At 45.4% G+C, this 71,200-nt stretch overlaps 2 protein-coding genes across 2 annotated transcripts; both read right to left on the minus strand.

The window, feature by feature from the left end:
- Positions 1–9,211: 9,211 nt before the first annotated feature.
- LOC148341629 (uncharacterized) lies at positions 9,212–14,291 on the minus strand. Its single transcript, XM_088288617.1, has 2 exons — positions 13,896–14,291; positions 9,212–11,000 (listed from the first exon to the last, which is right to left on the minus strand). Exons 1-2 carry the CDS (start codon positions 14,014–14,016, stop codon positions 9,517–9,519), a joined length of 1,605 nt encoding a protein of 534 aa, XP_088144743.1. The 5' UTR covers positions 14,017–14,291; the 3' UTR covers positions 9,212–9,516.
- A 6,288-nt stretch (positions 14,292–20,579) lies between these two features.
- On the minus strand, positions 20,580–59,825 carry LOC148341630 (uncharacterized). The gene is made up of 3 exons (XM_088287901.1): positions 59,271–59,825; positions 58,779–59,216; positions 20,580–20,642 (listed from the first exon to the last, which is right to left on the minus strand). The coding sequence occupies exons 1-3, from the start codon at positions 59,700–59,702 to the stop codon at positions 20,580–20,582; spliced, it is 933 nt and encodes a 310-aa protein (XP_088144027.1). The 5' UTR covers positions 59,703–59,825.
- Between the last annotated feature and the right edge of the window lie 11,375 nt (positions 59,826–71,200).

Consider the following 71,200-nt stretch of genomic DNA (forward strand, 5'->3'; position numbering starts at 1 on the left):
AGTGGTGAAACGGAATAGCTGTGACTCCTGCTCCAGTGTCTAATTTAAACTCTCTGGTTTCTCCATTTAATTCAAGATGTTCTGTCCATTCATTTTCAACATTGTCCATTGCAATAATAATTTCTCCCAGAAAGGTGACGTCAGAGTTACACTCCGTAGAGTCATCTGTGATGTCATGGACGCTACCAGCTGACCGACATTTCCGGGCAAAATGTCCTTTCTTTTTGCATTTGTGGCATTCAGCATCTTTAGCGGGGCAGTCCTTCCACGCGTGGTTTGTTTTATTTCCACATCTCCCGCACCAACCCGCCGATCAGCTCAGCGCCACGTCTGCCACGCTACCCGCTTCCCCAGATTACGAGGACTTGTTCGAAAAGACCGCCTACCTTTTGGACTCCCGCCGCGCTGAGCTGGGCGCACGACTGGCCCAGATAGCGGAGCAGGTGGCCTCGATCGCGGAGAAGGGCGCCGCCGCGGTACCACCCCGGGAGACTATCATGGAGCTGACAGCTCAGATGGTGGAGCTGGAGGTCAAGATGGTGGAGAGCATGAGGCTGGCACAGCTGGCCGACCGACAGCTGGCTGAAAGGCGTCCCGCCTCCACGTCATCTGCAGCAACCCACGTCGCCTCCACGTCCGTAGCAGCAACCCACGTCGCCTCCACGTCAGCTGCAGCAACCCATGCAGCCCCCACGTCAGCTGCACCGACCGTGCAGCCTCCGGTGCCTGCCCCTCACCAGCCTGCCGACCAGCCCCGTACCTCGTCTTCCTTTCACGGTAACGCCCTCGTCTTCCTTCCCGACCTTCCTCCACACTGTACCATTGATTCCGATTACGACGACAATTTTGATCACCAGGCCAATTCACCCACTCACGCTTTAGTTGATAATGATTTAGCAGATGATTCTGAGCACTATGCCCCGCACGTTTTTGTCGACTCGGATCACGAGTACGATGCAGACCACATCTACGCCTTGTTAGACGCTCAGCGCCACCCGGACACAGTTAGTACCAGTCACTTTTTCCCCCCCGAACCATTCCTGACACCTTTTTCGTTTGAGTCTTCCAAGACCACCTCCCAATCCACCTCGCGCACTTCACGTCCCAAATCACGTAGATCACGGCCACGTCGTTCCCCTCGTTCACCATCGGTTTTAGCACCTGCTCACGTTCCCCTGGCACCCCCTAGCTCGCGTTCACCAGCCCCTGTAACCTTGGTCCCGCGTGTTCCCCATTCCCCTGATTCCCTATGGCGGCAGGCTGATAGGGATCAGGGCCCCCGGTTCGGCTGTGCCCGGACCGACTGCTGCATCCGGCCCTCTGTCGCCCCCCCGCCAGCTACTGAGCTTTGTCCCGGCTCCTCTCCAGCCGCAGCGTCCCATCCCGGCTCTCTGCCAGCTGCTGAGCCCCGTCTCAGCTCCCCGCTAGCTGCTGAGCCCCGTTCCGGTTCCTCCCCAGCTGCTGAGCCCCTTTTCGGCTCCCCGCCAGCTGCTGAGTCCCGTCCCGGCTCCTTGCCAGCCGCAGCGTCCCGTCCGGGCTCCCTGTCAGCTGCTGAGCCCCGTCTCAGCTCCCCGCTAGCTGCTGAGCCCCGTTCCGGCTCCTCCCCAGCTGCTGAGCCCCTTCCCGGCTCCCCGCCAGCTGCTGAGCCCCTTCCCGGCTCCCCGCCAGCTGCCGAGCCCCGTTCCGGTTCCCCGCCAGCTGCCGCGCCCCGTGCCGGCTCCCCGCCAGCAGATGAGTCCCGTTCCGGCTCCCCGCCAGATGATAAGCCCCGTCCCGGTTCCCCCCGAGCTGCTGGGGCCTGTTCTGGCCTCCCGAGAGCTGCTGACCCCCGCTCCGGCGCCTCGCCAGCGCTTCAAGTTCCTGTTCCGGCGGAGCACGTCCTGCGTCCGCCACAAGTCCCTGTTCCGGCGGAGCACGCCCTGCGTCCGCCACCGGTCCCTGTTCCGGCGGAGCACGCCATGCGTCCGCCACAAGTCCCAGTTCTGGCGGAGCACGTTCGGCGTCCGCCACAAGTCCCTGGTCCGGCGGAGCACGCCCTGCGTCCGCCACCAGTCCCTGTTCCGGCGGAGCACGTCCTGCGTCCGCCACAAGTCCCTGTTCCGGCGGAGCACGTCCTGCGTCCGCCACAAGTCCCTATCCCGGCGGAGCACGCCCTGCGTCCGCCACAAGTCCCTGTTCCGGCGGAGCACGTCCTGCGTCCGCCACAAGTCCCTGTTCCGGCGGAGCACGCCCTGCGTCCGCCACCAGTCCCTGTTCCGGCGGAGCACGCCATGCGTCCGCCACAAGTCCCAGTTCTGGCGGAGCACGTTCGGCGTCCGCCACAAGTCCCTGGTCCGGCGGAGCACGCCCTGCGTCCGCCACCAGTCCCTGTTCCGGCGGAGCACGTCCTGCGTCCGCCACAAGTCCCTGTTCCGGCGGAGCACGTCCTGCGTCCGCCACAAGTCCCTATCCCGGCGGAGCTCGCCCTGTGTCCGCCATCAGTCCCTGTTCCTGCGGAGCACGCCATGCGTCCGCCACAAGTCCCTGTTCTGGCGGAGCACGTTCTGTGTCCGCCACAAGTCCCTGTTCTGGCGGAGCACGTCCTGCGTCCGCCACCAGTCCCTGTTCCGGCGGAGCACTCCATGCGTCCGCCCCAAGTCCCTGTTCCGGCGGAGCACTCCATGCGTCCGCCCCAAGTCCCTGTTCCGGCGGAGCACGCCATGCCTCCGCCACAAGTCCCTGTTCTGGCGGAGCACGTCCTGCGTCCGCCACAAGTCCCTGTTCCGGCGGAGCACGCCATGCGTCCGCCACAAGTCCCTATCCCGGCGGAGCACGTTCTGCGTCCGCCCCCAGTCCCTGTTCCGGCGGAGCAGGCCCCGCGTCCGCCACAAGTCCCAGTTCTGGCGGAGCACGCCTTGTGTCCGTCACAAGTCCCTGTTGCAGCGGAGCACGCCCTGCGTCCGCTACCAGTCCCGGTCCCCGCTGCGCCCGGCCCGCCGCAGCTCCAAATCCCTGCTTCGGCGGTGCCAGACGGCCCGCCGCCAACCCAATTCCCTGTCCCGGCGGCGCCCGAGGACACGCCATTGCTTCCCGTCACTGCCTCGGCGGTGCTCGACGATCCGCCGTCGCCCCAAGCTCCTTTTTCGGCGGAACTCGACGATTCGCCGGCGCTCCAGTTTCCTGCCTGGGCGGTGGACGACGACCCGCCGTCGCTTCTCGTCTCTGTCACAGCGGCTCCCGACGAAGCGCCGCCGCTCCACGTTCCTGTCTCAGCGGGGTTGGAGGACCAGCCGCCGTGCCACGTTCCGGTCTCGGCGGGGTTCGAGGACCAGCCGCCGCTCCACGTTCCTGTCTCGGCGGGGTTCGAGGACCAGCCGCCGCTCCACGTTCCTGTCCCGGCGGGGTTCGATGACCTGCCGCCACTCCACGTTCCTGTCTCAGCGGGGTTGGAGGACCAGCCGCCGTGCCACGTTCCGGTCTCGGCGGGGTTGGAGGACCAGCCGCCGCTCCACGTTCCTGTCTCGGCGGGGTTCGAGGACCAGCCGCCGCTCCACGTTCCTGTCTCGGCGGGGCTCGAGGACCAGCCGCCGCTCCACGTTCCTGTCTCGGCGGGGCTCGAGGACCAGCCGCCGCTCCACGTTCCTGTCTCGGCGGGGTTCGAGGACCAGCCGCCGCTCCACGTTCCTGTCCCGCGGGCACTCGACGATCATCCGCCGCTCCAAGTTCCCGTCCCGCCGGCGTTCGACGACCAGCCACAGCTCCACGTTCCTGCTTCGGCGGGGCTCGACGACCTGCCGCCGCTCCACGTTCCTGTCTCGGCGGGGTTCGACGACCAGCCGCCGCTCCACGTTCCTGACTCGGCGGGGCTGGACGACCAGCCGCCGCTCCACGTTCCGGTCTCGGGTGCGCCCGGACGTCCGCCTGAGTGTTCACGGGTGGACTTGTTGATCGGGCCTCCCGGACGCCCGCCTGAATGGCCCCGTCGGGACTCGCTGGTCTGGCCCCCTGGACATCCGCCAGACCGGCCTAGTTCGCGGGCCTTGGTCCCGCCTCCCGGACGTCCGCCCGAATGGCCCCGTCGGGACTCGCTGGTCTGGCCCCCTGGACATCCGCCAGACCAGCCTAGTTCGCGGGCCTTGGTCCCGCCTCCCGGACGTCCGCCCGAATGGCCCCGTCGGGGCTCGCTGGTCTGGCCCCCTGGACATCCGCCAGACCGGCCTAGTTCGCGGGCCTTGGTCCCACCTACCGGCCCCCTTCCGCCCGCCCTCGTTCTTGGACTTGGTTTCATTTTTGACTGTTTTCGTTTGGGACGTCTGGAAGCCGTCCCTTGAGGGGGGGGTACTGTCATGACCCGTGTCTGCCACGTCAGTGTTTTTGTTGTTATTTTCTTCCCTCCTTCCTGCCATGTGCCTTTTGTTATTGTTTTCATCACCTCCCTGCCATGTGCCTTTGTTATTGTTTTCGTTCTCACCAGCTACGCACCTGTTCCTAGTCATCATCACGCACCTGTTCCTAGTCATCATCACGCACCTGCTTCCCATCTGCTCCCCTAAGTACCCGGACTATTTAAACCTTCCAGACCGACAACGCAGTGTCGGGTCATTACCCTGTTTGCCTCCTGTTGCCACGTCACCTCGGACTCTCACGACTTGCGCTTCGCTCCCGTTGTTGCACTTGTCTTCGTTCCCTGTCCGCCTGGCTCGTTCCCGTCTCGTGTTTGGTCCTTGTCATCGTCCAGTTAGTCTCGTTCAGTTGCCTGTGTTGTTTCTTTGCCCACGCCCCGTTGTTCGTCCCCACCAAGCTCCACAATAAATCTCCTTAAAGCTTCACCTACCCCTGCTTCCTCGCTTCTTGGGTCCACCTCCTCATCGCCGCAAGGCGACTCCTGACACTTTTACCTCCAAGGGCTGCCTGCCCGGGCCGTACAAGGGAATTTTCGGGGGTTTCAAAGTCCCATGTTTGTCTGTTGAGTAGTGGTGAAACGGAATAGCTGTGACTCCTGCTCCAGTGTCTAATTTAAACTCTCTGGTTTCTCCATTTAATTCAAGATGTTCTGTCCATTCATTTTCAACATTGTCCATTGCAATAATAATTTCTCCCAGAAAGGTGACGTCAGAGTTACACTCCGTAGAGTCATCTGTGATGTCATGGACGCTACCAGCTGACCGACATTTCCGGGCAAAATGTCCTTTCTTTTTGCATTTGTGGCATTCAGCATCTTTAGCGGGGCAGTCCTTCCACGCGTGGTTTGTTTTATTTCCACATCTCCCGCAGTTCACCTCTTTATGCCTATTTCCTGATTTGGGACGCGCGCTGCTCCTGTCTCCTTTTGAGGTCCTCTGGGTTTTCCATTTTGTAGTCATCACATCTATGTTTCCCGACTCGCTCTCATCCCTACTGCCACGCAGTACCGGTTGCTGCCTCTTTATTTCTTCACTGTGGCGCACTCGGCATATTGTCTTTTCAAGTGTGAGATCCGGGTCCATCTGTAATGACTCTGACAACTTTGCATCTCTTAGACCAACAACAATCCTGTCTCTGATAAGCTCCTCTCTTAGTGCTCCAAATGCACAGTGTTCCGCAAGACTATGGACAGCAGTGATGAATGATTCTGCACTTTCTTTCGGCTCTTGATTTCTTCGATTGAAACGTGCACGCTCAAAAATTACATTTTTCTTGCTCACACAGTGGTTCTCAAAGGCTTGTTTCACATCTGTATATACCTTCTTCTGCTCACTGCTTAAGGGCAACACGCTCAATATATCTTCAGCTTCATCTCCTAGAGTATACATCAGGGTGTTGACTTGGTACTCTTCCGACTGTTTATCCAAACTTGATGCTATTCTGAAACGTTCAAACCGTCGTATCCACTTTGGCCATTCATTTGCATTGCTGAAGTCAAAGTTACCGGGTGGAGCTAGCTGGACACTGCTCGCCAGTGCTGGAGGGTTGTTGAGCATTTTTTTTTTTTCTCTTTTTAATTATAGCTTAAACGGCACCTTGGTTCGTTGTCCTTCTTTTTAGCTTTATCGGCCGCCTTCTCGCCTGTTTACGTCTCCCCCGACGCACCTTCGGCGAAGTCGGCTCCTCTCTCGGCCTTCTAGCCTGGCGTTAGCGAGCCACCGTTAGCTTCGAGCCTAATGTAGCCACCCGATCGTCTCGTCCGGGCAATTCTTCTCATGGGAACGTATCCTCCCGCGATTCACGAAGATCCCACTTCTGACACCATGTTACGTTATTGTGTGATTAAAAAACGAGAGAGAGAGAGCGGTTAACTTGCTTGTTAACATTTACTATGACCTCATGTTTTTCCTTACAACCCCACATTCCTCTAACAAGTCCCCTGATTGGCTGAGATAACAACATTAACTCTGATTGGTTATATTAACCTTTACGCAACACCCCCCACCCCCGCCCCCGCTCTCGAGCCTTCCCTTCTTATATGGAAAGCTAACAAAAGATATAAATATGCAGTTCTCCCCTGTTACATATGCATTCTCATCCTACTTGCCCTTACATGGCCATCCAAAACCCTCAAGGACGAGAACAGATGTGGACTCCCCTTATGTTGCTCCTCGGCGCCATCTCGTCTAAACCGGGACCCATTCCTGTATATCCATCCCTTGATAAGTCGGGGACCCCTGTCGAAATCCCTGACCTGACATAAACTATGTTGAGGCCCACTGCATCAGAATCGTAACTCATTGTAGTGGCGGCTCAACGCAAGATTATACATTCACCAGACCAACAGTTGCGCTATGTTAGAAGTAGAAATGAAGAATTATTCCCGTCCATAAGTTACAACGTATGGAAATACAAACCTGTTTCACACTCTTCACTTTGCCAGCTTTCTTGTTTGTCACTTTTTCCTGTTTGCTTGTGTTTTGGGATTTTTGATTGGCTCTCTTCATCATTGAGGTTAGCGTCGATCTGGAGGAACTCAATGTCGGTGTAATGTGTGCAAAAATATACTTTATTTCTAAAGCGCATTTCACGTATATGGGTTTAAACTTGAATTGCTGTCTGTTTTGTTTTTTCAGCGTTGCCCGTTTACATTAAGTACACTAAAGTCCATCAAAGGCTATTAATTACATAAATCCTACAATAAAGCATAACTTTAACTCTATTGATGAAAGTAAAGTTTAATTTAGGCTATTAAGTAACGAAGTGGTGGTCCTTCAAGGCCTTCTCTGTTGGCCGAACAAAATCAATAAAAAAAATGATCATAATCATCGCATTGATGTCATATTATAGCTGAGCGTTGTATTTTTAGGTGAGAGTTTTGAATCCAATCAGAATTTCGCTAGCTCGTGTTGCCGGGCAGGTTTCAGAATACGGGGAGTGGGCATTATGCGTTCCGAGGCCTTAAGATGCAATTGTGCGAGCATCTCTTCTGTCAAAGTCAATGAGCTTTCATATTTGTCAGACGGTTGCGATAGCCAATCAGATCACGAGTTGGTTACAGTGAGCCTTCTCGCTGGCCTTATGCTGAGGGTGATGAACGCGTTTTGTGATTGGATGCTCATTTGTGAGGGGGCGGCGCTATGCCGAATCAACACACCCAAAAGTTGTAATTGGCGGCCGTTCGAAAATCTAAAATATATTCTTGCTTTTTTTAAACCACAATGGCCGAAGGAAGGAAAAGTGTGGATTTAATTTCAGATCCACTTGCAAGGACATTTTCAAGTCGGACCTTTCAAAAGAAGCTATATCGTCCAACACTCACTCAGTGGTGCGTAAGTGTGTTTCTCCAAATTATTTATCCAGCCGTGGTGTCATAAATTATGGTATTTTGATGGGGATTTATTCAAGTAGAACAACGTAGAAATTCCCTGAAGGCACAGGTGTGAAATGCACTGAAGTAACTTAAAAAGTAAAAGTAAAAAAATTATGATTGCTTAAGAATGTGCAAGAAAGAACTCAATCTGATCGAAATGTTGTGCTTTGACAAATGTTGATAAATAATTATATTTTCCAGGAGGTATTTATTTCTTTGTTGTTTATTCATTCAATTCTATACTTATTTCAATATTTGAGTATTATTTTTCTTTCAATATGTAGTATATTTTGTCTTTGAAGTGTGGGTCCTTGCTGCCTTCCGGAGAGGCAGCCGAGCAAGGCTGGATTGGTGATGGAAAAGAACAAAAGAAAGAGAAAGATTTTATCCTCGTCACATGCTGATGTCAAAAGAAGTCTCCCCAAAAACTTGAGCCCCCTCTCAGACATTCCCTTCTTACAGGGAATGCCCAAATAGGACATGAATATCTAATTTTCCCTTGTTGCATAGGCATTCCCATCCCGCTAGTCTTCGGGATTTCCCTCCAAAAGTCCCCCAGAGGGAGAGCAGATGCGTCTCCCCGTTGATACGACCAGTCTACTCGTGACCACCTTAAATGACTTCCATACCCTGGAAGGTCACTGACCTGGCGAGAGAATTGCCCCCACCATAAACAATGCTCAGGCCTATTTTCTCTCAGGGCAGTATCTGGTTACATCGGAACTTCAGAACCAAGACTGGTCACTTCTTTGAACTTCCCATATCTATATAAGGCCATTTAAAAATACATGACTTTTTTTTTTATTTATTTCAATGTATATTTAAGCTTGCTGATGTAATACTACAATATTTATTCAATTATTTTAATGTGGAATTATATCAATATTAATTTAAACCTTTTTATTTCACACTTGAATATTTCTGAACATATTTGTTCATTTGAATATGTATGCAATTTAAATCATTCCATCCATCCAGCCATTTTCTGCCGCTCATCCAGGGTCGGGTCATTGAAATAATTTAAAACACAAGTATTTTTTATATTTCAATATTTATTTCAAGATTAACTCTTCTAAATGTGTTCAATATTTATAAAATGTTTCTATATTTCTTATTAATTGCAGTCTGTATGTCGTTGCTAATTATACATTTCAATATTTCCCGATTTCATTATATAAGCAATCCAAAGTATAAAAAATATAATATAGCATGAAAAAGGTATTTTGTATATTTGACAAAATGATAGTTTTTCCTAAGTGAGATTCTGCTTAGCAACAAACCCCAAACGCTTGATAGAGCTCAACCTGGAAAGAGAAACTGAGACTGCTTGCGTTTCTCTTTCTTGTTCTTTTTAGAGTTCAACTTCGAGTTCAGTTTTTCAGCTTTTCACACAGTGTAATGAAGGCCAGTTGAGCAAGTGGAACAAGTGATTTTATTGATGATTGTGGAAGGAACCAATTTCATAAGCACCGTTTCTTCTCACACCTTTTCCATTAGGTATGATTAAAACGACAACTGAGAAGCATAATGTTAAAAAATGTTATTCCAGGCAAAGGCAATTAATTTCCTTTACATGTTTGATGTAAACACACAAAACAAATCATGATCACTCAGACACATTGCTTCTTCTGGCACAGATCACATTGGCTTAGTGTCAATAAAAGAGGTTTGCAAAATTCAATATATCATATTTTATTCAAAATTTACATCTTACCACAAAGAGTCAGTTCCTTCAGTTTTTTGTTTTCTTTTTTTAAGCTTCAAGGATCGCTGCAATTCTCGCCAGCACAATTGTGTCTCTCAGCACCCGTTTTAGAAAAGAATTTTTTAGCACAAACGCTGCAACTGAATGGCTTTTCTCCACTGTGTGTTCTTGTGTGGTTTCGTAAATGCGACTTTTGAGAGAAACTCTTGGCACAAACTGAGCAGGAAAAGGGTTTTTCATCACTGTGTGTTCTTCTATGATTTGTTAAAGTTGATTTTTGAGTGAAACCTTTCCTACAAACTGAGCAGGAAAAATGTTTTTCACCACTGTGTATTCTTCTATGTTTTATTAAAGGTGACTTTCCAGAGAAGCTTTTGCCACAAACCGAGCAGGAAAAAGGTTTTTCTCCACTGTGTGTTCTTGTGTGCGTTGTTAAATGTGACTTTTGAAAGAAACTTTTGCCACAAACCGAGCAAGAAAAAGGTTTTTCACCACTGTGTGTTCTTGTTAAACGAGACTTGTCAGAGAAACTCTTGCCACAAACTGAGCATGAAAAAGGTTTTTCACCACTGTGTATTCTTCTATGTTTTATTAAAGGTGACTTTAAAGAGAAGCTTTTGCCACAAACCGAGCAGGAAAAAGGTTTTTCTCCACTGTGTGTTCTTGTGTGCGTTGTCAAATGTGACTTTTGAGAGAAACTTTTGCCACAAACCGAGCAAGAAAAAGGTTTTTCACCACTGTGTGTTCTTGTGTGGCTTGTTAAACTAGATTTGTCAGAGTAACTCTTGCCACAAACTGAGCATGAAAAAGGTTTTTCTCCACTGTGCTTTCTTGTGTGATATGTTAAACCTGCCTTTTGAGAGAAGCGTTTTCCACAAACAGAGCAGGAAAAAGATTTTTCCCCACTGTGTGTTCTTGTGTGAATTATTAAATGAGACCTTCGAGAGAAACTCTTGCCACAAACTGAGCATGAAAAAGGTTTTTCTCCAGTGTGTAATCGTGTATGTTTTTTTAAATATGACTTGAAAGAAAAGCTTTTGCCACAAACTGAGCAAGAAAAAGGTTTTTCTCCACTGTGGGTTCTTGTGTGCCTTACTAAATAAGACTTGAGAGAGAAGCTTTTGCCACAAACCGAGCAGGAAAAAGGGTTTTCACCACTGTGTGTTTTTCTGTACCCTTTTAAAGACAGCTTTGAAGTGAATGAGTCAGTGTGACATGCCCTTTCACCTTTGGCTTGCCCATCATCATCATCATCATCATCATTAGTATCATCATCATTGTCATGAGCATCTGATGTGTCCTCATTATGTACTTGTGATGGCCCCCAGTGGTCTTCATCACCTTCTGTTGTCACGTGATGACTTGAGCTGCTGCTTGGAGGCTCCGCCCCTCTGTTGTCCTCATTCTCATCCTTTTTTTTATCTTCAGTCTTTATAGGGACAACGTTCAGTGGTGACTTGTTGATCTCCTCCTCCTCCTTTTTGATGTGAGGCCAGTCTGGCTCCTCTTTCACAGAAAGGAGATCGTTTTCACTGACGTCTGCAGGACACAAAAAGACAAATTTGGTTTGGTCAAGTCAAACCTCAGGTGGCGACTTTGTCTTATATTGTTTCTACCCTGCTACCTTGACTTGTGCCTGCCGCACACGGAGCAATGCGTGCGACCCCGATTTGGACCGGACCATGGGGGCATTTCACAGAATTACGTCCTACGATGTAAACCTCCCTTTAGCACAGACATGTCCAAAGTCCGGCCCGGGGTCAAACTTCATCTGGCCCGCAGCCTCTGTAATAAAATTAATAAATTCTGGCCCGCACATATACAGTGCTTAGTTCGCTCTCTTCTTAATTGCTGTTCCTAATTTACCCACTCTGCGACATCACCCCGGGTGACCTTTACCCCCAAGTTCTAAAATGGCGACAATAAACAAAAAAAGGAAAGTTGACTGAGAGCAATATCAGTGCGCAAACAAAGTACGCATTAGATATGAAGTCTTTGGCTGAAGAGTTCACACGACGCTTTCGGGATTTTGCAGCTATTGAGAAGCATATCTCTCTTTTTTCATCACCTTTCTCCGTGGACACAGACAATGTTCCAGCCCAGCTGGAGCTCATTGAGCTGCAGTGTGACGCCGAGAGCCGCAGTCGGCACCGGCAACTTTCTCTCGGCAACTTTTACCGACAGATGGATAAAGGCAGGTTTCGAGAGGTTCGAGAGTTTGCTAGGAAAATGCTGAGCTTGTTTGGGTCGACGTATTTGTGTGAAAAGACATTCTCGGTTATGAACTTAAATCAGAGTCGCGTGAGGACACGGCTCACAGACTCTCACCTCGCGCATCAATACCACTGCCTTTGAGCCAGACCTGGCCTTTGTGCTGCAGTCCAGATCTCAGTATCACCCGTCACATTAATGCAGGCAAGTCATTTGTCATTTAAATAACTGACTTAATTTTGTTTTGTTCAGTCACAAATTTAGACAAGTTGTCGGTTTTCATTCCAGAATATAATGTTCATTCAACATTTATATTTGATGATAAGTCATATATATCAAATTAGTCCTTGCACTTGTGGATAATCATTTCTGTAATTCAAAAATTCTGTGAACATTGAACTCCCATGATGAATAATTCATGTTCAAATATTATTTGCACTCAAGACTATAATTACTTCTGTTTAAGAAAAAAAGTTAAGCAAATATTCAATTGCATGTGATGTTCATGTTTCAAATGAACCAAAATACATGTTTGATGGTTTAAATGAAAATAAAAAAGCAAATGTGAAACACAGAATCACTTGCTAAAATGTGTTTGAATATATTGTTCTTTATGTAGTTAATGTCAGCTGAGGTCGGCCCTCCCACATTTTACAACATCAAATCCGGACCCCTTTGCAAAAAGTTTGGACATCCCTGCTTTAGCAGCACAACTGTGATAAAAGAGCATTTAAAAAGGAAACACGTTGCGGCTGATGCCCGATTTCATTCCTGACATAGTCACAGCTCTGGAAGCGAGCTGAAGTTAGCACACACAGGCTATTGTGTGCGTCTGATGGAACCACTGTTGTGGGACCCTAACATATTGATGGGGCCACTGGGGGCCATCACAACATAATGTCATTGATAGAATAGAAATCCTTCAAGTGAAATATGTTTACAAGTATTTCTTTTTGCATTTATAGATAGTTTCATCGTGGGTACTTTTTGCTTCCATTATAATCTGGATCCCTAAAAGAATTCAAGGAGCCCTGGCATCAGAGTCGCTATTTATTGTATGATTTACGTTTGGGTTTTTTTTTTTACCCAAAATGACATTTATCCTGCGATAAGTTCCGACATTACCCTTTTTACGTTTTTAGAAAATTTCTGTTTCTAAATAAACTTTAAAACAAAATTAACGTTCGAAGAGTCAAAACCCCTACACATAAATTAAGCAACAACACTTTCACTCTGACTTTCATGTTGACATATTTGAATAATGACTGTTTATATTAAAGTTATCCAATACATATTCAAATTAGACTAAGATACACCATAATATGATAAGAGTTCCCTGAATTATTTTGTAACTGCAATGATGCTTAACAGCCACAGGGTGTCAGTAATGAGTAACAAAGTAACACAACACCTCCCACTGTTACGTCATCATTGTCTTTTGCATACATTATCAAGAACTATGAGTTGCAGACGAGATGCAAACCACCTGGGCCACAGGAACTTTATTACCAGGAACTAAATGTTCCTGGACTTGTTGGTGGAAAAGGGGGTTGTGACGTACTCCCTTTTTAAGCCCATAGTAAGCTAAAGATGCAGATGCATTCCTTGCAGCATGCGCTTGTTCACTGATGAGATCCGTGCAACCCTGGGTGGATGCATTAAATGTATTTTAAATGATTGGATGGGGTGAAACTACGCACATGTGCACAAAACAGTGCAGAGCCACCGGAGGTTCATTGACTCTCACCCGACGAAGCCAGTACAAAGTTAATAAATAAATAAATAAAACCAATACGTACTTGATTTTTAAAAAAAAAGTTAATATTTTGTGTTTTATCCACTAAAATTGATCAACCGCCATTAATGTTTTTGCCGCAGTGTGCACATATTTTAGATTCAAGCAGAATTCATTCCGTAAGGAATTGGTTGAACAAGATATAAAAAACAGAAAATGTAAAATGTTAAATAATCAGTTCAAATTTTATACTGGGAAAACATGGAATTCACCCCCCACTATTGGTTATTCTTTGGCATTTATTTTCTGCACTGATTTCATTTGGCAAAAATAAATGTTCAGCAGACATGCAAATAAAAGGCAATATTTAAAAATAAAACGCCAATAACCTTGAACGATTTCCCCAAACAACTTAATGTTGTGATGCATATTTCTAACGATAGAAAGTCGTTCTATACAAAGCAAATGAGAGTAAGACGTCTACAAACCTGCTTTGTGTGGCACAACACGAGGCTGCTTGCAACCTTCGCCCAGCAGTAGATGTTGCTCGTTCTCTTCTTTTATTCCACAAAGTTCCTCTTTGTACTTGGATGTTGTTCTTTCACACATTTTCAAATGATAATTCCAAAAAATCCGCACTTGATCTCTGCTTGGCGATGAGTCAAGTGCCTCTTTTCGTTAGCGGCTAGCTAGCTAACAAGCTAAGCTAACTACGCCGAAAAGCATCAACGCGCGAAGATGAGGTCATCGGGACACAAAGACTTAATGAATTATGTCGTAGTCCTTTAGAATATCAACGGACATCCTGTGAGAAAATTACAGTCAGTTCCACACTAAACCAGAAGAATTTAGCGGTGGGATTTTTTGTTCCGGCGTGGACGGGTCGGTGGATGTGGTCGAGGTCCTTCGGAAGCTGCGCGCTTGTTAATGACGTCATGCTAAAGCACGTATTTTTCAAATATCTTTCTTTGCCTCTGTGTTTGTTTTTACCCCTGGCTGTTCTATTTCAATATATTTTTTATATAATATTTTATTTCGGTTGATTAAAAAAATTAACAAAATAACTAAATTCACGCCACATTGGTGAGTCATTTCTCGCGTCACTTCCGCCTATGCCCCGAGAAGCCTTTGCTGCTCCAGCAGTGGGACGTTTACGATTCTCTGACCGATGCTGCGGTTCACTCGGGCTGCAAGATTGTTTGAATATAATGTCTGCATATACTAGCAGTGCTTCTCAATTATTTCACGCCCGCCCCTACCAAGAAGAAAAAGATTCGCTCCCCCCCACCACCAATTTTTTTCTGTCTTTGTATATTGATGTTAGATTGTCAATAAAATATCCATAAACTAAGCTAAATTGATAAGAAATATAATTTTGAGAATTATTATTGTGAGGATCTCGAAACTCAGTACTCTGTTGTGCAAATATTGATGAGATGATAAATATTTACTCAAACGTTTTTTGTAAAATCTTTATTCACAAAAGCAAACCAAACACATTTATGAATACCAAAATCCATGCGATGCATCTAATTTGAAGTACTTAGCACCTGTCATGTCACTCAGGATTTTTTCACGCTTGGGAATCTGATAATGTTCTCTTATATGAATCAAATCAGTGCCTACCTTCTGCCAGGGAGTTGTGGGAAGGTCAGCTACCAGTATTGGCTCTTTGACTTGTTTGTGTTGATGTTTTTTGCAAACTTGGCATTTTTAAATCATTTCTTCTATGTCTTTGTTAATGCCCGGCCAGTAGATGGCTTCTCGTGCTCTTCTCTTACATTTCTCCACTCCCAGGTGTCCTTTGTGAAGACGGTGAAGCATGTCCTTGTGCATAGCTTGTGGAACTACAATCCTGTCTGTCCTCAGCAGGAGGCCGTCCGCCATGCACAACTCCGCTCACATAGGGTAAAACTGAGGGCAGTTCCCTTTTGACCATCCATTGTTCATACATGGTGACACTTTGTTCAAGACTGGGTCCTTAGCCGTCTCTGCACCAATTTGTTGCAGCATAGCGTCAGTAGCAGGAAGTGCGGCTGTGACCATGTTGATGTGAGCCTCAGCCTCCTCCGCCATAACACAGTCCTTGATGTCACTGATAGGGTGCGGCGCTCGGGATAACGCATCAGCAAGCACTATGTATTTTCCAGGCGTGTATATTAGCTCAAAATCATAGCGCTGCAATGTCATCATCATGCGTTGAATTCTGGGCGTCATGTCATTGAGATTTTTCTTCCTAATTGAAATCAGTGGCTTATGATCAGTCTCTGCTATGAACGTGGGCAGTCCATAAACATACGTGTGAAATTTGCCACATCCAAACACTAAACCCAGTGACTCCTTTTCGATCTGAGCAGAGCGTTTTTCAGTCTCTGACATTGACCTGGATGCATAGGCTACAGGTTGACATGTGTTTCTCGCCTTTTGCAGCAGTACGGCACCTAGCCCATCTTTCGACGCATCCGTGGAAATTTTGGTTGGTTTTGATGGATCAAAGTAGGCAAGGACTGGCTCAGCTGTCACAGTTCTCTTTAGATCTTGCCATTCTTTGTCATGTTTTGTTGTCCACTCAAAGACTACGTTGTGATGCAGCAGCAAACTTAGGGACTTTGTTCTTGAAGAGAGGTTTGGAATGAACTTGCCCCGGAAGTTTATCATCCCCATTGCTCGCAGAAGTCCTTTTTTCTCAGTTGGAGCTGGCATGTCCGGCATTGCTTGCACTTTGGTTCTGTCTGGCACCACTCCATCTGCCGTGTCAATTCTGTAACTCCAAACAGACATTTCAGAAATCAGAAATCCCTTTATTGACATTGTACTCAAGTGTGCAACGAGATTAGAGATTTCTCTCGTTTTAGTTGAAGTCCATTCATTTTAACTCTTTGTAGCAGTTCCTCAAATCTCTCATTGTGTTCTTGTTCCGTGTTTCCCCAAACAACCAAATCATCAATGAACACACGGGTTCCTTCCAGACCTTCTATGATTGACTCCATAGCTCTGTGAAAGATCTCAGGCACAGACTTTATGCCAAATGGCAGTCTCAGAAAACAGAAACGCCCAAATGGTGTGTTGAAGGTGGTGTACCTGCTGCTTTCGGTGTCCAGCTTGAGCTGCCAAAATCCATGCGTTGCATCTAATTTGCTAAAGTACTTAGCACCTGCCATGTCACTCAGGATTTCTTCACGGTTGGGAATCTGATAATGTTCTCTTTTAATGTTCTCATTCAGATCTTTGGGGTCGAGGCAAACACGTAACTCTTGGGAGTTCCCCTTTTTAACACACGTGATGGAATTTTCTTCCACTTTCTCTATGACTCCGATCCGTGTCATTCTGCTCAGTTCCTTTTTTAATCTCTCTTTGAGAGGGGCTGGGACTCTTCTCGGGGCATGTACTACAAGTTCAGCATCTTCCTTGAGCAGTATTTTATAAGTGTAAGGTAGCGTCCCTTGTCCTTTGAAGACAGAAAAGTACTTGTTCCCTATACTCTTACTACCTTCACTCTTCAACATTTTGTTGTTCTTATTGACATCCTTGCTGTTGATTTGGTAAATTATTTTTATCAATCCAAGATCTTCAGATGTCTTGTCTCTCAGGATTGACTCCAGTCCACTTGGCACAATTTTGAACGTTAATTTGTTGTCTTCCCTTTGCTGTCACTTTAAGCCTTCAACATCCCTTTGTTTTTATTGGCTGATTGTTGTAAGTTTACAATTTCACGGGCTTGTCTGTGACTCTTTCCGGTTTCTCTTCAAGTGATTTCAAGTCTTTTTCATTAATTTTGTTTGCTTTTGCTCCTGTGTCAATTTTAAAAGTAACAAGTGTCCCATTGACAAGCAGTGGTGCAATCCATTTATCTTCTTTTACTGCATTAACAGCTTGCTCTGGGTCTCCTTTAGTTTGTTGTTGCACATCGCTTTCGTCATATGACACGATTTTGATGAAAAAAGTGTCACTTAGGTCATCACTATCACTGTGTCTTCCTGCACGGTGTGCACTTTCTTTTTGGTGTTGCACATCTTAGCATAGTGATTTTGCTTTTTACACTTAGCACATGTTCTCCCAAATGCAGGACACCGTTTTGGCTCGTGCATTTCTCCACACTTTTTTCCAGCTGAATGGCGCTTGATCATTTTCATTGTTTTTGGCCTTTTTCTTGAATCGCAGTTTACCTTTGCTTGTCACTGCCTTCACGGACTCTATTTTTTTCATAAGATGCCGCTGCTTGGAAAGTTAGCACGTGCTGCTTTGCTAGCTCGTTAGCTTGGCAAGTCTTTATTGCACTTTCCAATGTTGGGTCGGCTTCCCTCAACAGCCTCTCTCTTAGTTCCTTTTCGTTAGTCCCGAACACAATCTGATCCCTTATCATTGAGTTTTTCAGATCACCAAAGTTACAAGACTTAGCTTTAATTTTGAGATCAGTGGGGAAATTGTCAAAGGACTCACCGGGCTGTTAGAGTCTTGAACGAAACACGTATCTCTCATAAGTTTCGTTTTTCTTAGCAAGACCGTGTTCATCAGATTTTTGTAGGACCTTTTCAAACTTGTCTTTATCTTCGGGTTCATCATAAACAAAGGTGTTGAATACCTCGATGGCCTCCGGCATTGGATCGCAAAAGGGCTATTTCTCTTTCGTCCGCTCTGTTTCCGACTCCCACGGCAGCAAGGTAGAGCTGGAATTGTTGCTTGAAAGCCCGCCAACTCTCGTCCACATTTCCCATCTTTTTCAGCGCTTCTGGTGGCCTTACGGAGTCCATCTCGCGTCAGTCCTTTTCTTGACCCGCGACCTGGTACCATGTAATGTTCTGCCTTCTATTTTATAAGAAGTCACGCAGGAACAGTGATGCTGCAAGCTTGTCTCTTTATTTATTGGCTTGCATTCTCGTCTATGTGCATACACACTTGTTCGTCTGGTAACCAAACACACATCAGGCAATACTGCCAACTACTGACTAATGATATAACTGCTATCATTACAGTTACTATACGTTTGACATCAAACCACTTTGTCGTGATGACGTCAGACATTTCCGTGTTCCTTTCATTTTATGTTTAGATACTTAATGGTTGCAATACAACATTTCTGTTCATAACTGCTGGCTCTCCACCCAAACGCAGTTCAAGTGAGACTTCTGTTAAACGTCGAGCGTACATCGAAACAATTAATTTTAGCGATTAGCGCTCTTAGCACCTCCTCGCTTAGCACGCTACTTGTTCGTGGAGTCGTTTATTTTCCATCATGTAGCTTGTTGCTGCTGCTGTGCATAGTCTTACATATAGTTCAAACAAAGTTCGTTCTGCTGCGGCGGAAGATAGCATAGCGCAGGGCATTTAAGTAGCGGAAAGAAATCACCTCCGGGACAACGAGCGACAGGGCGACGCTTTTTTTTTCTTTTTTTTATTCAGTACTGCGTGAACAAAGGGCACAAATAGCTTTGACTAGCTCAACGTTGTCTGAGATTGCCTTTTTCGGTCCCAAAACTATGCATCGTACAGCTGGACTACGGCGGAAAAAAAGCATGTTCCCCAGGGTCCCACGCGCCTGCCTCAACATCGCACCGCGACCCACTATTTGAGAATCACGGCTATAAAGAGTGAAGATGAATACACGGTCTACTGAAAGATCAAGTGTGAGGGAAGCTTGACCCACCGTATATTGAGTAATAAATCTAATTTAAGAATGCTCACGTTATTTCTTTATTTTTTTAACACAAACTTCCTAGATTCCTATTTCTTTTGGCTTGACAGGACGCGGAAGTTGTTCGCCTCCGTAGGAGTGCTCATCGTAATAAGCTTGCGCAACTTTTACTGCTTGGACATACTTTTTATACTTTTTATTATTTTTTGTATACAGTGACTGTTTTAATTTTTTAACTTGCGGGCACGCTCCCACCGGTGAACCGGCCAACTGTCAAACAGCTAGCATACTTCTGCCTCAGACTAGCCGCTGCTAGCCCGCCGTGCTAGCCCCGGTCACCGGACCCGGTTCATAATGGTGCAGGATGAAACAAATAAAACAATCTCTGACCTGAGAGAGGAAGACCGTCGTCTGACGGAAGAACTCCGTCGAAAAGAGTCCCTCGTCGCGTCTTTCACGACCCGTTTCCCACAACTCTCCGCCGTCATTATGGATAGGCAATCCAGCGAAATCACAGCGGTGAGTATGACAGAGGCTCCACTGACGGACACGGTGAGATGGGATCCAGCTACCTGCCCAGGCCCATCCTGTTCAACACCACTCCATGGTACCACCTGGGTCGAGGTGGCATCCCGCAGCGAGAGGAGCAGAGAACCATCTCCCCGCCCTCGATTGGTCATGAGGAATCGTTTTTCCTCCCTGGCAGAGGATTCTCCCGCTGCCACTGCTGCGCCCCTGCGGTCGGAGACGTCAGCCGTAGCATCTGACCCCAGGGCTGGGGTCCCACGTGCTCCTTTGAATTCTCTGCCGCTCATGCTAAATTCGGCCGGAGTGGGTAAGTCCACGCGTGGCCCGGTCGGCCGTTCTCGAGTGGGGCTGCTCAGGGACGCAGTGTCCCGGCACACGAGTGGGCCACAACATCGGCACCACTCACCAGTCCCGTCCTCAGTTGCCACCCGGCCTGAGGAGCACGATTTAGGACAACGAGGTCGGGATTCTCTTCACAGAGTCCACAGAGTTCACGGTTCCCCTGGCACTCATCCTTCACATCCTCTGCACTCACCAACCACCGTCATTGTTGGCGACAGCATCATTAAACACACACGCTACATTGGTCCTATCACCCGCTGTTATCCCGGAGCCAACGTCACGGACATAGCTAACATCCTGCCAGATGTTCTTCTCTCTCTTCCACCATCCGTATCCCGGCTCGTTGTCCACCTGGGGACGAATGAAACAGTGCGCCGACAATCGGAACAAAACAAGCGAGATTTTAATGTCCTCTACGACCTGCTAAAAACTTGTGGTCTGTCGGTCTGGGCAAGCGGCACTTTACCGCCGCTATCCCCCGGCAGCGAGCGCTTCAGTCGTCTTTTAAGCCTGATCACATGGTTCATACGCACTTGCGGACATTTCGGTTTTGCTTTTATTGACAATTTTAACCTATTTTGGAACCGTCCTTCCTTTTATCAACCAGACGCTTTTCACCCGAGCTTCCTGGGTAGCTCGATTTTAGCAGCTAACATTCATTATGCAGTTGTCAATCACGCTCCCAGCTGACTCCGACGGACAAATCACTCCGCCTGTGTTCCCACCCCAAGCTCTAACACAAACACAAACAAGCTCTTCACCCACCTACAGGCCAATCTTAGTTTCTTTCAATAGCATTCCCAACAGGCCCCGACTATCATTCCCACTCAAGTCGGACATTTTCTCAATTCAAACCATCACTCGCAGACGGTTCCCTCCCACACACAAACAAAGTGGTTTTAAAAGTGACAATCTTTTATATGTTAACATTTCAAATCCATGTGACCATGAGCGCACGTCCAGCACAAACATTAACCTGGCTGTGCTGAACGTGCGCCCCCTTTTAAACAAAACTTTTATCATAAACGACCTGATTTTAGACAACAACCTTGAAGGTATTCTTTTATCTGAGACATGGCTAGGTACAGATGCTCCAGTTGCTCTCACCGAGGCTTGCCCACCAAATTTTAATTTTTTATTTTCGACCAGAGACTGTAAAAGAAGAGGCGGGACTGTGTCAATTATAAAAACTTCTCTTATTTCAAAGGAAACTATTTTTAACAGGTATTTATTTATCTTTTGAACACCATGCCTTTGTTTTTAGCAGTCCTTCTATTCTCTGTGTCACACTTTATCTACCTCCTCATCACTCTACTTCTTTTATGAGTGAGTTTTCAGAGTTCTTATCGATTTTACATTCCACTTATAACAGGATTTTAATAACTGGCGATTTTAATGTGCACGTTGACAATATCTTGGACTCACTGTCCAGAGAATTTTTAAACCTTTTTAACTATTTTGAATTTAAACAGCATGTCGCACAGCCAACTCACAACAGAGGACACACCCTGGACCTGGTCATGACCAAATATTATGTCAACAACTCAAATCCTACAATAAAACAGTCAAACTGGCAAGAATGTCTTACTTCTCAAATCTCATTACAATTAGTAAAAACAACCCTAGGTATCTCTTCTCCACCTTCGATCTTTTCACCAGCTCTGATATTAAAAAGTCCTCACAGACAGCGACAGACGTTCTCTGTGAGGACTTTGACCTGTATCCAACTTACCGTTTTGAAGTAAGATTTTAGAAAAAAATGTTTTTCTACAGTTATATTATTTTTTTAAATACAAATAATGTTTTAGAGAAATTTCAATCTGGTTTTAGAATGAACCACAGTACAGAGGCAGCTCTTTTAAGGATTCTAAATGATTTCAGGTGTTTTGCAGATGCAAAAAAACTCACAGTTTTGGTGCTACTGGATTTAAGTGCCGCGTTTGACACAGTAGATCACATTTTATTAAAAAGACTTAAAAACCTAGTGGGCATCTCTGGTACTGCTTTTAACTGGTTTTATTCCTATCTCACAGACAGACGTTTCTTTGCAAGTATGGATACCTGTTCCGCCAAAACCCATGAAATTGAATGTGGGGTTCCCCAAGGTTCAATTTTAGGCCCAATACTTTTTAATCTGTACATGCTTCCTCTTGGGGATGTCATGAGGCGACACGCATCAGCTTCCACAGCTACGCTGATGACACATGGCTGTATATTGCCGTGTCTCCGGATGACACAAAGCCTCTCGATACCCTTTTAAATTGCATTTTAGATATTAAGTCATGGATGGCAGAGAATTTCCTACAGCTCAATCAGGACAAAACAGAGGTTTTAGTTATTGGTCCTGAAGGTCAGAGAGAAAAACTCATCACAATTTGTGAAGAATCTGGGCGTCTTTTTTGACTCTGAGCTCAGTTTTATTCCTCATATTTAAAATGTAACCAAGATTGGTTTTTATCACCTGAAGAATATAGCCAGAGTCCGCCCGTTTCTCTCTCAGGCTAACACGGAGGTGCTGATGCATGCTTTTATTTCCTGCCGCCTAGATTACTGTAATGCCCTGCTCTCTGGTCTTCCCAAAAAGAGTATTTCTAGTCTACAACTACTTCAGAATTCAGCCGCACGGGTGCTGACGAGGACCACAACGTGCTTGTGAGAAGGGGCCCTTGCAGCAGCTCCGTATTCAGGGACGAGCCCTTAAACGTGGCACCACAGTCAAACACGACACGCAGTGTTCCCTTTCTGGGATGATGGACACCATGATGGGGAATATACCAAACTCTTCCTGAATCAAGGTCTCTTTGATCATCAGGTACTTGTTCTGCATAATTGCAAGTGATTACATTAGTCATGGACTTCACATATTCTTGATGGAGTTGCTGATCAAACTTAAATTTCTTCTTCAGACCTTGTAACCGTTGCTGGGCCACAGCAAAATTGTTTGGTAAGAAGACATCTTTCTTCTTGAAAGGTAAGTTCATAGTATACTTTCCATCCTGTAACTTGGCAGATGTTTGGGTCCTTGCTGCCTTCCGGAGAGGCAGCCGAGCAAGGCTGGATTGGTGATGGAAAATAACTGGTTCGAAAAAGATTTTATTCTCGTCACATGCTGATGTCAAAAGAAGTCTCCCCAAAAACTTGTGCGTGTATGCGCCCCGCGCACATGCGAGCCCCCTCTCAGACATTCCCTTCTTATAGGGAATGTCCAAATAGGACATGAAAATCTAATTTTCCCTTGTTGTATATGCATTCCCATCCCGCTAGTCTTTTGGATTTCCCTCCAAAAGTCCCCCAGAGGGAGAGCAGATGCGTCTCCCCTTTGATACGACTAGTCTACTCGTGACCACCTTAAATTACTCTCATACCCTGGAAGGTCACCGACCTGGCGAGAGAATTGCCCCCACCATTAACAATGCTCAGGCATATTTTCTCTCAGGGCAGTATTTGGTTACATCGGAACTTCAGAACCAAGACTGGTCACTTCTGTGAGCTCCAGTCCCTTCATAGTTTCATAAAGAGAATTACTTCCCATATCTAAATTAGGCCATTTAAAAATACACAACATTTCAACTTATATTTAAGCTTGTTTATGTAATACTACAATATTTATTCAATTATTTTAATGTTAAATTACATCAATATTAATTTAAACCTTTTTATTTCACTCTTGATTATTTCTTAATGTCATGATCCGCGTCGGGCATGAGAGGGGCTTTGTTATTGTTTTCATGTGCATGCGGTTTTGTTATTGTTTTCGTCCCCTCCTTCCCGCCATGTGTTTTCTGTTATTGTTTTGGTCAGCTGTGATAGCGCCTCCCCTCAGCACTCGTCCTCACCAGCCACGCACCTGTTCCCCGTTACCCTCATCACGCACCTGATTCCCATCTGCTCCCCTAATTACTCGGACTATTTAAGCCTCCCAGACCCACCACTCTGTGTCGGGTCATTGCCGCAAGTTACGGACTGCCACGACCACGTTTCGCTCACGTTCATGCTTTTGTTCCCCTCCTCGTTCCCGTTTGCCTTCCTCAGCCTTTTGCCTCGGTTTTTGTTCCTCGCCCCCCTTTTTCTGTTCGTCAAGTTGGTACCGTTGTTATTTTTCTCCCGTCCCGGTTGTCTTCCTTTGTTGAACCCCTTTAATAAACCCCCCGAACGACATCCATTCCCTGCCTCCTCGCCTTTTGGGTCCACCTTCCTCCTCGCCAAAAGGCGACCCTGACACTTAACTTATTTGTTCATTTGAATATGTTTGCAATTTAAATTATTCCATCCATCCAGCCATTTTCTGCCGCTCATCCGGGGTCGGGTTATTGAATTAATTTTTTAAGTATTTTTTATAATTCAATATTTATTTCAATATTAGGACTCTTCTCAATGAGTTCAATATTTATAAAATGTTTCTATATTTCTTATTAATTGAATTAAGTCTGTATGTGGTTGCCAATTTTAATATTTCCCTATTTCATTATAAAAATAATCCAATATATAAAAAATATAATACAGCATGAAAAAAAATATTTGGTATATTTGACAAAATGATACATTTTCCGAAGTGAGATTCTGCTTCGCAACAAACCCCAAACGCTTGATAGAGCTCAACCTAGAAAGTGTTTTTAGCAAGTCAGACATTTATTCAGAAAGTGTCATATTAAATGTATGTGAGGGGATATTTGAAGAGTTTGAGTTATGTTCAATGGACCATACACATACGAGCCAGCCTAACACAGCGAGAAAACCAGCGCTGACTCCAGTCACCATCAAGTTGCCAACTCCTGACATACCAAAACCTTTGAGAGAAACTGAGACTGCTTGCGTTTCTCTTTCTTGTTCGTTTTATAGTTCAACTTCTAGTTCAGTTTTTCACCTTTTCACGGCCTATTGAAGGCCAGTTGAGCAAGTGGAACAAGTCATTTTATTGATGATTGTGGAAGGCACCGATTCCATAAGCACCGTTTCTTCTCACACCTTTTCCATTAAGTACGTTTAAAAAGACAACTGAAAAGCAAAATGTTCACAAATATTTGTTCCAGGCACAGGCAATTAATTTTATTTACATGTTTGATGTTAACACACAAAAAATATCATCATCACTCAGACACAACGGTTCTTCTGACAATGATCACATTGGCTTAGTGTCAATAAAAAAAGCTTTTCAAAATTAAATTCATCATATTTTATCCAAAATCATATTTACATCTTACCACAAAGAGTCAGTTCCTTGAGTTTTTTGTTGTCTTTTTTTTTAAGCTTCAAGGATCGCTGCAATTCTCACCAGCACAATTGTGTCTCTCAGCACCCTCTTTAGAAAAGAATTTTTTAGCACAAACGCTGCAACTGAATGGCTGGTCTCCACTGTGTGTTCTTGTGTGGCGTCGTAAATGCGACTTTCGAGAGAACCTCTTGGCACAAACTGAGCAGGAAAAAGGTTTTTCTCCACTGTGTATTCTTGTGTGCCTTGTGAAATGAGAATTATTGGAGAAGCTTTTACCACAAACTGAGCAGGAAAAAGGGTTTTCTCCACTGTGTGTTCTTGTGTGACAAGTTAAACTTGACTTTTCAGAGAAGCGTCTACCACACACTGAGCAGGAAAAAGGTTTTTCTCCACTGTGCGTTCTTGTGTGGATTGTTAAACTTGAATTTTGAGAGAAGCTTTTACCACAAACTGAGCAAGTAAAAGGTTTTTCTCCAGTGTGTGTTCTTGCGTGTTCTGTTAAAGTTGCCTTTTGAGAGAAGCATTTTCCACAAACTGAGCAAGAAAAAGGTTTTTCTCCACTGTGCGTTCTTGTGTGGATTGTTAAATAAAACTTTCCAGAGAAGCTTTTGCCACAAACTGAGCAGGAAAAAGGTTTTTCTCCACTGTGTGTTCTTATGTGATATGTTAAACTTGAATTTTGAGAGAAGCTTTTACCACAAACTGAGCAAGAAAAAGGTTTTTCACCACTGTGTGTTCTTGTGTGCCTTACTAAATGAGACTTTCGAGAGAAGCATTTCCCACAAACTGAACAAGAAAAAGGTTTTTCACCACTGTGTGTTTTTCTGTGTCCTTTTAAAGACCGCTTTGAAGTTAATGAGTCAGTGTGACATGCCCTTTCACCTTTGGCTTGCCCATCATCATCATCATTAGTATCATCATCATCGACATGAGCGTCTGATAATGTGTTCTCATTATGTGCTTGTGATGGCCCCCAGTGGTCTTCATCAACTTCTGTTGTCACGTGATGACTTGAACTGCTGCTTGTAGGCTCTGCCCCTCTGTTGTCCTCACTCTCATCCTTGTTTTCATTTTCAGTCTTTATAGGGAGAACGTTCACTGGTGACTTGTTGATCTCCTCCTCCTCCTCCTCCTTTTTGATGTGAGTCAAGTCTGGCTCCTCTTTCACAGAACGGAGATCGTTTTCACTGACGTCTGCAGGACACAAAAAGACAAATTTGGTTTGGTCAAGTCAAAGTTCAGGCGGCGACTTTGTCTTATATTGTTTTTACCGTGCTACCTTGACTTGTGCCCGCCGCACACGGAGCAATGCGTGCGACCCCAACTTGGACCGGACCATGGGGACATTTCACAAAATTACGTCCTACGATGTAAGCCTCCGGTTAGCCGCACAACAGTGATAAACGAGCATCTAAAAAGGAAGCATGTTGCGGCTGATGCCCGATTTCATTCCGGACATAGTCACAGACGTTTCTGGAAGCGAACTGAAGTTAGCACACACAGGCTATTGTGTGCGTCTGATGGAACACCTGTTGTGGGACCCTAACATAATGATGCAGACCACTGGGGGCCATCGCAACATTATGTCATTGATAAAATAGGAATCCTTCAAGTAAAATATGTTTACAAGTATTTCTTTTTGCATTTAGAGATAGAATTAAATAATCCTGGGCTTGTTGGTAGAAAAGGGGGTTGTGACGTTCTCCCTTTTTAAGCCCATAGTAAGCCAAAGATGCAGATGCATTTCTTGCAGCATGTGCTTGTTCACTGATGAGATCCGTGCAACCCTGGATGGATGCATTCAATGTATTTAAAATGATTGGATGAGGTGAAACTATGCACACGTGCACAAAACAGTGCAGGGCCACCCGAGGTTCATTGACTCTCACCCGACCAAGCCAGTACAAAGTTCATAAATAAGACCAATACGTACTTGATTTTTAAAAAACTTAATATTTTGTGTTTTATCCACTAAAATTGATTAACCACCATTGATGTTTTCGCCGCAGTGTGCACATTTTTTAGAGTCAGGCAGAATTCCTTCAGTAAGGAATTGCTTGAACAAGATACATCAGAGTTTTTGCCAAAAACGAGACAAGCCTGCACAAATGAATCACCCAGCCAAGATTGTCTTTGTCACTTGCGAGGAGCAGTCCGGCAAAGAGAAAAGCTTTCCCGCTCCTGTGCGGCGTTTTATTGAAGCGCAGCAAAGCAATTTGTATGTCAACTCATAAAGAATGGAAAAACATGAACACTTTGACTTTATCACACTTCTGTTCAATGCGAGCTAAACGGTTTTCTGTCAAACACGGTTCAAGACGTGCATCTGTTTTTGTGGCTTCCTGCTAAACTGCCAGCATAGACAACTCTTTTACCACTGAACTCACGTTTTCCTGTTTAAGAGGTCCATGTTTTTGTGACCTTCTATTAACCCGTAAGCATAGTTTTGAAACATGATGACATGACAAACTTAATTTCTTTCACAATAATATAAAAACTTTTGCAGATATAGCAAAAACAAATTGGACAAGCTGTGGAGCAGAGCACAACATCAGTCAGACCCCGGGTCCACAACCCCTCTGGCAGAGACGCAAACAGAGCTTTCGCTTCAGAGTGACCCATTCACTGTCTACCATACTGTCGAGAAATTCGGAAAATGTTTCATAACAGAGGAATTCGTCATGGGTGCTGAAACACCACAGCCTGCTAGTGACATGGAGTATTCTACATCTGAAATTAACTCTGCCAACCGTCTTCACCAATGGGCCGAAATCTTTAGTATGATGATGCGCACCGATAGTTAATGTGATTTGTGGCTCAGCGATCAGAGACAATTCAAACAGTTTCCTCTGCTCGGGGGCAAGGCACACATGCGAGGCAGCACCGGTAGACATCACAAATACATAATCCTAATGCAAGATGCACTTCTGACCCTCGAAATTGGGTGCATGCATCCTGACAAACCAAATCATCAGAACTGAATGTTCAATGCAAAGGACCAATTGGTGGTTTGAAAGGGTGGAGGCGGCTACACCGCGCAGACCAGAGCAGGAACAAGACGTACCAGCTGCGGGAAGATGGAGACCCTGGTCTCAGAGCTGCCCAGTCTACCGGAACGGACAACGACATATGCTTCCCCCGCCGGATGTGCACAGTCAAATTCAGTCCCTTCTGGAAATTCAGTCCCACTCGAATTCCAGTGTTTGTTTCTGTTGGAATTTATCTTTATATCAATGTTAGAATTTAACTTTAACCCAATGTAAACTCAAATAAGTAATCTGACTCCAATTTGCGACCTTACCCAACTCCCACACATCCAACAATATGCGCGCTCGTTCTGCAATAGAAAGGTATCAGGAAGCCGGCATTTTCACGCACGAATGGATTTATTCCCAATACACAGATTTCTACATGGCACCTGGATCTCGAATCCCTCTCAATACAAGTCTACACCTCTCTTGCCACCAGCGAATGTGTTCTACCTCCGAGTTGCCCAGTCCTGATTCATACTATACAACATGCAAAATGGCACAGACAAAGGCATCCTGGCATGATTCTATTGGCTATGTGTATTGCAGTTAACTTTAGCTCGCTCTCATTGGTCTTTCTCCTCCCGCCGAATCCCGTGGCGACTCCTCCTGCTTGTGCTATCCCCCGATGGCCTCTCCTTCGTCCACTGGTCCCGGAGTCATCTCGTCTCGCTCAGCACCATCTGCTTCCAAAACATTCCATTCATGCACAAACCCCCGCAACCAGCCTCGCGCCACCAGTCACACTCTCAGCATTTTACAATATCACATTTTCATACATTGGATGCACCAACATCTAATGAACTATGTTAAGCTCAAACTCTTATATTCCTTTAATAGTCAAAAGTATGAAATCCTTTAAGTGTAACTGAAGTTTAGACCATGCTAATGACCAGACATTCAGGAGAGGAATGCAGGAAGATTAGATCACAGCTGCACCACAGGAGGTGTGAACGAGACCCCTCTGAAACAATGGACTTCCATGCCAGGATCACAAAAGTGGCTCCGAGCAGTCCAACCTTTGTTCAGTTTTAAATTGACTGCCATTTACATTATCCTTTAATCCCTCTCATGACCTCAGACATCTGAGGTCATCACTTGAACACCTTATTTCATTGCTGCACACGAGCTCGACATCACTTGCCATAAAACTAAAACACATCAAACAATTAGTAAAAGAATAAGAATCAGTAGAAAATTTCCTTCCCTCCTTATGGCCTCAGGTCCCCGAGGCCATCTTTCCATACTCACATCCTGGACTCCCGGAGGGCCACGGCTACCTCCGCCTCCTGGGGGTCCTTTTGAGGGATCATCATGTACTGACCACCCGGAGGGAGTGGCCCCAACGTGCGTTCTATTGTCTTAACAGTTAATGATCTGATACATGGAATACAGCAACATCCGCATAACACCATAATAGCGGCAAACACAGCGATAGAAATCAGTACTGATGCAATCAGGCTTTTATATTTACCAAAGATGTTTAACCAGTCAGAATACCAACTGGTGTCCACACCTGAGTGCTCCTTCATTTTGTTACTTAGCGTGCGCAGACCCTCCAATGCCTTGGTAAGGCGACCGTCAGGAGATGTATTGTTGGGAATCAGAGTACAACACTGATCCCCAAAAATACCACACACCCCTCCTCTTTCGGCTAACAACATATCTAAGCTTATTCTGTTCTGGAATGCCATAAGAGACGTGGCAGCCAATTGCTCATGCACTGCCTGGAGTGCTGAGGTGGTAAAATTCGCCAATCGTTGGACATTATAGTGGACATAATTAATCCGGTCCACATTTTTGTTTACTGTAACGAACAGGAAAAGGCTCTCCCATCCTGCCGCAATTTGATCCACCAATTTATACTCGTCAGGGATCCCTCTTGGAACTCCAATTGCATCTATATACGTGGGATCTCCTGCATTCAACCATTCTTGCATGTCCCTTCTCTTCCTGTTAAGGAAGGGGATTCTTCCCCATTGTCCAACACCTTCCCACTCCATTTTGGCCAGATCTAAGGCTGTCACACTAACTGGCATGATCAGCGTTACCAGGGCGCACTTACCTGAGGCATTGGTGGGAAGCCTATCGTACAGCACTTTCTCTCCACACCACAGCCAAACATCATCACGAGCGAGAGGGATTCCTACTGGCAAAGACACATTTTCATTACACCATGACTCCTGGAGATTTCCAATCCCAGGACCAGTCCCATTTAACTTTTAGGCAGGTGAACTTTTGTTTTGCAACTTGGGTGTCAAAAATAGGCTCTTTCTTCTTTATTCCCACATCATTCCATGGGTGTGTCCAATTAAAATTGTACCCAAGTGTTCACCTGTGTCGGTTGTTTACATTTCAGATTTAGCAGTAGTTGTTGTGTCTGTGTCAGCGTCTTACCATCATCTCGCTCTGCTCCATACCATACCATTCCATTACATGCTCCTTTCGCTCCATCACTTCTGTCATCCCGCATCCTATGTTCAAACGCAAACATCGTCCACACAAAGCACACGCCAGCAGGTAAAATAGTCAATAAGTTAAACATTTGCATCGTCATCGTCTTTGTTCAGACTCGAAAGTGTCTGACTTTGATCCAATTCATGCCATCTACACATTCCCTCTCTTGACCTGCCCGTCCGGGCGGTCAACCTCTAAGCTCAACCATGGCGGGCACAAATACTGGGCCGGGCGCAACTGTGAGCTATGGTACCACTTTTGTCCTGTAGTTCCCAATTGGATGGCGTGTCAGGTTCTAGCCAGAACTCTAAACTGTCCTTATCAGCGAGAATGAGTCCACCTCCGGGAAAGCACCCGGAGGTTGATGTACGGAGCGATGTCCGACTCCAGTGATGCTGAGTTCACTGAGTTCAAATATCTAACTGTGTTCCGAGATTACAAATTAAGCCTCGAGCTAACGCTCCAATTTTGACTGTTAATTGACAAATTTCAAAGCAACACAAATGAAATAGTAACCATTTATGCTCAAAATAAAAAATCCCAAAACTATAATAACGCAGATACCGAATTAAACCTCTATTTTTTATTTTATTATTTTTTTTTTATTTTTTATGGGAAGAAAAGGTGCTCTACAAGACATAGACAGCTCCAAGACCGCCGCAGTCTTCACCTCCTATTGTCTCATGATTGGCTCAATCCACCTACAGGCTGTGCCCACACTGATTCTGTCAACTGGGGGAGGGGGTAGAGACAGTAAAAACATCGCGGAGCTGTGGAGCCGAGCCCCAACTCAGTCGGGCCCTGGGTCCACAACACCTCTAGCAGAGACACACACAGAACTACCATTTCCGAGCGACCCTTCCCTGGAAATTTTGAAATTTAGTAATGTTCCCAAAACCAAAGAATTTGTAGTCGGTGCTGATATATGATCTCCCGATTGTGCAACAACTATGGGGTCTAGACCTCTAGTATGATGACGCTCATCAATATTCAATGCGATTTGTGGCTCGGCGAAAGTAAACAATTCATACCATTTCCGCTGCTCAGGGACAAGGCACGCGTGCGAGGCAACGCCAGTAGACATAACAAATATATAATTCTAACGCAAGATGCACTCATGACTAAATTTGGATGAGTGCATTTTTGATAACCCAAATCATGTTTGTGATCACATGTACAATGTGATATGTCAATTGGTGAATTGAAAGGGTGGCGGTTGCTAAACCACTCAGACCAGAGCAAGAACAGGGCATACCCACTGCGGGAGGATGGGAACCAGGTTTCAGAGCTACCCTCAAATGTTTCAGTTCAGTTTAGCCACTGGGAAGGAAGAGAGCACGACATATGCTCCCTCCGACGGATGTGCAGAGTCAAGTTCAGTCCCATCCGGGAATGCCACTCGAATTCCAGTGTTCGTTCAGTCAATGGCAGTGACTCAGGCAATCTTGAGAGTCCACATGGCTCAGTGGGGGTTGCGGAAGGAGCTCATAGCTCGCCCCAATATCCAGCACCATCGAAAACTTTTCCATCCACCGTCCCCGGAATGCTAGGACCTGCTAGTCCTCGAATGCTGAAGCTCCGCTGCCCCCTGTCATGGAATGGGGTACGAGCGGGTTTGTGTCAAGTGCGTTGGGAGTGGGTAACGGTGGCGCCCCCTGCGCTGGTGGAGCTCTTTGTGACAGATATGGCACCGGAGGATGGCACATTCCAGAAAGTGGCTCGGCATGGACAGCTCATCACCCAGTGACCCCACACCCCGCAGCCAGAGCACACCCCACTCACAACCCCCGTCTGTAACCACCCATATCTCTGTTACTGCAATCCCAACCTCGTTGACTGGCCTGCTATGGACAGCAGCCAGTCTGCTGTGGCGCTGCGTCACCCGAACCTTGCCCAGAAGCAGCAGAAGTGGAAGGAGCAGCTGCCTCCTTTTTTCTTATCTCTCTTGGCCTTCTAAACCTGCAAGTACAACAATTTTAGTCACGCTCCTTAATCCAATCCCATATATTCCTTTTCTGATGTCGTGCAAAATTAGGTACAAAATGTGTTCTACTTAGGCCGATTAGCATTATTTCATTCATGGACTATTTCGCCTGATGTCTGCCACTGGAAGGTGCACGCCCTTGTGGACGGCCAACTGGAACAGCTGTGTAATGTCGACATTATTGGATGGGTCACTGCCGGAAGTCTCACTCCATTCATGTCTCGCCCTGGCCACATAGACCAGGCCTGTCTCCCTTTTCCCCACCTGAAAGACACAGCCACATCGACCCCAACGGGCCAGAAATATCTGATGCACGGCACAGCCAATCTCACCTGAGGTGTCCCCATTTAGCTGGTGACCATCATGCTGGTCAGCAGATCTGGCCTCGGCCTCAAGTGAGGACAGTTCCTCTTAAATAAATTTTGTCCCGCTTGTAACTCTGTATAAACCTCTCAGTCTGGTGTCTCCTTTGTAGGAGATTTCAACCAACGTGACCTCTTTACAACGTGTCGAATAAACCAATGTTGACCTTTCTGCTATCTTTACAGCTGTGAGAGCTGTTACTAACGCCTCCTTCCCCCTTGGGTAATTACAAATGTCTTATCTTCAAACTTCCTACAAGCACCCAGTATCCTGGCTTCACTCATTTTGTGCCCCTGCTGGGAGACAGAAAGATCCTTGTCACTCTAAATTTGCGCCTGTCTTTTGTTTTCCTAACACTTTTCACATATGGTCAACTAAAGTTGCTTCAACATCTATTTCCCATTTGTTCTTAAATTTGAGGTATTCTATAAGTTCTTCCAAACAGTGTTTCACAATGTCTTAGTCCTAAATACAATGAACTACGTTACAATGGAAAATATCAGAATAACATTCATACATCCAACATGAGACACGTGCTTGAGACCACTTCAGGGTCATTTTTGTCTGAAATATCTCCTCTACAACAACTTACCCTTGCGTTAAGTGAGTAATTTTCCATAAAAACAGTGCCACTAATTCGACATTAACTTCAAGTATCACTGCTGTGGTGCTGTATTATATGGAAAAGTCTAAACAATCCAAGAAAATTTTGCCCTATCCTGGACTGGGTGTGTGTTATCTAGTCGCGCATCCAATGTGAATATATCTTATATCTCCCTCCTTGTTGAGGAGAACCTCTGGGATGGTAGTGGTGAGGCGCTATTTGAAGCATTCTCTGGCCTTCTGGTCACACTGGTCACATGTCACCTCAAACCAGTGGAGATAACTGGAGGTGTGGCAATTGCCAGTGAGAAGAGACAAATTATCTTCCTTCCAAAACTTTCAGTTTTGCATAAATTTTGTGTAATAACGTCAATCAATCATTCACTTGATGCTTGAATTTAATTACTCCAATCTTTCTCCAAAAACAATTTCAAAATCAATACTCGGGAGTGCAATAGGGATTCAGGTTGATCAGGCCTGTCCACCCATCGCATCCTAAGTACTGTAAGGGCTTGCCGGTGACCTCAAACAATTTTCTGTCCTGAGGCCCGTCCCTACAACATTCACTCAAACCACATATGCATACAAACACTTTTCTTTCACACTGTCATTCACCAAACGATACTTTCCAATTCCACACAGAGACCCCTCCCTTGGCGCGTCCGCCTTGATTTCACTGAGATTTGTGCTGGCAGATCCATAATTTTGCCTTAATTTAGCCAGCGTATGCCAAAATTTACAACTGTGGGTCTCTGGATTTTCCCATTCACTCCCCGTGAAGTTGTTTCTCCTCTCCTGGACGCAGCTGACGAAACTGCACCTGTGACATCAAACAGCTCATAGATGCGAATGTTAGCAGTCTGGTATTTATGGAATGATGTCATATCCTCTAAAATTGTCATGTCAGCGTTCGCGTCGTACAGTCAAAAAAACATCTGTCTTCCACCTTTGTCACATTTAATACACATCAGTTAATAAATCATCTACAAAACTATTTAGTCCAACTTTAAATTTGGTAAACCAATCTCCAATGGCTAGATATTCCCCTTTCCAAAGATTTTCTTTCAACATGTTCATAGAATACTTCACTTAAAACTTATCCCAAAACCATAATCCCTTTGCTTAAAATTTAAATTTTAATAAGATTGTCGCCGCCCTGCTGTTCCTCAGGCATCCCCTGCATGTTTCAGTGTTTAACTTGTGTTCTAATTCCCTGCTAATTTGTATTTATTGTTAGGTTGAATACATATATTTTATCCCGTACCTTACTACACTAGCACTGTAAAAAAAAACTGCTCCACACCTCAATGAGAGGCAGATGCCTGAAGATTAGATCAACGTCTGCAACATCGAGGGGGGGTGCCGAGACACACCTCTGAAACAAAAGGACTGTGACCTTCTTTCGAGAGCACCAAAAGGCATATCTTCCTTTTCAATCAGTTAACGACTGCCATTGATGCCTGTTTTTCCTCTTGTGTCTGAAATGTTTACATGTTCCTGCTGGTGCTTCCCCCCCCGGGGCCAGCACGGGCGTCTCCACACTCCCCTGCTGTTCTCCGCGCACCCTCTCTCTCATTATTCACAGCCTGTTCGATCAATTGTATGGTCGCTGGTGCCATCCGTGAATCGTTATCTTTTGCATCTCAAACCATTCTGCCCCCCCAATGTGACTACGGGGCCATTAATTGCGCCGTCGGAACGGGCGGCGGCTCAAACACATACTGTTGCGAGTCTGGCAACTGTGGATGAATGCCTCTCAGACATTCCGTCTTTTCTTCCACTTTTTCAATCACTTCATCCTCTTTCTCTGACTTCCTCCCCCTACTTGGGAACGAGCATCTAACTTCAAAGAGCTGTTAACTCTTTGTTAGAGCACACTCATGATTTTACGATTACACCTATACTCATTGCCTTCTGTAAAATCTTTCTCACTCTTATTTTTTTCCTTTAATTTTCCCAATTCACTGTAGCCTTACCAAAGCCACTCAAACAATCAAGGTATCAAATCACAAACTACAAAGTCAGGAACCACCTATGCTCTTGCAAAGGTTTCTCATGCTCTCAAAAGCTTCATTCAATTATGATTTCATAACACCAATCTTTTTTTCTTTGTGTCATTTCCATCTGTGCATTTCATTCCAGTTACTAATTACAGTTACCTTAATAGAAAGACCATCAACTAAAGTATGAAACATAAAATATTTATTTCTTCAATTCCTCCTTACAGCAGACCCTAATTCTTATCCTTTTCATTTGTTCAAGTCACACCTTCTTCAATCACCAAACTCTGTCATTCTCAATACTGCCTGTTTCACCATCCTCCTTTCAATGGAACATTAATTGTTCCTTTCTCTTTTCTACACATTCTGCATCTTTTTCACATTCCTTTTCTTTTCTTATTGAACTTCCAATCGCTACACTGACACAATTTCTTCTCTTTTCTCTAGCTTTCTTTCTTTCTCTTTTCGTATTTCATCCCTACTTCATGTTTTTCTTCTCTTTTTTTATGTTTCATTTTTATGAATTTATCCTTAATCTCCGTGCCACACCCGAGACCACTATCACACTTACTCTCCTTCGCCATCTTGAAATCCACTCGTGTGTGTCCCAACCACTTCTTACGCAGAACAATTTTAGCCTTCACATTCACACAGCTTCCACACAGACACGTAAATCCCAGATTTTAAACCGTGTCCCGATACGTAAATCCCAGATTTTATACCGTATCTTAACCACGAATAGTTCCAAACTATTCTAGTAGGTAAATCCCAGATTTCAGACCCTACTAACGTCCACACTGTTACACTTTTTATTATTTTTTTTTTAACTATACTACTTTACTTTTGCGCCATTAATTATGCTAGAAGGTAAATCCCAGATTTTACACCCTAATAGCGTCCAACACTTTTACGCTTACTACGTTCCGCTCCTCCTTCCTCTTATAATTTAGCGTTGCCAATGTGCAGAATTTGAAAGGGTTCTGCTTACCTTGTTTCACTGTGGGCCCAAGAGGAAAGATGGTCGGATGTGTGGCTCTTTTATACTTTATCCTTTCTCAGGTCGTCACCTGGTGTGGACGTGCGAGACCCAGTCTCATGTGGTTTTTCTCGAAGTTCCAAACTTCTTTTACCTCTCATGCATCGCGTCGGCGTCACCATAAATTGTTGGAATTTATCTTTATATCAATGTTAGAATTTAATTTTAAACCAATGTAAACTCAAATTAATAATCTGACTCCAATTTGTGACTTTACCCAACTCTCACTCATCCAACAATATGCGCGCTCGTTCTGCAATAGAAAGGTATCAGGAAGCCGGCATTTTCACACACGAGTGGATTTATTCCTAACACACAAATCTACAACTTGAGTTTGGGTCCCTCTCAATACAGCTCTCTCTGTCTTCGCTGTTCAGCATTAATTTATAGACACAATATGCAAATGACACAGAGACAAAGGCATCCTGGCATGATTCTATTGGCTATGTGTATGCTGCAGTTAACTTTAGCTTGCTTCTCTTGGTCTTTCTTCAAGTGGTGGCCCCTCCTGCTTGTGGCTGAAGGGTCCAGTTTCTTGTGCATCCCTTCCCCCTCGAGGTATCTGTCTGCGCCAGGCACCGACCTAAAAACTCCCAAACCTCACATTCTTTCACTTTCTTTTTCCAACTTCACCAGCCACACACACAGCATTCCACAGAATAACAGTGACACAAGATGCAGGACATCGAATAAAACTAGCCAGGTTTAAACTCTTCCACTCCTTTATTCCCTCTCATGACCTCAGACAACTGAGGTCATCACTCAAACCCATTATTTTATTGTTACACACGAGCTCAAGATCAAACAACGAAAAATTAGTAACAACTATAAATCAATAGAATGTGAGGTAAAGCTCAATAGAGAGTTAGTAAAAGACTAAAGATCAATAAAAATTAGTAAAAATTAAAAATCAATGGAAAACTAGTAAAACTTAAAAATCAATAGAAAATTAGTAAAACTTAAAAATCAATAGAAAATTAGTAAAACTTAAAAATCAATAGAAAATGTCATTCTAGTAGAAAATCCGTAGAAAATTTCATTTCCTCCTCATGGCCTCAGGTCGCTGAGGCCATCTTTCCATACTCACATCCTGGACTCCCAGAGGGCCACGCTACCTCCGCCTCCTGGGGGTCCTTTTGAGGGATCATCATGTACTGACCCCCCGGAGGGAGTGGCCCCAACGTGCGTTCTATTGTCTTAACAGTTAATGATCTGATACATGGAATACAGCAACATCCGCATAACACCATAATAGCGGCAAACACAGCGATAGAAATCAGTACTGATGCAATCAGGCTTTTATATTTACCAAAGATGTTTAACCAGTCAGAATACCAACTGGTGTCCACACCTGAGTGCTCCTTCATTTTGTTACTTAGCGTGCGCAGACCCTCCAATGCCTTGGTAAGGCGACCGTCAGGAGATGTATTGTTGGGAATCAGAGTACAACACTGATCCCCAAAAATACTACACACTCCTCCTCTTTCAGCCAACACCATATCTAAGCTTATTCTGTTCTGGAATGCCATAAGAGACGTGGCAGCCAATTGCTCATGCACTGCCTGGAGTGCTGAGGTGGTAAAATTCGCCAATCGTTGGACATTATAGTGGACATAATTAATCCGGTCCACATTTTTGTTTACTGTAACGAACAGGAAAAGACTCTCCCATCCTGCTGCAATTTGATCCACCAATTTATACTCGTCAGGGATCCCTCTTGGAACTCCAATTGCATCTATATACGTGGGATCTCCTGCATTCAACCATTCTTGCATGTCCCTTCTCTTCCTGTTAAGGAAGGGGATTCTTCCCCATTGTCCAACACCTTCCCACTCCATTTTGGCCAGATCTAAGGCTGTCACACTAACTGGCATGATCAGCGTTACCAGGGCGCACTTACCTGAGGCATTGGTGGGAAGCCTATCGTACAGCACTTTCTCTCCACACCACAGCCAAACATCATCACGAGCGAGAGGGATTCCTACTGGCAAAGACACATTTTCATTACACCATGACTCCTGGATATTTCCAATCCCAGGACCCGTCCCATTTAACTTTTAGGCAGGTGAACTTTTGTTTTGCAACTTGGGTGTCAAAAATAGGCTCTTTCTTTTTTATTCCCACATCATTCCATGGGTGTGTCCAATTAAAATTGTCACCCAAGTGTTCACCTGTGTCGGTTGTTTACATTTCAGATTTAGCAGTAGTTGTTGTGTCTGTGTCAGCGTCTTACCATCATCTCGCTCTGCTCCATACCATACCATTCCATTACATGCTCCTTTCGCTCCATCACTTCTGTCATCCCGCATCCTATGTTCAAACGCAAACATCGTCCACACAAAGCACACGCCAGCAGGTAAAATAGTCAATAAGTTAAACATTTGCATCGTCATCGTCTTTGTTCAGACTCGAAAGTGTCTGACTTTGATCCAATTCATGCCATCTACACATTCCCTCTCTTGACCTGCCCGTCCGGGCGGTCAACCTCTAAGCTCAACCTTGGCGGGCACAAATACTGGGGCCGGGCGCAACTGTGAGCTATGGTACCACTTTTGTCCTGTAGTTCCCAATTGGATGGCATGTGAGGTTCTAGCCAGAACTCTAAACTGTCCTTATCAGCGAGATTGAGTCCACCTCCGGGAAAGCACCCGGAGGTCGATGTACGGAGTGATGTCCGACTCCAGTGATGCTGAGTTCACTTAGTTCAAATATCTAACTGTGTTCCGAGATTACAAATTAAGCCTCGAGCTAACGCTCCAATTTCGACCGTTAATTGACAAATTTTAAAGCAACCCAAATGAAATAGTAACCAATTACGCTTAAAATAAAAAAATCCCAAAACTATAATAACACAGATACCGAATTAAACCTCTATTTTTTCTTTTTTTTTTTGTTTTTACGGGAAGAAAAGGTGCTCTACAAGACATAGACAGCTCCAAGACCGCCGCAGTCTTCACCTCCTATTGTCTCATGATTGGCTCAATCCACCTACAGGCTGTGCCCACACTGATTCTGTCAACTGGGGGAGGGGGTAGAGACAGTAAAAACATCGCGGAGCTGTGGAGCCGAGCCCCAACTCAGTCGGGCCCTGGGTCCACAACACCTCTAGCAGAGACACACACAGAACTACCATTTCCGAGCGACCCTTCCCTGGAAATTTTGAAATTTAGTAATGTTCCCAAAACCAAAGAATTTGTAGTCGGTGCTGATATATGATCTCCCGATTGTGCAACAACTATGGGGTCTAGACCTCTAGTATGATGACGCTCATCAATATTCAATGCGATTTGTGGCTCGGCGAAAGTAAACAATTCATACCATTTCCGCTGCTCAGGGACAAGGCACGCGTGCGAGGCAACGCCAGTAGACATAACAAATATATAATTCTAACGCAAGATGCACTCATGACTAAATTTGGATGAGTGCATTTTTGATAACCCAAATCATGTTTGTGATCACATGTACAATGTGATATGTCAATTGGTGAATTGAAAGGGTGGCGGTTGCTAAACCACTCAGACCAGAGCAAGAACAGGGCATACCCACTGCGGGAGGATGGGAACCAGGTTTCAGAGCTACCCTCAAATGTTTCAGTTCAGTTTAGCCACTGGGAAGGAAGAGAGCACGACATATGCTCCCTCCGACGGATGTGCAGAGTCAAGTTCAGTCCCATCCGGGAATGCCACTCGAATTCCAGTGTTCGTTCAGTCAATGGCAGTGACTCAGGCAATCTTGAGAGTCCACATGGCTCAGTGGGGGTTGCGGAAGGAGCTCATAGCTCGCCCCAATATCCAGCACCATCGAAAACTTGTCCATCCACCGTCCCCGGAATGCTAGGACCTGCTAGTCCTCGAATGCTGAAGCTCCGCTGCCCCCTGTCATGGAATGGGGTACGAGCGGGTTTGTGTCAAGTGCGTTGGGAGTGGGTAACGGTGGCGCCCCCTGCGCTGGTGGAGCTCTTTGTGACAGATATGGCACCGGAGGATGGCACATTCCAGAAAGTGGCTCGGCATGGACAGCTCATCACCCAGTGACCCCACACCCCGCAGCCAGAGCACACCCCACTCACAACCCCCGTCTGTAACCACCCATATCTCTGTTACTGCAATCCCAACCTCGTTGACTGGCCTGCTATGGACAGCAGCCAGTCTGCTGTGGCGCTGCGTCACCCGAACCTTGCCCAGAAGCAGCAGAAGTGGAAGGAGCAGCTGCCTCCTTTTTTCTTATCTCTCTTGGCCTTCTAAACCTGCAAGTACAACAATTTTAGTCACGCTCCTTAATCCAATCCCATATATTCCTTTTCTGATGTCGTGCAAAATTAGGTACAAAATGTGTTCTACTTAGGCCGATTAGCATTATTTCATTCATGGACTATTTCGCCTGATGTCTGCCACTGGAAGGTGCACGCCCTTGTGGACGGCCAACTGGAACAGCTGTGTAATGTCGACATTATTGGATGGGTCACTGCCGGAAGTCTCACTCCATTCATGTCTCGCCCTGGCCACATAGACCAGGCCTGTCTCCCTTTTCCCCACCTGAAAGACACAGCCACATCGACCCCAACGGGCCAGAAATATCTGATGCACGGCACAGCCAATCTCACCTGAGGTGTCCCCATTTAGCTGGTGACCATCATGCTGGTCAGCAGATCTGGCCTCGGCCTCAAGTGAGGACAGTTCCTCTTAAATAAATTTTGTCCCGCTTGTAACTCTGTATAAACCTCTCAGTCTGGTGTCTCCTTTGTAGGAGATTTCAACCAACGTGACCTCTTTACAACGTGTCGAATAAACCAATGTTGACCTTTCTGCTATCTTTACAGCTGTGAGAGCTGTTACTAACGCCTCCTTCCCCCTTGGGTAATTACAAATGTCTTATCTTCAAACTTCCTACAAGCACCCAGTATCCTGGCTTCACTCATTTTGTGCCCCTGCTGGGAGACAGAAAGATCCTTGTCACTCTAAATTTGCGCCTGTCTTTTGTTTTCCTAACACTTTTCACATATGGTCAACTAAAGTTGCTTCAACATCTATTTCCCATTTGTTCTTAAATTTGAGGTATTCTATAAGTTCTTCCAAACAGTGTTTCACAATGTCTTAGTCCTAAATACAATGAACTACGTTACAATGGAAAATATCAGAATAACATTCATACATCCAACATGAGACACGTGCTTGAGACCACTTCAGGGTCATTTTTGTCTGAAATATCTCCTCTACAACAACTTACCCTTGCGTTAAGTGAGTAATTTTCCATAAAAACAGTGCCACTAATTCGACATTAACTTCAAGTATCACTGCTGTGGTGCTGTATTATATGGAAAAGTCTAAACAATCCAAGAAAATTTTGCCCTATCCTGGACTGGGTGTGTGTTATCTAGTCGCGCATCCAATGTGAATATATCTTATATCTCCCTCCTTGTTGAGGAGAACCTCTGGGATGGTAGTGGTGAGGCGCTATTTGAAGCATTCTCTGGCCTTCTGGTCACACTGGTCACATGTCACCTCAAACCAGTGGAGATAACTGGAGGTGTGGCAATTGCCAGTGAGAAGAGACAAATTATCTTCCTTCCAAAACTTTCAGTTTTGCATAAATTTTGTGTAATAACGTCAATCAATCATTCACTTGATGCTTGAATTTAATTACTCCAATCTTTCTCCAAAAACAATTTCAAAATCAATACTCGGGAGTGCAATAGGGATTCAGGTTGATCAGGCCTGTCCACCCATCGCATCCTAAGTACTGTAAGGGCTTGCCGGTGACCTCAAACAATTTTCTGTCCTGAGGCCCGTCCCTACAACATTCACTCAAACCACATATGCATACAAACACTTTTCTTTCACACTGTCATTCACCAAACGATACTTTCCAATTCCACACAGAGACCCCTCCCTTGGCGCGTCCGCCTTGATTTCACTGAGATTTGTGCTGGCAGATCCATAATTTTGCCTTAATTTAGCCAGCGTATGCCAAAATTTACAACTGTGGGTCTCTGGATTTTCCCATTCACTCCCCGTGAAGTTGTTTCTCCTCTCCTGGACGCAGCTGACGAAACTGCACCTGTGACATCAAACAGCTCATAGATGCGAATGTTAGCAGTCTGGTATTTATGGAATGATGTCATATCCTCTAAAATTGTCATGTCAGCGTTCGCGTCGTACAGTCAAAAAAACATCTGTCTTCCACCTTTGTCACATTTAATACACATCAGTTAATAAATCATCTACAAAACTATTTAGTCCAACTTTAAATTTGGTAAACCAATCTCCAATGGCTAGATATTCCCCTTTCCAAAGATTTTCTTTCAACATGTTCATAGAATACTTCACTTAAAACTTATCCCAAAACCATAATCCCTTTGCTTAAAATTTAAATTTTAATAAGATTGTCGCCGCCCTGCTGTTCCTCAGGCATCCCCTGCATGTTTCAGTGTTTAACTTGTGTTCTAATTCCCTGCTAATTTGTATTTATTGTTAGGTTGAATACATATATTTTATCCCGTACCTTACTACACTAGCACTGTAAAAAAAACTGCTCCACACCTCAATGAGAGGCAGATGCCTGAAGATTAGATCAACGTCTGCAACATCGAGGGGGGTGCCGCGACACACCTCTGAAACAAAAGGACTGTGACCTTCTTACGAGAGCACCAAAAGGCATATCTTCCTTTTCAATCAGTTAACGACTGCCATTGATGCCTGTTTTTCCTCTTGTGTCTGAAATGTTTACATGTTCCTGCTGGTGCTTCCCCCCCCGGGGCCAGCACGGGCGTCTCCACACTCCCCTGCTGTTCTCCGCGCACCCTCTCTCTCATTATTCACAGCCTGTTCGATCAATTGTATGGTCGCTGGTGCCATCCGTGAATCGTTATCTTTTGCATCTCAAACCATTCTGCCCCCCCAATGTGACTACGGGGCCATTAATTGCGCCGTCGGAACGGGCGGCGGCTCAAACACATACTGTTGCGAGTCTGGCAACTGTGGATGAATGCCTCTCAGACATTCCGTCTTTTCTTCCACTTTTTCAATCACTTCATCCTCTTTCTCTGACTTCCTCCCCCTACTTGGGAACGAGCATCTAACTTCAAAGAGCTGTTAACTCTTTGTTAGAGCACACTCATGATTTTACGATTACACCTATACTCATTGCCTTCTGTAAAATCTTTCTCACTCTTATTTTTTTCCTTTAATTTTCCCAATTCACTGTAGCCTTACCAAAGCCACTCAAACAATCAAGGTATCAAATCACAAACTACAAAGTCAGGAACCACCTATGCTCTTGCAAAGGTTTCTCATGCTCTCAAAAGCTTCATTCAATTATGATTTCATAACACCAATCTTTTTTTCTTTGTGTCATTTCCATCTGTGCATTTCATTCCAGTTACTAATTACAGTTACCTTAATAGAAAGACCATCAACTAAAGTATGAAACATAAAATATTTATTTCTTCAATTCCTCCTTACAGCAGACCCTAATTCTTATCCTTTTCATTTGTTCAAGTCACACCTTCTTCAATCACCAAACTCTGTCATTCTCAATACTGCCTGTTTCACCATCCTCCTTTCAATGGAACATTAATTGTTCCTTTCTCTTTTCTACACATTCTGCATCTTTTTCACATTCCTTTTCTTTTCTTATTGAACTTCCAATCGCTACACTGACACAATTTCTTCTCTTTTCTCTAGCTTTCTTTCTTTCTCTTTTCGTATTTCATCCCTACTTCATGTTTTTCTTCTCTTTTTTTATGTTTCATTTTTATGAATTTATCCTTAATCTCCGTGCCACACCCGAGACCACTATCACACTTACTCTCCTTCGCCATCTTGAAATCCACTCGTGTGTGTCCCAACCACTTCTTACGCAGAACAATTTTAGCCTTCACATTCACACAGCTTCCACACAGACACGTAAATCCCAGATTTTAAACCGTGTCCCGATACGTAAATCCCAGATTTTATACCGTATCTTAACCACGAATAGTTCCAAACTATTCTAGTAGGTAAATCCCAGATTTCAGACCCTACTAACGTCCACACTGTTACACTTTTTATTATTTTTTTTTTAACTATACTACTTTACTTTTGCGCCATTAATTATGCTAGAAGGTAAATCCCAGATTTTACACCCTAATAGCGTCCAACACTTTTACGCTTACTACGTTCCGCTCCTCCTTCCTCTTATAATTTAGCGTTGCCAATGTGCAGAATTTGAAAGGGTTCTGCTTACCTTGTTTCACTGTGGGCCCAAGAGGAAAGATGGTCGGATGTGTGGCTCTTTTATACTTTATCCTTTCTCAGGTCGTCACCTGGTGTGGACGTGCGAGACCCAGTCTCATGTGGTTTTTCTCGAAGTTCCAAACTTCTTTTACCTCTCATGCATCGCGTCGGCGTCACCATAAATTGTTGGAATTTATCTTTATATCAATGTTAGAATTTAATTTTAAACCAATGTAAACTCAAATTAATAATCTGACTCCAATTTGTGACTTTACCCAACTCTCACTCATCCAACAATATGCGCGCTCGTTCTGCAATAGAAAGGTATCAGGAAGCCGGCATTTTCACACACGAGTGGATTTATTCCTAACACACAAATCTACAACTTGAGTTTGGGTCCCTCTCAATACAGCTCTCTCTGTCTTCGCTGTTCAGCATTAATTTATAGACACAATATGCAAATGACACAATGACAAAGGCATCCTGGCATGATTCTATTGGCTATGTGTATGCTGCAGTTAACTTTAGCTTGCTTCTCTTGGTCTTTCTTCAAGTGGTGGCCCCTCCTGCTTGTGGCTGAAGGGTCCAGTTTCTTGTGCATCCCTTCCCCCTCGAGGTATCTGTCTGCGCCAGGCACCGACCTAAAAACTCCCAAACCTCACATTCTTTCACTTTCTTTTTCCAACTTCACCAGCCACACACACAGCATTCCACAGAATAACAGTGACACAAGATGCAGGACATCGAATAAAACTAGCCAGGTTTAAACTCTTCCACTCCTTTATTCCCTCTCATGACCTCAGACAACTGAGGTCATCACTCAAACCCATTATTTTATTGTTACACACGAGCTCAAGATCAAACAACGAAAAATTAGTAACAACTATAAATCAATAGAATGTGAGGTAAAGCTCAATAGAGAGTTAGTAAAAGACTAAAGATCAATAAAAATTAGTAAAAATTAAAAATCAATGGAAAACTAGTAAAACTTAAAAATCAATAGAAAATTAGTAAAACTTAAAAATCAATAGAAAATTAGTAAAACTTAAAAATCAATAGAAAATGTCATTCTAGTAGAAAATCCGTAGAAAATTTCATTTCCTCCTCATGGCCTCAGGTCGCTGAGGCCATCTTTCCATACTCACATCCTGGACTCCCAGAGGGCCACGCTACCTCCGCCTCCTGGGGGTCCTTTTGAGGGATCATCATGTACTGACCCCCCGGAGGGAGTGGCCCCAACGTGCGTTCTATTGTCTTAACAGTTAATGATCTGATACATGGAATACAGCAACATCCGCATAACACCATAATAGCGGCAAACACAGCGATAGAAATCAGTACTGATGCAATCAGGCTTTTATATTTACCAAAGATGTTTAACCAGTCAGAATACCAACTGGTGTCCACACCTGAGTGCTCCTTCATTTTGTTACTTAGCGTGCGCAGACCCTCCAATGCCTTGGTAAGGCGACCGTCAGGAGATGTATTGTTGGGAATCAGAGTACAACACTGATCCCCAAAAATACTACACACTCCTCCTCTTTCAGCCAACACCATATCTAAGCTTATTCTGTTCTGGAATGCCATAAGAGACGTGGCAGCCAATTGCTCATGCACTGCCTGGAGTGCTGAGGTGGTAAAATTCGCCAATCGTTGGACATTATAGTGGACATAATTAATCCGGTCCACATTTTTGTTTACTGTAACGAACAGGAAAAGACTCTCCCATCCTGCTGCAATTTGATCCACCAATTTATACTCGTCAGGGATCCCTCTTGGAACTCCAATTGCATCTATATACGTGGGATCTCCTGCATTCAACCATTCTTGCATGTCCCTTCTCTTCCTGTTAAGGAAGGGGATTCTTCCCCATTGTCCAACACCTTCCCACTCCATTTTGGCCAGATCTAAGGCTGTCACACTAACTGGCATGATCAGCGTTACCAGGGCGCACTTACCTGAGGCATTGGTGGGAAGCCTATCGTACAGCACTTTCTCTCCACACCACAGCCAAACATCATCACGAGCGAGAGGGATTCCTACTGGCAAAGACACATTTTCATTACACCATGACTCCTGGATATTTCCAATCCCAGGACCCGTCCCATTTAACTTTTAGGCAGGTGAACTTTTGTTTTGCAACTTGGGTGTCAAAAATAGGCTCTTTCTTTTTTATTCCCACATCATTCCATGGGTGTGTCCAATTAAAATTGTCACCCAAGTGTTCACCTGTGTCGGTTGTTTACATTTCAGATTTAGCAGTAGTTGTTGTGTCTGTGTCAGCGTCTTACCATCATCTCGCTCTGCTCCATACCATACCATTCCATTACATGCTCCTTTCGCTCCATCACTTCTGTCATCCCGCATCCTATGTTCAAACGCAAACATCGTCCACACAAAGCACACGCCAGCAGGTAAAATAGTCAATAAGTTAAACATTTGCATCGTCATCGTCTTTGTTCAGACTCGAAAGTGTCTGACTTTGATCCAATTCATGCCATCTACACATTCCCTCTCTTGACCTGCCCGTCCGGGCGGTCAACCTCTAAGCTCAACCTTGGCGGGCACAAATACTGGGGCCGGGCGCAACTGTGAGCTATGGTACCACTTTTGTCCTGTAGTTCCCAATTGGATGGCATGTGAGGTTCTAGCCAGAACTCTAAACTGTCCTTATCAGCGAGATTGAGTCCACCTCCGGGAAAGCACCCGGAGGTCGATGTACGGAGTGATGTCCGACTCCAGTGATGCTGAGTTCACTTAGTTCAAATATCTAACTGTGTTCCGAGATTACAAATTAAGCCTCGAGCTAACGCTCCAATTTCGACCGTTAATTGACAAATTTTAAAGCAACCCAAATGAAATAGTAACCAATTACGCTTAAAATAAAAAAATCCCAAAACTATAATAACACAGATACCGAATTAAACCTCTATTTTTTCTTTTTTTTTTTGTTTTTACGGGAAGAAAAGGTGCTCTACAAGACATAGACAGCTCCAAGACCGCCGCAGTCTTCACCTCCTATTGTCTCATGATTGGCTCAATCCACCTACAGGCTGTGCCCACACTGATTCTGTCAACTGGGGGAGGGGGTAGAGACAGTAAAAACATCGCGGAGCTGTGGAGCCGAGCCCCAACTCAGTCGGGCCCTGGGTCCACAACACCTCTAGCAGAGACACACACAGAACTACCATTTCCGAGCGACCCTTCCCTGGAAATTTTGAAATTTAGTAATGTTCCCAAAACCAAAGAATTTGTAGTCGGTGCTGATATATGATCTCCCGATTGTGCAACAACTATGGGGTCTAGACCTCTAGTATGATGACGCTCATCAATATTCAATGCGATTTGTGGCTCGGCGAAAGTAAACAATTCATACCATTTCCGCTGCTCAGGGACAAGGCACGCGTGCGAGGCAACGCCAGTAGACATAACAAATATATAATTCTAACGCAAGATGCACTCATGACTAAATTTGGATGAGTGCATTTTTGATAACCCAAATCATGTTTGTGATCACATGTACAATGTGATATGTCAATTGGTGAATTGAAAGGGTGGCGGTTGCTAAACCACTCAGACCAGAGCAAGAACAGGGCATACCCACTGCGGGAGGATGGGAACCAGGTTTCAGAGCTACCCTCAAATGTTTCAGTTCAGTTTAGCCACTGGGAAGGAAGAGAGCACGACATATGCTCCCTCCGACGGATGTGCAGAGTCAAGTTCAGTCCCATCCGGGAATGCCACTCGAATTCCAGTGTTCGTTCAGTCAATGGCAGTGACTCAGGCAATCTTGAGAGTCCACATGGCTCAGTGGGGGTTGCGGAAGGAGCTCATAGCTCGCCCCAATATCCAGCACCATCGAAAACTTGTCCATCCACCGTCCCCGGAATGCTAGGACCTGCTAGTCCTCGAATGCTGAAGCTCCGCTGCCCCCTGTCATGGAATGGGGTACGAGCGGGTTTGTGTCAAGTGCGTTGGGAGTGGGTAACGGTGGCGCCCCCTGCGCTGGTGGAGCTCTTTGTGACAGATATGGCACCGGAGGATGGCACATTCCAGAAAGTGGCTCGGCATGGACAGCTCATCACCCAGTGACCCCACACCCCGCAGCCAGAGCACACCCCACTCACAACCCCCGTCTGTAACCACCCATATCTCTGTTACTGCAATCCCAACCTCGTTGACTGGCCTGCTATGGACAGCAGCCAGTCTGCTGTGGCGCTGCGTCACCCGAACCTTGCCCAGAAGCAGCAGAAGTGGAAGGAGCAGCTGCCTCCTTTTTTCTTATCTCTCTTGGCCTTCTAAACCTGCAAGTACAACAATTTTAGTCACGCTCCTTAATCCAATCCCATATATTCCTTTTCTGATGTCGTGCAAAATTAGGTACAAAATGTGTTCTACTTAGGCCGATTAGCATTATTTCATTCATGGACTATTTCGCCTGATGTCTGCCACTGGAAGGTGCACGCCCTTGTGGACGGCCAACTGGAACAGCTGTGTAATGTCGACATTATTGGATGGGTCACTGCCGGAAGTCTCACTCCATTCATGTCTCGCCCTGGCCACATAGACCAGGCCTGTCTCCCTTTTCCCCACCTGAAAGACACAGCCACATCGACCCCAACGGGCCAGAAATATCTGATGCACGGCACAGCCAATCTCACCTGAGGTGTCCCCATTTAGCTGGTGACCATCATGCTGGTCAGCAGATCTGGCCTCGGCCTCAAGTGAGGACAGTTCCTCTTAAATAAATTTTGTCCCGCTTGTAACTCTGTATAAACCTCTCAGTCTGGTGTCTCCTTTGTAGGAGATTTCAACCAACGTGACCTCTTTACAACGTGTCGAATAAACCAATGTTGACCTTTCTGCTATCTTTACAGCTGTGAGAGCTGTTACTAACGCCTCCTTCCCCCTTGGGTAATTACAAATGTCTTATCTTCAAACTTCCTACAAGCACCCAGTATCCTGGCTTCACTCATTTTGTGCCCCTGCTGGGAGACAGAAAGATCCTTGTCACTCTAAATTTGCGCCTGTCTTTTGTTTTCCTAACACTTTTCACATATGGTCAACTAAAGTTGCTTCAACATCTATTTCCCATTTGTTCTTAAATTTGAGGTATTCTATAAGTTCTTCCAAACAGTGTTTCACAATGTCTTAGTCCTAAATACAATGAACTACGTTACAATGGAAAATATCAGAATAACATTCATACATCCAACATGAGACACGTGCTTGAGACCACTTCAGGGTCATTTTTGTCTGAAATATCTCCTCTACAACAACTTACCCTTGCGTTAAGTGAGTAATTTTCCATAAAAACAGTGCCACTAATTCGACATTAACTTCAAGTATCACTGCTGTGGTGCTGTATTATATGGAAAAGTCTAAACAATCCAAGAAAATTTTGCCCTATCCTGGACTGGGTGTGTGTTATCTAGTCGCGCATCCAATGTGAATATATCTTATATCTCCCTCCTTGTTGAGGAGAACCTCTGGGATGGTAGTGGTGAGGCGCTATTTGAAGCATTCTCTGGCCTTCTGGTCACACTGGTCACATGTCACCTCAAACCAGTGGAGATAACTGGAGGTGTGGCAATTGCCAGTGAGAAGAGACAAATTATCTTCCTTCCAAAACTTTCAGTTTTGCATAAATTTTGTGTAATAACGTCAATCAATCATTCACTTGATGCTTGAATTTAATTACTCCAATCTTTCTCCAAAAACAATTTCAAAATCAATACTCGGGAGTGCAATAGGGATTCAGGTTGATCAGGCCTGTCCACCCATCGCATCCTAAGTACTGTAAGGGCTTGCCGGTGACCTCAAACAATTTTCTGTCCTGAGGCCCGTCCCTACAACATTCACTCAAACCACATATGCATACAAACACTTTTCTTTCACACTGTCATTCACCAAACGATACTTTCCAATTCCACACAGAGACCCCTCCCTTGGCGCGTCCGCCTTGATTTCACTGAGATTTGTGCTGGCAGATCCATAATTTTGCCTTAATTTAGCCAGCGTATGCCAAAATTTACAACTGTGGGTCTCTGGATTTTCCCATTCACTCCCCGTGAAGTTGTTTCTCCTCTCCTGGACGCAGCTGACGAAACTGCACCTGTGACATCAAACAGCTCATAGATGCGAATGTTAGCAGTCTGGTATTTATGGAATGATGTCATATCCTCTAAAATTGTCATGTCAGCGTTCGCGTCGTACAGTCAAAAAAACATCTGTCTTCCACCTTTGTCACATTTAATACACATCAGTTAATAAATCATCTACAAAACTATTTAGTCCAACTTTAAATTTGGTAAACCAATCTCCAATGGCTAGATATTCCCCTTTCCAAAGATTTTCTTTCAACATGTTCATAGAATACTTCACTTAAAACTTATCCCAAAACCATAATCCCTTTGCTTAAAATTTAAATTTTAATAAGATTGTCGCCGCCCTGCTGTTCCTCAGGCATCCCCTGCATGTTTCAGTGTTTAACTTGTGTTCTAATTCCCTGCTAATTTGTATTTATTGTTAGGTTGAATACATATATTTTATCCCGTACCTTACTACACTAGCACTGTAAAAAAAACTGCTCCACACCTCAATGAGAGGCAGATGCCTGAAGATTAGATCAACGTCTGCAACATCGAGGGGGGTGCCGCGACACACCTCTGAAACAAAAGGACTGTGACCTTCTTACGAGAGCACCAAAAGGCATATCTTCCTTTTCAATCAGTTAACGACTGCCATTGATGCCTGTTTTTCCTCTTGTGTCTGAAATGTTTACATGTTCCTGCTGGTGCTTCCCCCCCCGGGGCCAGCACGGGCGTCTCCACACTCCCCTGCTGTTCTCCGCGCACCCTCTCTCTCATTATTCACAGCCTGTTCGATCAATTGTATGGTCGCTGGTGCCATCCGTGAATCGTTATCTTTTGCATCTCAAACCATTCTGCCCCCCCAATGTGACTACGGGGCCATTAATTGCGCCGTCGGAACGGGCGGCGGCTCAAACACATACTGTTGCGAGTCTGGCAACTGTGGATGAATGCCTCTCAGACATTCCGTCTTTTCTTCCACTTTTTCAATCACTTCATCCTCTTTCTCTGACTTCCTCCCCCTACTTGGGAACGAGCATCTAACTTCAAAGAGCTGTTAACTCTTTGTTAGAGCACACTCATGATTTTACGATTACACCTATACTCATTGCCTTCTGTAAAATCTTTCTCACTCTTATTTTTTTCCTTTAATTTTCCCAATTCACTGTAGCCTTACCAAAGCCACTCAAACAATCAAGGTATCAAATCACAAACTACAAAGTCAGGAACCACCTATGCTCTTGCAAAGGTTTCTCATGCTCTCAAAAGCTTCATTCAATTATGATTTCATAACACCAATCTTTTTTTCTTTGTGTCATTTCCATCTGTGCATTTCATTCCAGTTACTAATTACAGTTACCTTAATAGAAAGACCATCAACTAAAGTATGAAACATAAAATATTTATTTCTTCAATTCCTCCTTACAGCAGACCCTAATTCTTATCCTTTTCATTTGTTCAAGTCACACCTTCTTCAATCACCAAACTCTGTCATTCTCAATACTGCCTGTTTCACCATCCTCCTTTCAATGGAACATTAATTGTTCCTTTCTCTTTTCTACACATTCTGCATCTTTTTCACATTCCTTTTCTTTTCTTATTGAACTTCCAATCGCTACACTGACACAATTTCTTCTCTTTTCTCTAGCTTTCTTTCTTTCTCTTTTCGTATTTCATCCCTACTTCATGTTTTTCTTCTCTTTTTTTATGTTTCATTTTTATGAATTTATCCTTAATCTCCGTGCCACACCCGAGACCACTATCACACTTACTCTCCTTCGCCATCTTGAAATCCACTCGTGTGTGTCCCAACCACTTCTTACGCAGAACAATTTTAGCCTTCACATTCACACAGCTTCCACACAGACACGTAAATCCCAGATTTTAAACCGTGTCCCGATACGTAAATCCCAGATTTTATACCGTATCTTAACCACGAATAGTTCCAAACTATTCTAGTAGGTAAATCCCAGATTTCAGACCCTACTAACGTCCACACTGTTACACTTTTTATTATTATTTTTTTAACTATACTACTTTACTTTTGCGCCATTAATTATGCTAGAAGGTAAATCCCAGATTTTACACCCTAATAGCGTCCAACACTTTTACGCTTACTACGTTCCGCTCCTCCTTCCTCTTATAATTTAGCGTTGCCAATGTGCAGAATTTGAAAGGGTTCTGCTTACCTTGTTTCACTGTGGGCCCAAGAGGAAAGATGGTCGGATGTGTGGCTCTTTTATACTTTATCCTTTCTCAGGTCGTCACCTGGTGTGGACGTGCGAGACCCAGTCTCATGTGGTTTTTCTCGAAGTTCCAAACTTCTTTTACCTCTCATGCATCGCGTCGGCGTCACCATAAATTGTTGGAATTTATCTTTATATCAATGTTAGAATTTAATTTTAAACCAATGTAAACTCAAATTAATAATCTGACTCCAATTTGTGACTTTACCCAACTCTCACTCATCCAACAATATGCGCGCTCGTTCTGCAATAGAAAGGTATCAGGAAGCCGGCATTTTCACACACGAGTGGATTTATTCCTAACACACAAATCTACAACTTGAGTTTGGGTCCCTCTCAATACAGCTCTCTCTGTCTTCGCTGTTCAGCATTAATTTATAGACACAATATGCAAATGACACAATGACAAAGGCATCCTGGCATGATTCTATTGGCTATGTGTATGCTGCAGTTAACTTTAGCTTGCTTCTCTTGGTCTTTCTTCAAGTGGTGGCCCCTCCTGCTTGTGGCTGAAGGGTCCAGTTTCTTGTGCATCCCTTCCCCCTCGAGGTATCTGTCTGCGCCAGGCACCGACCTAAAAACTCCCAAACCTCACATTCTTTCACTTTCTTTTTCCAACTTCACCAGCCACACACACAGCATTCCACAGAATAACAGTGACACAAGATGCAGGACATCGAATAAAACTAGCCAGGTTTAAACTCTTCCACTCCTTTATTCCCTCTCATGACCTCAGACAACTGAGGTCATCACTCAAACCCATTATTTTATTGTTACACACGAGCTCAAGATCAAACAACGAAAAATTAGTAACAACTATAAATCAATAGAATGTGAGGTAAAGCTCAATAGAGAGTTAGTAAAAGACTAAAGATCAATAAAAATTAGTAAAAATTAAAAATCAATGGAAAACTAGTAAAACTTAAAAATCAATAGAAAATTAGTAAAACTTAAAAATCAATAGAAAATTAGTAAAACTTAAAAATCAATAGAAAATGTCATTCTAGTAGAAAATCCGTAGAAAATTTCATTTCCTCCTCATGGCCTCAGGTCGCTGAGGCCATCTTTCCATACTCACATCCTGGACTCCCAGAGGGCCACGCTACCTCCGCCTCCTGGGGGTCCTTTTGAGGGATCATCATGTACTGACCCCCCGGAGGGAGTGGCCCCAACGTGCGTTCTATTGTCTTAACAGTTAATGATCTGATACATGGAATACAGCAACATCCGCATAACACCATAATAGCGGCAAACACAGCGATAGAAATCAGTACTGATGCAATCAGGCTTTTATATTTACCAAAGATGTTTAACCAGTCAGAATACCAACTGGTGTCCACACCTGAGTGCTCCTTCATTTTGTTACTTAGCGTGCGCAGACCCTCCAATGCCTTGGTAAGGCGACCGTCAGGAGATGTATTGTTGGGAATCAGAGTACAACACTGATCCCCAAAAATACTACACACTCCTCCTCTTTCAGCCAACACCATATCTAAGCTTATTCTGTTCTGGAATGCCATAAGAGACGTGGCAGCCAATTGCTCATGCACTGCCTGGAGTGCTGAGGTGGTAAAATTCGCCAATCGTTGGACATTATAGTGGACATAATTAATCCGGTCCACATTTTTGTTTACTGTAACGAACAGGAAAAGACTCTCCCATCCTGCTGCAATTTGATCCACCAATTTATACTCGTCAGGGATCCCTCTTGGAACTCCAATTGCATCTATATACGTGGGATCTCCTGCATTCAACCATTCTTGCATGTCCCTTCTCTTCCTGTTAAGGAAGGGGATTCTTCCCCATTGTCCAACACCTTCCCACTCCATTTTGGCCAGATCTAAGGCTGTCACACTAACTGGCATGATCAGCGTTACCAGGGCGCACTTACCTGAGGCATTGGTGGGAAGCCTATCGTACAGCACTTTCTCTCCACACCACAGCCAAACATCATCACGAGCGAGAGGGATTCCTACTGGCAAAGACACATTTTCATTACACCATGACTCCTGGATATTTCCAATCCCAGGACCCGTCCCATTTAACTTTTAGGCAGGTGAACTTTTGTTTTGCAACTTGGGTGTCAAAAATAGGCTCTTTCTTTTTTATTCCCACATCATTCCATGGGTGTGTCCAATTAAAATTGTCACCCAAGTGTTCACCTGTGTCGGTTGTTTACATTTCAGATTTAGCAGTAGTTGTTGTGTCTGTGTCAGCGTCTTACCATCATCTCGCTCTGCTCCATACCATACCATTCCATTACATGCTCCTTTCGCTCCATCACTTCTGTCATCCCGCATCCTATGTTCAAACGCAAACATCGTCCACACAAAGCACACGCCAGCAGGTAAAATAGTCAATAAGTTAAACATTTGCATCGTCATCGTCTTTGTTCAGACTCGAAAGTGTCTGACTTTGATCCAATTCATGCCATCTACACATTCCCTCTCTTGACCTGCCCGTCCGGGCGGTCAACCTCTAAGCTCAACCTTGGCGGGCACAAATACTGGGGCCGGGCGCAACTGTGAGCTATGGTACCACTTTTGTCCTGTAGTTCCCAATTGGATGGCATGTGAGGTTCTAGCCAGAACTCTAAACTGTCCTTATCAGCGAGATTGAGTCCACCTCCGGGAAAGCACCCGGAGGTCGATGTACGGAGTGATGTCCGACTCCAGTGATGCTGAGTTCACTTAGTTCAAATATCTAACTGTGTTCCGAGATTACAAATTAAGCCTCGAGCTAACGCTCCAATTTCGACCGTTAATTGACAAATTTTAAAGCAACCCAAATGAAATAGTAACCAATTACGCTTAAAATAAAAAAATCCCAAAACTATAATAACACAGATACCGAATTAAACCTCTATTTTTTCTTTTTTTTTTTGTTTTTACGGGAAGAAAAGGTGCTCTACAAGACATAGACAGCTCCAAGACCGCTGCAGTCTTCACCTCCTATTGTCTCATGATTGGCTCAATCCACCTACAGGCTGTGCCCACATGATTCTGTCAACTGGGGGAGGGGGTAGAGACAGTAAAAAAATCGCGGAGCTGTGGAGCCGAGCCCCAAATCAGTCGGGCCCTGGGTCCACAACACCTCTATCAGAGACTCACACAGAACTACCATTTCCAAGCGACCCTTCCCTGGAAATTTTGAAATTTAGTAATGTTCCCAAAACCAAAGAATTTGTAGCCGGTGCTGAAATATGATCTCCCGATTGTGACGCAGAGTATTCAACAACTATGGGGTCTAGATCTCTAGTATGATGACGCGCATCAATATTCAATGCGATTTGTGGCTCGGCGAAAGTAAACAATTCATACCATTTCCGCTGTCCAGGGACAAGGCACGCGTGCGAGGCAACGCAGGTAGACATAACAAATATATAATTCTAACGCAAGATGCACTCATGACTAAATTTGGATGAGTGCATTTTTGATAAACCAAATCATGTTTGTGATCACATGTACAATGTGATATGTCAATCGGTGAATTGAAAGGGTGGCGGTTGCTAAACCACTCAGACCAGAGCAAGAACAGGGCATACCCACCGCGGGAGGATGGGAACCAGGTTTCAGAGCTGCCCTCAAATGTTTCAGTTCAGTTTAGCCACTGGGAAGGAAGAGAGCACGACATATGCTCCCACCGACGGATGTGCACAGTCAAGTTCAGTCCCATCCGGGAATGCCACTCGAATTCCAGTGTTCGTTCAGTCAATGGCAGTGACTCAGGCACTCTTGAGAGTCCACATGGCTCAGTGGGGGTTGCGGAAGGAGCTCATAGCTCGCCCCAATATCCAGCACCATCGAAAACTTGTCCATCCACCGTCCCCGGAATGCTAGGACCTGCTAGTCCTCGAACGCTGAAGCTCCGCGGCCCCCTGTCATGGAATGGGGTACGAGCGGGTTTGTGTCAAGTGCGTTGGGAGTGGGTAACGGTGGCGCCCCCTGCGCTGGTGGAGCTCTTTGTGACAGATATGGCACCGGAGGATGGCACATTCCAGAAAGTGGCTCTGCATGGACAGCTCATCACCCAGTGACCCCACACCCCGCAGCCAGAGCACACCCCACTCACAATCCCTGTCCATAACCACCCGTACCTCTGTTACTGCAATCCCAACCTCGTTGACCGGCCTGCTATGGACAGTGTTGGAATTTATCTTTAAATCAATGTTAGAATTTAATTTTAAACCAATGCAACCTCAAATTAGTAATCTGACTCCAATTCGCGCCCTTACCCAACTCTCACTCATCCAACAATATGCGCGCTCGTTCTGCAATAGAAAGGTATCAGGAAGCCGGCATTTTCACGCACGAATGGATTTATTCCCAATCACAGATTTACTACATATGCAACTAGATCTCGGATCCCTCTCAATACAAGTCTACACCTCTCGTGCCACCAACAGAACAGAACTTTTAGTTTTTCCAGTAGTCATTCATACTGTACAATATGTAAATGTAACAGAGACAAAGGCCTTCTGGCATGATTCTATTGGCTATGTGATGTTGCAGTTAACTTTAGCTTGCTCTCATTGGTCTTTCTCCTCCCGCCGAATCCCGTGGTGGCTCCTCCTGGTTGTGATCTTTCGATGGCTGCTCCTTCATCTCGTCTCGCTCCCTCCTTGCTGCTATCACCCTTTGTCCTGAAACATTCCACTCGTGCACGCTCTTGCAACCCCCATTCTGTTGCGCTCCACCAGTCACACCCCCACATACAGTTTCACACCCCCACATACAGGATGTCGCGACATACCATGAACTACGCCACGCTCCAACTCCTACATTCCTTTATTCCCTCTCATGACCTCAGACACCTGAGGTCATTACTTAAACACCTTATTTCATTGCTGCACACGAGCTCGACATCACTTGCCATAAAACTAAAACACATCAAACAATTAGTAAGAGAATAAAAATCAGTAGAAAATTTCATTCCAGTAGAAAATTAGTGAAGATTAGTACAAAAATGTCATTCCAATAGAAAATTAGTAGAAAAGTTCATTCCAGTAGAAAATTAGTAGAAAATGTCATTCCCTCCTTATGGCCTCAGGTCCCTGAGGCCATCTTTCCATACTCACATCCTGGACTCCCGGAGGGCCACGGCTACCCCCGCCTCCTGGGGGTCCTTTTGAGGGATCATCATGTACTGACCACCCGGAGGGGGTGGCCCCAACGTGCGTTCTATTGTCTTAACAGTCAATGATCTGATACATGGAATACAGCAACATCCGCATAACACCATAATAGCGGCAAACACTGCGATAGAAATCAGTACTGATGCAATCAGGCTTTTATATTTACCAAAGATGTTTAACCAGTCAGAATACCAACTGGTGTCCACACCTGAGTGCTCCTTCATTTTGTTACTTAGCGTGCGCAGGCCCTCCAATGCCTTGGTAAGGCGACCGTCAGGAGATGTATTGTTGGGAATCAGAGTACAACACTGATCCCCAAAAATACCACACACTCCTCCTCTTTCGGCCAACACCATATCTAAGCTTATTCTGTTCTGGAATGCCATAAGTGACGTGGCAGCCAATTGCTCATGCACTGCCTGGAGTGCTGAGGTGGTAAAATTCGCCAATCGTTGGACATTATAGTGGACATAATTAATCCGATCCACATTTTTGTTTACTGTAACAAACAGGAAAAGGCTCTCCCATCCTGCCGCAACTTGATCCACCAATTTATACTCGTCAGGGACCCCTCTTGGGACTCCAATTGCATCTATATATGTGGGATCCCCTGCATTCAACCATTCTTGCATGTCCCTTCTCTTCCTGTTAAGGAAGGGGATTCTCCCCCATAGTCCAACACCTTCCCACTCCATTCTGGCCAGATCTAAGGCTGTCACACTAACTGGCATGATCAGCGTTACCAGTGCGCACTTACCTGAGGCATTGGTGGGCAGTCTATCGTACAGTACTTTCGCTCCACACCACAGCCAAACATCAGCACGCGCGAGAGGGATTCCTGCTGGCACAGACACATTTTCACTACACCATGACTCCCGTATATTTCCAATCCCAGAGCCAGTCCCATTTAACTTTAGACAGGTGAAATTTTGTTTTGCAACTTGGGTATCAAAAATAGGCTTTTTCTTTTCCGTTCCTGTCAGTGGAAAAGTCAAGTCCAATTGGCTGCACTCTCCTTGAAGAGTCTTATTATACAGGAAACCCATGAGGCAAGTTTTCGATATGGCAGTTGCTGCCACAATTTTCAGAACTGGTCTTGCACCTAGGCACACCAGACAGTTCTCGTTAGTATTATTCGCTGCCTGCTCAGCCATCAGGAGCCAATTATTAGTGACCATCGAAATACCTGTGTGGATCATAAACCAGTCATCTATCGTCACCATAGTCTTTGCAGTCGCTCCCCCTGTAACAGTATACTTACTCATTAACGGTGCATCTCCTCTTTTCATAGTAGTATCTTCACAAATTATGATAGGAAAATATGGATCCTTTCCTGATGTGTACGCCCATAACAAGAATCCCCAGCATGACTTATTTACAATCATTATCTCCTGCTGTGGGTATGCAATAGATGTATTCCCCATTGCCACCTCTAGTTTCAACACTTCCCCCTCTTTGCTCAAAGTCACTTTATGCCTATAGTACTTACTTATCTCACTCTGAGGGGAACTCCAGTAATCACCTACCTGTGTTGTTATTAGCGCATCCCAACCGAATTTTGTCACATGCCCTGTCAAATACCACCAATATCGCGGAAACATAGCCCCCGTTACTTCAGACATTGCTATCCATGCTGAGGAGTACCATGCTTCTTGGAACCCTCTCAATGCTTTTATTGGCACCCTAATTTGGGTGGTTGTGTTCGGAGCCACTGTAAACCGCAACGAGTTATTATATGCCCACTTGACTATCCATGGCTGAAATCCCTTTTCAAATTGGTCCCAGTAATCTTGTCCTGTCTGTCTTTTCACTTTTCGGGTTAGTGGAGATTTCACAGGCCACTCTTGATGCTGATGCTGATAATTTCCTATCTTATAGACTACATCATTCCACGGGTGTGTCCAATTAAAAAGTGTCACCCAAGTGTTCACCTGTGACGGTTGTTTACATTTCAGATTTAGCAGTAGTTGTTGTGTCTGTGTCAGCATCTTACCACCATCTCGCTCTGCTTCATACCATACCGTTCCATTACAGGAATAGTACACCATCACTCGTTCTTCTCTCGCTCCATCACTCCTGTCATCCTGCATCATATGTTCAAACACATTCCATACAAGGCACACGCCGGCAAGCATAATAGTCAATACGGTTAAACGTTTGCATCGTTGTCGTCTTTGTTCCGTCACTTTTGGTTCCGACTTCGGTCCAATTCTCACCATAGTCACATTCCCTCTCTTGACCTGCCCATCCGGGCGGTCAACCTTCAAGCTCACCATTGGCAGGCACAAAGTCTGGGGCCGGACGCAATTGTGAGCGATGGTACCACTTCTGTCCTTTAGTTTCCAATTGGACGGCGTGTGAGGTTCGAGCCCGAACCCTAAATGGTCCTTTCCAGCGAGGTTCAGTCCACTTTCGGGAAAGCACCCGGAGGTAGACGTATGGTGTGATGTCCGACTTCAGTGATGCTGATGGCGAATCTGCAACCGCCTTGTTTGTAACCTGCGCAGACACACTAGATACAAGTGAATGAAGGTACTTCCAGTAAGCAGCGTGTGACAAATCAGGTGTCAGTACGTCAGCTTGCGGGACCAAGGTGGATGCAGGCCCTGGCATGAGGCGCCCGGTTAACAGTTCGAATGGCGCAAAACCTGTCATTTTGTGAACTGTTTGGCGGACGACCAACAGGGCCAGGGGCAAGGCTTGCAACCACGTCATCTTTGTCTGTGCCATGATCTTGGCCAATTTTTCTTTCAAATTCCTGTTAAACCGTTCTACTATGCCTTGACTTTGGGGGTGGTACACACACCCAAAGCGATGCTTCAGCCCCAACAGCGCCTCCACTTTAGCCATTGCTTTGTTGGTAAAATGTGTCCCATTATCAGATCTGATTAACGCAGGGAAACCATGTGTAGGAATATAATGGTTTACCAAAGCTTTAATGACCGATGCGGTGTCCTCCTTTGCACATGGATACGCCTCCGGCCAGCGTGAATAAGAATCCACAATGACCAGAAGGAACCGCTTCCCGTTGACCCTGTCAATCATGTCCGTGAAATCAATTACAATTTCTGCCCCAGGCCAGGCCACAGGGGAGAATGCCCCTGGCTTGGGTTTCAATGTCGGTCGTGCATTAAATGTTTGACATAATTCGCAAGCCGCCACAAACTGCCAGACCACTTCCTGTAACCTTGGATGCCACCACTGACGGAGTTTTGGAAGCATTGCCTGAGGCCCCACATGCGCCACTGTATGGGCCTCAGCCAACACTGAAGTCATGAGTCGTCCTTCAGGGAGGACTGGCTGGCCTCTGGGACCCACCCAGAGACCATCTGAACGCCTGACCACCTTTGATGCGATCCACATCGATTTTTGTTCCGGCGATGACTTACCTTGTGCGTCCATAATGTCCTCCAATGCGACCTCGGGCGCCTCTGGAGGATCCGGGGGTTCTCCATCCCAGACCATAGCCGGGGTTATTAACACCATTTCGCACTGCGGAGTGTACCCAGCCACTTCTTTCGCGAGGGCATCCGCCCTCCCATTACCTTTCGCCACCACGGTGTTGGCCTTTGAGTGTCCCGGGACCTTTACAATTGCCAATTCTCGGGGACCCTTAATTGCTTCATACAGTCGCTCCATCAATAGTCTATGGGCAATTTCTTTGCCTTTCGCTGTTAGCCAGCCATTGTGCAACCACCCCTTTAGGTCAATGTGAGCAGCCGACGCTGCATATGCCGAATCAGTGTATACAGTTAATTGTTGTCCTGGACACTGTTCCAAGGCCAACACCAGAGCCAACACCTCGGCCGCCTGGGCGGAGGGCTTTGTTGTCAATTTCTGAGCTGTCACCGGGAGGAATAAAGAACCTTTCCACTCCACCACAGCCGCAGCCGCGTGGAGTGTCCCCTCCTTGGCACGCCAACAGCACCCGTCCGTGAACATAACCCGTCCACCTTCCAATGGTTTTGCATACAAGTCCTCACGGACTTTTTGATCTTTTTGTACTTTTAGAGCGCACTCATGCGCCCCTTCTAGGAGGTGATTAGCCATGTTCACGCCCTCATGGACATATGTAACGTTCGGTGCGGTCAATGTTTTCATCATCCGTGTTTGTCTTAACGGTGTCAGTGTAAACGCCGCCGATGCTACGAAGGCAGACACCGCGTGGTCCGTCAGCACCTGGACGGGATATCCCATGACCACATGTGCCGTTTTCTGGAGGACCTTTGCCAGACCCGCTGCATACCTAACGCAGTCTGCTTGTTTCTGTTCCATTCCGTCTAACGGCACACTACAATACAATAACACCGCCCTGTTTGTCCCGTGTCTTTGATACAATGCCGCATTCACTGTTTTCCCACTACTTGCTACATCTAAGTGAAACACCTTAGTGTAATCTGGGGTCGCCAAAGCCGCTGCTGATGCCAATTCCTGAATTAGTTGCACAAACAATGCATCATCCTCTGGGGTCCACTGCAACGTGGCCTTCAAATTTCGGACCCCTTGTTGTTTGACCAGGGCCCGCAAGCCTCCTGTTTTATCCACATAACATGGGATGTAGGCTCGGCTATAGCCACACAATCCCAAGAAAGACAACATGTCCTGCACTGTTTCTGGACGTGGGTGTCGCAAGATGGAGCTGCGGTGACTCGGGGACATGGCCAACCCTGCTGGTGTGATGACCCGCCCCAGGAAAACCACAGACTTACGACAGCACTGTAACTTCTTCCTCGACACTTTGAAGCCCATATCAGCAAGCTTCAACAGCACTGCTCGTGTGGCTTCCACACACTGGTTGGATGTTTCGGCCGCAATGAGGAGATCATCCACATACTGCAGGAGCACTGAGCCTTTGGGTAGTTCACACGAAAATAACAGGTCCTTCAGGACTTGATTAAAAATTCCTGGCGAATTCTTGAAGCCCTGTGGGAGTCGTTTATACTGCAATTTCACCCCTTTATAAGAAAATGCAAACACGTGGCGTATTGACTCGGCCAGTGGTAAACAAAAATATGCATTTGCCAAATCAATTACTGTATACCATTGTTTCTGAGGATCCAGGGAGGACATGATGCGATGGGGGTCAGGAACTGGCAACACTGGAGTTAGAGTGATGTCATTCACTGGCCGCAAATCGTGGGCCATCCTCCATGTCACCCCGTCAGCCTTCTGGACCGGCCTCAGAGGTGTGTTCCAAGAGGACGCCGATGTTTCCAACACCCCCGCATCCCATAATCCTGCCACTGTGTCCTCCATACCTTTGTCTGCTTCCTTCGGCCAACGATATTGAGGACGGCGGACTGGAATGGAGCAAACAACTTCCAATTGGATTGGTTCTACCGTATGGCAAAAACCCACATCAAATGGACCCTGTGACCACAAGGTCTGTGGCATTTGATCCAACATTGCCTGTGCAGACTCATGGTCTGTCTGTTCCCGCCCATGATGGCGGTCCAGGAAGACCAATTCAAGGTCTGACTCATCTACCATTTTTGCCATTATCCTGTAACTTTTGGTTGCAGCCGAGTGCCACACATCTGGAATCTCAGTCATCACCCGATCACATTGTCGTGTTAATCGTTTCACCATGGGCCCCAATCTGCGGGGCTCGTTGCCTGGCGACACAGCCAGCGACACGTGAGGCCAACCCTCCTCACTCATTTGATACCAATGCTCCTGCTCTGGCGACAACTGTACGTATGCTGCCACCCCCTCGGGGCCCACAAAGATGCATGGTGAGTATAATGTCCAATCATCCCCCTCAATTTCTTCAAACGCATCTCTATATATGTCGTCTGATTCTCTATCATAATATAGAGTGCAGTGCAATGGGTCCAGTGGGGGGTGGTACGGTGCCAATGTCTGGATCCACGGTTTCCACAAGAGGTATGTGGAGTAGACACCTCCCCCAAGTGGAGTCTCAGGATCCAATCTAGCCCAGTAGATCCGTGCCGTTTCAGGGACTGTGGGGAGTGGTGCCATCAACCACTGACCCCGAGGTGTCACAGGCTGGAAGCATTCCAGTACCTGTCCGTCAGGAAATGTCACTGTAAGTCCTTTTGTGCCGCACAAGATCTGGGCCCTCAATGCTGACAACATGTCTCTGCCCATCAGATTGATGGGTGTGTCCATTGCATGAACATATGAATGATACAGTTTCTGTCCAGTGTTTGTGATTACTGTTTTCAGTGGTCGCGTAAAGGGCAGAGTCTGAGGACGTCCCGAGAAGCCAACCAACGTTGTAACTCGCTTTGACAACGCTGTACTTGGCAGTGGCATGTTGATTGATGAATGTGTTGCTCCTGTGTCCACCAACATCTGGACCGAAGTGTCCGCCACTGTCACCTGAAGCATTGGCTCTGCCTGGCCATTGCTTCCCGAGCTTCCCAGGCCCCCCTATTCGTCCGGGCCGTACCACGGGTCGGCTTGGTAATACTGACCCCGTGGATTCGGCTGTGGCCACGGGCGGGGCTGCTGCGGTCCCCCTTGGTGTGGTGGCCTTGCTTGCTGGTTCTGCTGCTCCACCCCTGTTGGTGGTGGGTCTCCATGACACTCACGTGCCCAGTGGTCAGGGGACCCGCATTTGTAGCAAGTCCCTGGAGCGAAGTCCTTCCGCCCCCGGCCTGGGGGGGTGCCACGACCACGCCCTCTGTCTCCGCCACGGAACCCTTGGCCTCGGCGCCATCCCGCCCCCACTGGAGTCTGATACATCTGTTTTTGTTTATCCTTTTCTCGTTTTGCCTCACCATGCAACTTTGCCAACTGTAGCTTTACCAAACTAGTCGCCAGAGCATCAGTTTCCTTCTGATCTTTAGTTGTTTTTTCCATGTAGATGCGGCAATGGTGTATCAAATGCCTTTTAAATCTCGGTTCCGGACAGATCAAAATGTCCGGGTCAAGTCTCAGAACCGCCTGCACCTCCTTTGGGAGGTCGTTCACCATCGCCGTCCTGAACATCATCTCAGCTTCAGGATAGCTGCCGGGGTGTTTACCTGTGGTTTCAATCCAATGCTCCAATGCCTGAGCATAATATTGCTCGGGAGCCACATCTATTCTGTAATTAAAATGTGTAGGCACCACATCCACTGGGGAGGGAAAGGCCGCCCTCAGCTCTCGGAACAATGCCTCTGAGATCTCAGCCAGGGGCGTCTCCCTCCCCAGCTGACGGGTGCCCGCTGCCCCCTCAATATTCTGCAATTGAATCAGGGAACAGGAACCCAAAATGGCTTGTCTAAAATCCCCCAATGCTACTCCCTGTCCTGACATGGCAGCTAAGAATTTAGTAATCCAGGCTCGTGCCCCTTTATGCAGAGGAGGCAATTTTTCCACCACTGCGGCCACATCCCGAAGCACCAAAGGCTCATAGTGGCGGCCAGCATGAGTCACCACTAAGGGTGCCATTGTGTGCGGCTGCTCCTGCTGTATCATCATTTTATTTTTACTTCGCGTATTATAGCCTCCACACTCCGCCCTATCCATGCTCGCCTCACTATCGCCCAGCCTCTCTCCTTCACTCAATGCTCTGAGCATCTGCCGCTGTTCACGTAACACCTCCTCGTCTTCCTCCTCACTCTGCCCTTCCTCCTCGCGGGGGTCAGCGTCGCTAGGCATTGCCTGCCCCCGCTTCCGTGCCCCCGTCATCACCTCCAACATCTCTCTTTCCTCACTCTGCACCCTTTGTCCTTCCAACAACTTACGCGCTGCCTCCTTCCTCATCAGCTTTGAAGTTCTCCCACTCCCCGCACTCGGGGTGCCCCCTCCTTCTGCTCGTGCCGCCCCCGGGGCCAGCACTGGTGACTCCACACTCCCCTGCTGTTCCCCGCGCATCCTCCTCCTCTCATTGTTCACAGCCTGTTCGATCAATTGTATGGTCGCCGGCGCCATTCGTGTATCATTATCGTCCACATCTAGAACCATTCTGCCTCCCAATGTGACTACAGGGGCCATCACTGGCGCCGTCGCATACGGCGGCGGTTCACACACATATTTTCGCGACTCTGCCAACTGTGGATAAATGCCTCTCAAGCATTCCGCCTTTTGTCCCTTTGTCTCAATCACATCACACTCTCTTTTCACCACTTTCACACTCTCTTCCTCTTTTATCGCCGCCAGCGCCGTTGCAATAATTGCCAATTGGTGAATGCCTCGTCTCTCTTTCTCCAATTCCTTCACTTCCTTCTCAAGTTTATAACGCTGTAGCCATCCAGCTTGGCTCTGATTCTCTTTCATATCTCGAATATCTGCCAACAGTCTGCTTTCCTTTTTCTGTAACTGCCGCGCTAACTTCAGCATGTCCCATGTTCCGGGCTCCCCGCAAAACAATTCATCCTTTTTTAATTTCAGAAACAACTTCCGACTCCGTTCTTTTTCCTTCTTAATTTTCTTACTTTCCATTCCACTACTCAACTGTAATTCCAGTTCAGCGTAATGACCCTTAATCTCCGACCAGACTTCATTCCGTTCGTCTGAAGTACCACACCCGAGATCATTATCACACATCCTCTCCTTCACCATTCTGAAATCCACTCGTGCGTGTCCCAACCACTTTTACGCAGAACAATTTTAGCCTTCACATTCACACAGCTTCCACACAGACACGTAAATCCCGGATTTTAAACCGTGTCCCGATACGTAAATCCCAGATTTTAAACCGTATCTTAACCACGAATAGTTCCAAACTATTCTAGTAGGTAAATCCCAGATTTTACACCCTACTTACGTCCACACTGTTACACTTACTTTTGCGCCAATAACTATACTCTTACACTAACTATACTCGTAGGTAAATCCCAGATTTTATACCCTACTATTACACTTTTACACTTTCATTTTTTTGAACTATACTACTTTACTTTTGCGCCATTAATTATGCAAGAAGGTAAATCCCAGATTTTACACCCTAATAGCGTCCAACACTTTTACGCTTACTACGTTCCGCTCCTCCTTCCTCTTATAATTTAGCGTTGCCAATGTGCAGAATTTGAAAGGGTTCTGCTTACCTTGTTTGACTGTGGGCCCAAGAGGAAAGACGGTCGGATGTGTGGCTCTTTTATCCTTTGTCAGGTCGTCACCTGGTGTGGACGTGGGAGTCCCGGTCTCCAGTGGTTTTCCTCGAAGTTCCAAACTTCTTTTACCTCTCATGCATCACGTCGGCGTCACCATATATTGTTGGAATTTATCTTTAAATCAATGTTAGAATTTAATTTTAAACCAATGCAACCTCAAATTAGTAATCTGACTCCAATTCGCGCCCTTACCCAACTCTCACTCATCCAACAATATGCGCGCTCGTTCTGCAATAGAAAGGTATCAGGAAGCCGGCATTTTCACGCACGAATGGATTTATTCCCAATCACAGATTTACTACATATGCAACTAGATCTCGGATCCCTCTCAATACAAGTCTACACCTCTCGTGCCACCAACAGAACAGAACTTTTAGTTTTTCCAGTAGTCATTCATACTGTACAATATGTAAATGTAACAGAGACAAAGGCCTTCTGGCATGATTCTATTGGCTATGTGATGTTGCAGTTAACTTTAGCTTGCTCTCATTGGTCTTTCTCCTCCCGCCGAATCCCGTGGTGGCTCCTCCTGGTTGTGATCTTTCGATGGCTGCTCCTTCATCTCGTCTCGCTCCCTCCTTGCTGCTATCACCCTTTGTCCTGAAACATTCCACTCGTGCACGCTCTTGCAACCCCCATTCTGTTGCGCTCCACCAGTCACACCCCCACATACAGTTTCACACCCCCACATACAGGATGTCGCGACATACCATGAACTACGCCACGCTCCAACTCCTACATTCCTTTAACAGCAGCCAGTCTGCTGTGGCGCTGCGTCACCCGAACCTTGCCCAGAAGCAGCAGAAGTGGAAGGAGCAGCTGCCTCCTTTTTTCTTATCTCTCTTGGCCTTCTAAACCTGCAAGTACAACAATTTTAGTCACGCTCCTTAATCCAATCCCATATATTCCTTTTCTGATGTCGTGCAAAGTTAGGTACAAAATGTGTTCTACTAGGCCGATTAGCATTTTTTCATTCATGGACTATTTCGCCTGATGTCTGCCACTGGAAGGTGCACGCCCTTGTGGACGGCCAACTGGAACAGCTGTGTAATGTCGACATTATTGGATGGGTCACTGCCGGAAGTCTCACTCCATTCATGTCTCGCCCTGGCCACATAGACCAGGCCTGTCTCCCCCTTCCCCACCCGAAAGACACAGCAACATCGACCCCAACGGGCCAGAAATATCTGATGCACGGCACAGCCAATCTCACCTGAGGTGTCCCCATTTAGCTGGTGACCATCATGCTGGTCAGCAGATCTGGCCTCGGCCTCAAGTGAGGATAGTTCCTCTGAAATAAATTTTGTCCCGCTTGTAACTCTGTATAAACCTCTTAGTCTGGTGTCTCCTTTGTAGGAGATTTCAACCAACGTGACCTCTTTACAACGTGTCGAATAAACCAATGTTGACCTTTCTGCTATCTTTACAGCTGTGAGAGCTGTCACTAACACTTCCTTCCCCCTTGGGTAATTACAAATGTCTTATCTTCAAACTTCCTACAAGCACCCAGTATCCTGGCTTCACTCATTTTGTGCCCCTGCTGGGAGACAGAAAGATCCTTGTCACTCTAAATTTGCGCCTGTCTTTTGTTTTCCTAACACTTTTCACATATGGTCAACTAAAGTTGCTTCAACATCTATTTCCCATTTGTTCTTAAATTTGAGGTATTCTATAAGTTCTTCCAAACAGTGTTTCACAATGTCTTAGTCCTAAATACAATGAACTACGTTACAATGGAAAATATCAGAATAACATTCATACATCCAACATGAGACACGTGCTTGAGACCACTTCAGGGTCATTTTTGTCTGAAATATCTCCTCTACAACAACTTACCCTTGCGTTAAGTGAGTAATTTTCCATAAAAACAGTGCCACTAATTCGACATTAACTTCAAGTATCACTGCTGTGGTGCTGTATTATATGGAAAAGTCTGAACAATCCAAGAAATGTTTGCCCTATCCTTGACTGGGCGTGTGTTATCTAGTCGCGCATCCAATGTGAATAATCATCAAACCTGTGGGGCACATGAACAGGCTAAAGCAACAACTATATTTTAATCTGTACCGTGGACCCTAAATTAGAATATCTCATTTCTCCCTCCTTGTTGAGGAGAACCTCCGGGATGGGCGTGGTGAGGCGCTATTTGAAGCATTCTCTGGCCTTCTGGTCACACTGGTCACATGTCACCTCAAACCTGTGGACAGAACTGGAGGTGTGGCAATTGCCAGTGAGAAGAGACAAATTATCTTCCTTCCAAAACTTTCAGTTTTGCATAAATTTTGTGTAATAACGTCAATCAATCATTCACTTGATGCTTGAATTTAATTACTCCAATCTTTCTCCAAAAACAATTTGAAAATCAATACTCGGGAGTGCAATAGGGATTCAGGTTGATCAGGCCTGTCCACCCATCGCATCCTAAGTACTGTAAGGGCTTGCCGGTGACCTCAAACAATTTTCTGTCCTGAGGCCCGTCCCTACAACATTCACTCAAACCACATATGCATACAAACACTTTTCTTTCACACTTTCATTCACCAAACAATACTTTCCAATTCCACACAGAGACCCCTCCCTTGGCGCGTCCGCCTTGATTTCACTGAGATTTGTGCTGGCAGATCCATAATTTTGCCTTAATTTAGCCAGCGTATGCCAAAATTTATAACTGTGGGTCTCTGGATTTTCCCATTCACTCCCCGTGAAGTTGTTTCTCCTCTCAAGGACGTAGCTGACGAAACTGCACCTGTGACATCAAACAGCTCATAGATGCGAATGTTAGCAGTCTGGTATTTATGGAATGATGTCATATCCTCTAAAATTGTCATGTCAGCGTTCGCGTCGTACAGTCAAAAAAAAACATCTGTCTTCCACCTTTGTCACATTTAATACACATCAGTTAATAAATCATCTACAAAACTATTTAGTCCAACTTTATATTTGGTAAACCAATCTCCAATGGCTAGATATTCCCCTTTCCAAAGATTTTCTTTCAACATGTTCATAGAATACTTCACTTAAAACTTATCCCAAAACCATAATCCCTTTGCTTAAAAATTTAAATTTTAATAAGATTGTCGCCGCCCTGCTGTTCCTCAGGCATCCCCTGCATGTTTCAGTGTTTAACTTGTGTTCTAATTCCCTGCTAATTTGTATTTATTGTTAGGTTGAATACATATATTTTATCCCGTACCTTACTACACTAGCACTGTAAAAAAAAACTGCTCCACACCTCAATGAGAGGCAGATGCCTGAAGATTAGATCAACGTCTGCAACATCGAGGGGGGGTGCCGAGACACACCTCTGAAACAAAAGGACTGTGACCTTCTTTCGAGAGCACCAAAAGGCATATCTTCCTTTTCAATCAGTTAACGACTGCCATTGATGCCTGTTTTTCCTCTTGTGTCTGAAATGTTTACATGTTCCTGCTGGTGCTCCCCCCCGGGGCCAGCACGGGCGTCTCCACACTCCTTCAGCTCTGTGCACCCTCTCGCTGCTAGCCCCCGCCCCCAATATTAAAAAATAAAACGGCAATAACCTTGACCGATTTCCCCAAACAACTTAATGTTGTGATGCATATTTCTAACGATAGAAAGTCGTTCTTAACAAAGCAAATGAGAGTAAGACGTGTACAAACCTGCTTTGTGTAGCACAACACGAGGCTGGTTGTTAACTTCGTCCAGCAGTTGAAGATGTTGCTCGTTCTCTTCTTTTATTCCACAAAGTTCCTCTTTGTACTTGGGTGTCGTTTTTTCACACATTTTCAAACGCCAATCCCAACAAATCCGCACTTGATCTCTGCTTGGGGATAACTCGTGTGCTTCTCTTTGTTCGACGAGACGAATTAAAGATGGCG

This window comes from Idiotropiscis lumnitzeri, chromosome 2, assembly GCF_059441095.1.
Source record: "Idiotropiscis lumnitzeri isolate Australia: NSW breed Sydney's pygmy pipehorse chromosome 2, RoL_Ilum_1.0, whole genome shotgun sequence".
NCBI classification, from domain to species: Eukaryota; Metazoa; Chordata; class Actinopteri; order Syngnathiformes; family Syngnathidae; genus Idiotropiscis; species Idiotropiscis lumnitzeri.

Bases quoted from the DNA above. Each gene is read 5' to 3' on its own strand.
- LOC148341630 (XM_088287901.1), bottom strand. From the start codon at position 59,702: ATGGGGAATACATCTATTGCATACCCACAGCAGGAGATAATGATTGTA. The intron at 59,217-59,270 runs ACTTTTCCACTG...GATACCCAAGTT, and splicing joins AGTGCAGCCAATTGGACTTG to GCAAAACAAAATTTCACCTG. The intron at 20,643-58,778 runs GTAAACAAAAAT...TGTTTGTGTTAG, and splicing joins GCCTTTTCCTGTTTGTTACA to AGCTTGGGGTGGGAACACAG.
- LOC148341629 (XM_088288617.1), bottom strand. From the start codon at position 14,016: ATGTGTGAAAGAACAACATCCAAGTACAAAGAGGAACTTTGTGGAATA. The intron at 11,001-13,895 runs GTTTGTAGACGT...TGTGTCCTGCAG, and splicing joins TGTTGTGCCACACAAAGCAG to ACGTCAGTGAAAACGATCTC.